General features: G+C 33.9%; 5 protein-coding genes across 10 annotated transcripts in view; all 5 read left to right on the forward strand.

Annotated features, from left to right (window-relative positions):
* Window positions 1–6861: 6861 nt before the first annotated feature.
* Window positions 6862–8223, forward strand: LOC105420469 (cytochrome P450 family protein). The gene is made up of 2 exons (XM_011624172.3): window positions 6862–7012; window positions 7863–8223. Exons 1-2 carry the CDS (start codon window positions 6871–6873, stop codon window positions 8141–8143), a joined length of 423 nt encoding a protein of 140 aa, XP_011622474.3. The 5' UTR covers window positions 6862–6870; the 3' UTR covers window positions 8144–8223.
* Window positions 8224–19988: 11765 nt separating this feature from the next.
* Window positions 19989–29309, forward strand: LOC18431891 (uncharacterized). Of its 6 annotated transcripts, none has more exons than XM_020665816.2 (6): window positions 19989–20061; window positions 20160–20330; window positions 24909–25167; window positions 25279–25369; window positions 27936–28002; window positions 28980–29309. In XM_020665816.2, the coding sequence occupies exons 2-6, from the start codon at window positions 20232–20234 to the stop codon at window positions 29031–29033; spliced, it is 570 nt and encodes a 189-aa protein (XP_020521475.1). In that variant the 5' UTR covers window positions 19989–20061; window positions 20160–20231; the 3' UTR covers window positions 29034–29309. The 6 variants fall into 6 exon arrangements, with proteins under 6 accessions (XP_020521475.1, XP_020521476.1, XP_020521477.1 ...); XM_020665817.2 differs by having other exon boundaries at window positions 24914–25167; XM_020665818.2 differs by lacking the exon at window positions 28980–29309 and adding an exon at window positions 28149–28593.
* Window positions 29310–29687: 378 nt separating this feature from the next.
* LOC18431890 (HSP20-like chaperones superfamily protein) lies at window positions 29688–34215 on the forward strand. The gene is made up of 2 exons (XM_006842004.4): window positions 29688–30858; window positions 33495–34215. Exons 1-2 carry the CDS (start codon window positions 30612–30614, stop codon window positions 33941–33943), a joined length of 696 nt encoding a protein of 231 aa, XP_006842067.3. The 5' UTR covers window positions 29688–30611; the 3' UTR covers window positions 33944–34215.
* A 25500-nt stretch (window positions 34216–59715) lies between these two features.
* On the forward strand, window positions 59716–64070 carry EBF1 (EIN3-binding F box protein 1). The gene is made up of 2 exons (XM_006842002.4): window positions 59716–60051; window positions 61374–64070. Exons 1-2 carry the CDS (start codon window positions 60027–60029, stop codon window positions 63296–63298), a joined length of 1950 nt encoding a protein of 649 aa, XP_006842065.1. The 5' UTR covers window positions 59716–60026; the 3' UTR covers window positions 63299–64070.
* A 2793-nt stretch (window positions 64071–66863) lies between these two features.
* LOC18431887 (uncharacterized) overlaps window positions 66864–72089 on the forward strand; it is a 5444-nt gene continuing 218 nt past the window's right edge. The window contains exons 1-2 of the mRNA XM_088868387.1: window positions 66864–69852; window positions 71557–72089. The exon at window positions 71557–72089 is cut by the window's right edge and continues 218 nt beyond it. Coding sequence (XP_088724513.1) covers window positions 67444–69231 — 1788 coding nt within the window. The 5' untranslated portion in view covers window positions 66864–67443 and the 3' untranslated portion in view covers window positions 69232–69852; window positions 71557–72089. The remainder of the gene's footprint in view (window positions 69853–71556) is intronic.

The following is a 72089-nucleotide window of genomic DNA, read 5'->3' on the forward strand; positions in this document are numbered from 1 at the left end:
AAGAAGATTCTCATCTATATTATGCTTAGCTTTGTTAACATAAAAGGGAAATGTCATCTATCCTAGGCTCAGCTTTGTTAATATATGTAAGAAGAAATCTCAGCTATATGACAGAGTTTTCAAGTTCTCATTGGTTACGTGTGTGCATGTTTATCGTGAAGTCAATGTGGTGGTTAACACACTTGCTAAAAAAATCACAGTTTTTTCTGATGGCACCATTTGGTGAACTAGATCTCCCGATTGTATTTCACTTATTTTATTTAATAATATTGCGCAACTGCCCTATTGCAGAGATTTAAGTTTATGAACTATAATTATTATTATTATTATTATTTAATAAAAAACAGGTAGGGGCTTCTCCCCTGATTTGCCAAAAAATAAAAAAAAGTTTCCATTGGTTTATGTGAAATCTGTTTGCCTAATTGTGCTGACTATTCTTTTCTCAGTGGTGCATGAGAGGACATTTGGCTTATTAGTTAGGTCCTTGGTTATCTCAATAGTGTTGAGCAAAAAGAAGTATAACTCATGAGAACAAATTATATTGCACATGAGAGAGAGAGAGAGAGAGAGAGAGAGAGAGAGAGAGAGAGAGAGAGAGAGAGAGAGAGAGATTCAATTTCCTAAAGGTTACTTCTTGTGCTGAGTCTTCCCAACTTGATTTTCCTCTCATTGGGTGAGTTTATGGTTGGAGCCTCATACAAGTTAAAGGCTCTTGGTTCAGTACTTGGGAAGCAAAATGACATCTTTCCCTTGCCAAATTTAGGTTACAATGCAAATAAAAAGGTAACAATCCCTATTACTTTGGTAAAGTTAGGTTTTCCATTATTATTAACAATTATATTGCAAGGCGGGTTCTATAAGGATATATTGTATTTGTCTTTTGGGGAATAAAGGAATAATAAGGAGGCGTTTTGAAATATTGAGTCAATATATTATTATTATAAAACAGTTTATTTTTAAGATAGTGAATAAAAATTCAAAATATGCAAAATTAAAAAAATAAGATATTAAAATATCACAGTTATAGTAACAATCAAAATAATGAACACACCCATGCCATGCTAGAAGACCCAGTTTTAGTATCAGAAACTCTTACTATGACCTAAAAAAGTGATGTATGAAATTTAAAGATCTAAAACAGGTGTGTATTGAGTAGCTATAGACACATGAATATCTTGAAAATAGATGGCCAGATGATGCACTACTATTTTTAAGACTTGAGATTGATTTATCTTATATCAATATATTCGAGGTTGAGATAATCAATTGGAGGGTCTTTCAATATTGGAATCACCTCTTTCGATGGATTTTTGAAATGTCTCACTTTTAAATAAAATTGATGCCTTATACAAAACTATTTTTAAATATTAAAATTTATTATCCAACTTAGTAAGCTCTTGTATATCAATTATCAATGGGTGCGGTTTGTATAGAGCCGAGGCTCTAAACAATCAAAGTAAAGCGCATCTGTAAATATATTTTCATAATTAATTATACAATTTAAAGCTTTAAAAATAGGGGAAATATCTCATTATCCCTTATTTTTAACTTCTATATCTCATGAGACTCAAGAATTGAAAATATTAATTGTAAGCAAAAGGCTTTCATTTTTTCTATCTTACAACCCCCTGGACCCCGTTGATCATAAATTTTTTACCCAAACAAACACTAAAATGACACCTTATTTAAACTCCATCTCTCTCTCTCTCTTCACTTCTCGATGAGTTTACCAGCCCAAGGGTTTAGCTTGAGCTCGAACACGGGCATACCTTCTTACGTGTGAGAGAAAGATAGAGCTTTAGAGAGAGAAAGAGATGTAATTTGAGTTTTAGGGAGAGAGATGGAATTTTGAGAGAGAGACGTTGATGTGAGAGAGATGGAGTTTGGATTTTAGAGAGAGATAGAGTTTGGATTTTAGAGAGAGATGGAGTTTTGAGAGAGAGAGAGACGATGATGTGAGACAGAGAGATGGAGTTTTAGAGAGAGAGAGATAGAGTCATTTCATAAGTTGTTGAGGTCAATAATACATTGTCAAAAGGGATTAAGGGGTTTGAATATAGAAAAGATGAAATCTGTTTGCTTACAAGTAGTATTTTCAATTCTTGGATCTGATGAGATATAAAAGTTAAAATAGGGGATAATAGGATATTTTTTTAAAAAAATATTGTAGATCGAGCAAATCTATAAAAACTTGAAAATATTGAAAATTGATGGTCCAAAAATGTGTTACAAGATGTACTATTTCTAAAAATTGAAATCCATTTTTTTCTCATGTGCATGCATCTTGATGTCGAGATGATCAATTTGAGGATATTTGCGCATCAAAACAGTCTATTCTAGTGAAATTTTTGAGGTGGGCTCTAATTTGATTGTTTAGGGCCTCGGCTCTATATAAACTTTTTCCATTATCAATTCTTTGCTAATTGCTGGCCTTTAACTTTATCATTTTATAGCTACTTTTATGTAAGTGACTTGCACTTTTGACATTTAGATTGTTATTTTTGCTTGAAATTATATTGGATTTTAATTATGATAATACTATGATCCTTAAAATATAGCAATAAATTAATGAGAAATTTACTAAGATACACGATAGTTGACTGATTTGCAACTATTCAAACTCATGTGTTTCTTGATCATATTTGAAATTAAATCAAACAATAAAATCAAAATATTGAATAATTCATAAATAATAGCTATTTTGATAAATTTCCTTTTTACCGAGATATCATCTGTATTTTTTTTTTTAATTCAGTAGGGAGTTACATGCCCCTACCCATTTTTTCAATCGATTAGGGAGTTACATTTTGAAAGTGATAATTAGGGGTGTCAATGGTATTTTTAATAGATTATAACTCCCTACCCGTTTTTTCAATAGATTAGGGAGTTACATTTTGAAGGTGTTAATTGGGGGTGTCAATGGTATTTTCAATAGATTAAGGAGTTATATTTTGAAGGTGTTAATTGAGGGCGTCAATGGTAGAAATGGTAAAAATTCAATAGGGAAGACAAGTATTAATTGCGAGTATCAATAATAGAAATGGATACCACGATGTGGTAACCGGAGGTAGGGATGCTACCGCCGTAACCCCAACCCGTTATCTATATTAAAACTTATAAAATATGAATAAAACAAAATTCTCCGATATAATCCCCTAGATTTCATTGTCAAATTAGTTTTAAGATATAATCCCCTAGATTTCATTTTCAAATTAGTTTCAAATAAGAGGCTAAACTAAAGTATCACGCGTTTGAAAAAGTAAAAGTTCAACTCCAGTTCCACGTGGAGGGTCCAATAACAAAGGAGAACATGCCGTGAAGCATCCACTCTCTAAATTATTATTTATAAAACGACCCCCCAACCTTATGCGAGTTACACATTGACTATAATTTAAATGACAATTTTACCCCCAATCGGCTCGTGCCGCAAAATTTGTAACAAAAAGGATGTTTTGATGTTAGAAAAATCTCTAATTGATGAGATGTATAAACATGAAAACAAAAAAGATTTTGAAGTCTTAAAAAAAGTGTATTTTGCAGCACATTTTCTGGACTGTTTATTTTCAAAATTATCATGTGATTATAGATCTACTTCATTTGAAGCATTTTAAGAGATAAAAATTTTATAATTAAAAATAAAAATGGATTCACCAAAATTACATCTATGATAAAATTGGGAGGTTCTTTGATTGTTTAAATATGCACCCTTTTATAAACCACACACCCCTATAATATATTAACTTAGTGAGAATGAAAAGCTCAAATTCACTAGAAATTGCTTCTTCTACTTTTTTTCATTTTTCTTTTGGTGTCGAAAAAGCACAAAATTATCATCTCATCTCAACCTCAACAATAATGGATCTACAAGGGAATCTTAAGCTTCAAAAATATTGTACCTTGTACTTTTTTTATCTGAACCATCCAATTTCCAGTGTTCATCGATCCGCTATATTTGCACCATAATTGTAGTTTAAACCTTCATAATAAGAAGAGAAAATAAATTTGGAAAAGTATACAATGAGACCATTTACCCTTGGTACAAAGAGGTTATAATTAATATTGACCATTAGATGTGAAATTGGGTAGCTACATTTATTTCATTGATCAAACTCAAAGTTCAAAAGATTTTTTTTTGAACTTTGTGACATACCTAAGCTATCAGATTTCACATCGGATGATTATAACTAAGTGTGACCTCTTGTACAGAAGGTAAATGATCTCACTCTATACAATCCCAATTATATTTTTTTACAATCCCAATTATATTTTTTTAGCAGGCTTATGCGGTGCAGCTTTAGGTTTTAATATAAATCTCAACCTAACTCTGACCATTACTTACTAAAAGCTATTGTGCCCTTTCATTGTAGGCCCTCACAAATTAAGGCAATCCTGCAAAAAGATATGGCCAACTTGCCACTAGAGGATAGGGATTATGTCATCATAAGAACTAATTATATTCTAATCAAAGGGCTTGGCCTTGTGCATTATGATGCTTAAAAATAGTAAAGATTGTAACTTAATGACGATTGAGCTATAAAGAAAACCATGGAAAACCATACTATAATCAAAATGTGTGGTCAAATGAAATTTACATCTATGATATTTGTCCCCAATCTAAACACTATTTTTAGGGTTAATATTTCTAGTGATACCAAAACAATCTAAAACGGTGCTTCAAAATTGGACCTGCTGGGTGAAATGGCATTTTGAAAATGTGGTTTAGGCCGATGAACCATCAATTTGGATTGGCGAATTGGATAGATTCTTCGGTGCGAGAATCAATAAATAAAAAATAAAAGTAATAGTAAAATAACTAAAAATATATTGGCATAAATAGGGAGATTGGTGCAATCCGGATTGCCCGATTCCCCAATAGAATTGGGCTAATCCAATCGAGTCAGACTAATTCTCAAATTTGACAAGGAACTGGTAAGTAGGGACAATTCCTGATCCGGATCAATGATACCTTATCCAGAGTTTTGAAAATTTTGAGTTACATTATGAGCCTAAAAGAAACCATACCTAAGAATCACAATTTATTTTAGTGAAAATTATGTATTAATGGCCGAACATTTTCTAAATTCAAGCTACTAATAGGCATATGAGCTTCCAACTTGATTCTATGTTTTAATATTAAAAAAAAAAAAAAAATCTTTTTTTTTTTAGCATACCACGGGTGACGCATTTATTTATGTGGAAATTAAGCCACCATTAGAATCATGAACTTTTACGTTGAAAAGGAACGTATACTTTTTCATCCTCAAGAATTGTTCTCTTTTTGAGTAAAATATAGCAAGTAATAGCAATACAACCTTCTAAAGTTTAATTTACTCATAGGCACACAATTTTCTAAAAATTTAATCCACCAATAGCTTTCATTCGAAATAATCATAGGTGCTTCTTTACACTCAAGGTGATGTTACCATGAAATAAAAATATGCAAGCTGACGACAAAGGTGAAAAAGAAAGATCACATATAATATTGTCATGAATGAGGACATCAAAAATCAAATGAAAAAGAAGCCATACAATTCTCAAGAATCAAGAGAGAAGAGGATTTTTTATTGAATTTCTATGACAAAGCAAGCCCCAAGCAAAACATATTTTTAAGGAAATAACGACATTTCCACTCCATCCACCCACCTTATAATATTCCAAAATTTAGAGGTAATTTGCTTGTGATGAGATCATAAATTATTCTCATTCAAATTTTTGTCCCCGCGCTGGGAAACGAAAATTCTTTAATTTTTCCATCGTATAGGGCTGAAGTTATAGGTTAACTACCGTACAAAAGAACAAGTAATATGAGACATTATTGTCGACTAATTTCTATCGATCTAATTAAAATACAATCACGCCAAAGCCCTATAAAATGTACAACGGGAGAAAAATTGTGCATTTTGACAATACAACAGAGTCTTCTCAAATTCGTTGCGCTTCGGCCTTCTGATTTTAAGCCTAAACCGAAGCGACGTGAATCCTAATGATGCCGCTTCAATTAGATTCGATCAGATTTGGACTCCTTCAGTCAGATTTGGGTATGCTTCGCGCAAATTTGGCCGCAGCTTCAGCCCAAGAAAAGTAGTATCTACATAAAAGTATTTTTTTATTTTTTTTATTTTTATATATTGGTGTTGTCGCTTCGGTCAGATTCGGATCTGTTTCGTGCAGACTTGGTTGAAGCTCTGGCTTCTTTGGCCCAAACAAAGAAATATTTATACAAATAATATTTTATATTTTATATTTTAGAATTTTTTATTTTTCATTTATATATATATGTTATTTATTTATATTAAATTGTTAAAAAATCCGAAGTCACCTAATTGCTTTCATTTTTTTATACCAAACTGAAAAATACCCCGAAACTAGTATGACAAGATTAATACATCGTCCACACCACCAATAATAATAAATTAATAATAATGATGGTGGTGATAATTATTATTATTATTATCCTTGCCATTAGTAAAAAAAAAATAGTAGGTTTGGTCATTTTAGGGGGAAAGAAAGCAATTGCTGACCTAAGCCTGCCGTACGGTGAACATGCGATGTGTACAAAAAACCAAGATTCCCATGCCATATACAATCCCCCATATGTAAACATTTTGCTTTTTTTTTGGGAAATAATTTATGGACATTTTCCTTTCCTTATAAATATGCATATGACATCGTGCATGAAAATGGCGAGCCCCCCCTTCAAATCCGCCTCTCCATTAACGCCCCTCTTCTCTCTCTCTACTTAGCCCTTCTCTCTCTAAAACACCTCCATCTCTTTAAAGTTAACCCCTCCCCCCCTCTCTCTCTCTCTCTCTCTCTCTCTCTCTCTCTCTAAATATCCTGATTTCTGGGTAGAGTCAACAAGGTTGGGGAATGGGGTTCGCTTTGAGTTCACAAGGAGGGGTGGTTTTGGCCGCTGCCATGGCGTTTTCCGGCACCATGATCCTCTTAAATAGTCACCGGAAAAAGCTTTTCGATGAATCTCTGGCTAATCTCCGGCCTTGCATCTCCTCTCGTAAGTGGTTTCCTTCCCTTCGTATCTTAAAAAGTGGTTTTCGGGTCAAACCCACAAAACTTTTAGATAGATAATTCCTTTTGCTCTTTTCTTTCTGTTTATAGATTTTTTTTGTTTTCATGGTTTTATCTTTTCTTCGGATTTGTAAATAATTTCAAGCCACCCCAATAAACACTTAAACAGAGTTTCTTATTTCTTTTACTGTGTTCATTCTGTCATTCTATTTTCTATTTCTTTCTGAGGACTGTGTTCATTGTATATTGAATTCTATTGGGGTTCCTTTTAGATGGGATCATTTCATTTGTTTAGTGTTTTCAGGCCACCAAGAAAGCTCAGGTGTAGAATTCTCACTTCTCTGACTGTTTCAAGACTATTAGTTTTCTTTTTCTTCTTTTTTTGCTGTTTTTCTGTTTTTTTTCCCATATGTCGGTGGTTTCATTTCCTCTTTTTAAGTGTTTTCAGGTCATATTTTTTAGTGAATTGAATTTATTTCTTTTTTTTTTTTTGGTTATGGGAAAGGAGAACCCGAGTCAAAATGCGAGAGTTTTCTCCTCATATAAGAGCTTGATATGTCTGTACTTAATACTAACTATTTACTGATTAAGCTAATTATTATTCATAAATTAATAAATTCAATAAAATTCAAATTCAAATTAAAAAAATACAAAGAAATTCTAATTTTATTAATCTAAAGAAATAGAATAGCAATTCAACAGTAGATATATTGGTACTTTTTCTTTTCATGTGCCTTCTCCTCTCTCTTTAATCGGCTCTCCAAAAAGCTACTTCAAAAAGATTGGAAAAAAAGTATTGATGAATTTTTTATGTTGCTTTTTATAATTCCTTTTAGAGGACAAGAGAAGAGAAGGAGAGAAGAAGAAGCAGAAGAAGAAGAAGATGATGATGAGAAAAAGAGTTCACTTTGCAGAGGATGTAATGGAGCCAAAAGGAGATAGCAAAGAGTTTAGAAGGAAGCACACCATGGCACCAGCCTTGAGAATTCATGAAAATAAGAGAGAAATAAATAAAAAATCAGCAATAAATGAAGTGAGTAACATGCCAGCCAATTGGAGAGCACTGTACAGTGGAATTCTAAGAGATAGGTCACAAAGAATGGCATGTATGTACTGATCATACATGCATAATATGTGAAAAATATTATGCATTTGTTTTTGTTTCTATTAATGTATTATTGATTGGTTTTTCTTTTCTCATGGCTTCCTTTATTTACTTATTTCATTTTAGATCATTATTTTATTGTTTTAGGGTTGCTTTTTTTTTTTTGGCCTTTCTTTTTTATATTAAGTGGAGTTGGCCTTCTTGTTTTACTAGGCTGTTGAACTTTACATTACCAAGGAAAGGTGATAAACAAGAAGAAAAATTGGGGCTTTATTCCAAGTTATATCTTGGTCAAATTGCTGTAGATGACTGCAAGAAGCCAAAATATTTCATAAGCTAGGAGGAATGGTAGGACCCTAAACTTTGGGGATTTAACATCTTCACCCTATAGACTAGTCTTAATAGAACTTTTTTTTAAATCGCACACTGTTTGCATTTTTAAGAAAATCATGTTTCAAGATTGAAGAGGGACTGTCGAGTTTTAAGAGGATGAAAATCTAACTATTAAAAAAACATAAAATTTAAATTTTTTAATTTGAAAATAACCATCTAGTGATTTTGAAAATAACCATCTAGTGATTCTCAAGTGGTTCTATAATTTAAAATTGAAAAAGTCTTTCAAGTAGGTCATGTGCGTGAGAGGATAGATGTGCAGTATGTTCCTGCAAGAGAATTTATAAGCTTAGTAAAAACTATCAATATCTAAGAAAGCAGTGTAAAGGCTAAATGGCTCCTGGTAAAAATAAAAAAATAAATATATATTTTTTTTTTATGACAGGGTTGGACACCAAGGTCAAGATGATCTTAAATAGTGACAGCTACATCATAGCCACAATTAAACAATTTGGTGAGTTGACAATATTGTTACAGGCAAGCAACAACTATATTTATCATGTGAAAATAAACTCTATGATGATATTATCATTAACTCTCCACTGCCTAATTGAAAATCTCCACCACTCAAATTTTTTCGACAAGTATAAATAAATTACATATTTGGATACACATGAAATTGATACATAAAATCCACCCGGAAAAATGGTTGGAATTTGTTGTATTTTCCGGTCAGTATTCCCCAAAATTTTAATTTTCCTTTCTCTTTATAAATAACTTTTATTTCGTTGAATAAAAATTAATTATTATGAAATAAAAAAATTGTCTTTATGGGTTTGCAGTGTATACTTTTCAACATGGAAGTTTTTAGAAAGTGCTCCAAAATAGTCACAATACAAATAGCCACGTGTCACATGCTTGTAACATGTCACCCAATTCCACGTGGCACGTTATAGCCGTTGATTGGCCCTTGAGTGCCACATCATCATTGCGGAGCAATTATTTGTGGTACTCCTTACCTAACATAAACTATATTACTACTTTATTGCTTTTTTTGATGTGACACGTATGCTCATATACATTATGACACGTGGATCGAAATATATATATATATATATATCAAATCCTTTAATTTTCTTGATATGTGGCGAGCTTCTAGAAAGATCTAACCGTTAATTCGAAGGGTAGGACTATCTCATCACAAATATCATTTGCTTTTGATTCAACTCCATAAAAAACAAACAACTTATAATTGAAAATTGAGAAAATATAGATAAGTCCTTTATTTTTATTATTTTCTCTTTATCTTTTAAAACTTTTTTGTTCTACACAAGAACTTGTTGCCGGAGTATTTGGTTAGAATATAATTTTCAATTTTTTATTATGAAAAATGGATTATATAAACCAACATGATTATAATGAAGTCTAACCCACACTTAAAATTGTGTGTAATTCTTGCATGCACGAATAACTCATCGGGGTGTTGACTAAAATGAAAAGAGACTGTTTACAAAAAGAGATTGTTTATTTTTTTTACAAGGAAGCCACATTCATTATTGTCTCTTAGATATTAAAATAAATGGGTGGTTGTAAGAATATCATTGATTAGACATAAAGTTTGAAAAAAAAAAAATTGAAAAGCTATTCAATTTAACATCAATAATTGTGATTTTTTTATACAAAAAGTAAATAGTCTCAAATGATCTCTTTGTAGACAATCTGATTAAAACAATAAACTTACATAAAAAAAAAGCTAGAAAAAAATTGGAGCACATAATTCTAGTGTTTATTGTGGACGCAGGTCATTGATTTGGAGGGCAAAATGTTGGCACGATGAATAGGTTGCAAGTTGTGTGGGTAAGACAAGGAATCAACAATCATCATGCTTGCAATCATGCGTTGCTAATGACATGCCATGCATCTCTAGCGACGTGCCATGTATCTTTAGCAACGTATGCCATCGGGCCCCAATAACCCTAGATTTATGTTTATAGCTTTATACGGCTAAGGCTGATAATTTACCTGGTTTGGATCCGAAATCTAAAAATTTAAATACAAATAAAATCAAATTTGAATATAAATGGATCCGATCCAGATCCAACCTAGTTATTAATATATCATATATTATATTATATCTATGTTATATAGTATTTTTTATTATATATTATTTTATAGATATAAAATAATATATAAAATTATTTTTTTGATCCAAATCCCATATATACTATTCGGATCCAGATACGGATTCAAATCTTTTGGATCAGATCAAATCTAAATCCTAATCCATCTATATTTTTCAGATCCGAATCTGGATCCCAACCCATCTCAGCCCTAGATAGGGCCTTGCAACAGTCTGGGGGAGGGGAAGGGGCGGTTGAGGGTGTGGGGGAAAGGAAGGGAGAGGTTTAGTGGGTTGACAGTGTGCTTAGGGTGATATCAGGTGTGTTTAAGCCAAACCAGGTGGGTTTAGGTTAAACTAGCTAAGGTTACATGGCCTTGGACGGTGTAGCTTGATTTGGGAAGGTTTAAGGTAGGGATTTGGTTGGGATTTTTCAAATGTCTTTGTGATATAGAGAGTGTGGGGTATAGTAGTCTGTAGTGCGCTATGGACTATTTGGTTTGGCAATCCACAAACGGTATTTTGGGTTGTATTAAGTCATTTTCCTATGGGAGTAGGAAAATCAAGGTTGGGGACTTTCTACTCGGGTATAATTAGGCTTAGGTCTTTACGCTTTGGGTTTAAGGACTCATAAAAATATGTTAATTCAGAGGGGAGTGTCTACAATTGCTCCTTTTCGACACTCATGTTGTTTTAACACGGGCATGACGAATATCACAAGATAATATTTGTAGGACTCATAAAAATATGTTAATTCAGAAGGGGGTGTCTACAATTGCTCCTTTTCAACATTCATGTTGTTTTAGCACGGGCATGACGAATGTCACAATATAATATTTCCCGTAATTAATGTGCATCGAAGTTTTCCATGCAAATTTATCGATGGGATTCAAGGAAATAGAAGGTTGTAACAGTATCGGTACAAATGCACAAGTACTTCAAGATTTATAAAGAGCAGTAGGTCTAAAATCCAGTAAAAGAACTTGTAAACAAAAGAGTGGAGCTCGAGTGTATTTATAAAGAGAGAAAGTGCAGATGAAGAATCATGACTCTGCTATTGTCAATTTTAAACGAAAAAAATAGTTCATCAATTGCAAATGACATACAACTAGATACCTAATGGTTACACTGTTCTAAGGTGACTCTTTGGGTTCAAGAAATCTACTTTGACTCATGCTTTAAAACTTAATCAATTCAAACTTGGTAGAAAGGAACGGGTTCTGTCGAATTGTAGTATATAGGAAAATAGATCTACAACACACAACTTCTCCTCATACAACATCAGTAAAGCCGGCTTGAAATTACAAAAAAATCCATAAAAGAACTAAGAAAAACTTACTATATACGACAATTTGTAAAAGGAAATAAGCCAAAATAGGGAGAAAGGAAATAAGCCTTTTTTTTTTTTTTCTTAATAAAAAAAATACTTACTTGAAAGCCCAGCACTTAGAGTTGGCGGCCCAAATTATATTAGCAATTGAAATGTCTTCATCCTCACCCCTAGGGGGATTGATTGGAATACAATAAGTCACCTAAATTATTTGAAATACAAAATAACTCAAACCTAGAGATTTATATGAAATCCAAAATTAATAAAGTAAAAATTCAAAATAATTCAAACCTAAATTTCAATCTCTTAAAAATTATAAAATAGAAAATAAACACCTTTAATTACATTAGATTTCTAGAGAGAGAAAACCTCTTAATAATAGAAACCCCGCCCACCAGACGTTAAACCCAGGTTGAAGATTGGAAACTCCCTTAAAGAGAAAAACTGTAGCTTGAACTCGTATATACTAAAAAGAGAAAATCCAATCCCAACCAAGCCCAAACCTCACTTGAGCTGAAATCCTAGTAAAGACAGAGAGCAACCATCCACTCTATGATATAATCTGGATGGTTTACGAGGATCTGCTAAACTGGATCTAATATTTTAGAATATTATATTATCAAATATATTTTAGATATGAGAAATATATGAGTCCAATGATCCAATCATATCCTTTAAAATTCAGATAACTACCTGACAGCTAAATTCTTAAAATTGTAACTCGAAAATTCCATCTCTCCATTGTAGTACTTTGTGTGTATTCTTATTTCGTTTCTTTCTTTGCTTTTTTTTCTTAGAAAAAAGGGAGTTATTTTCTTTCTTTCTGTTTTTTTTTAAACAAAAATGGGAGTTAAAAAAGCAACATACCTGAGGGCGACGGACCTGACCATCAAGTCATTACACTCAATGTCATAAAAAATGATGGCTATAATATATATATATAAATTAGTTTTTATAGTTATTTTTTATTTTTTTTTAACTTGAACGGTAACCAGGGGAGTTACTCGGACTTGCCTGAGTAACTCGGCTCGGTCAAGAGAGTTGGTTTTGTAAACACTGGTGTGAACCATGAAGAAGAATAAGAGGAAAAGGTGAAGATATGGATTAAAAAAACCCAACACCTCTCTCCCTATCTCATATTAAAACCATCTTTTTGTAAAACCATCTCTGTAAACTATCTCATATTAAAACCATCTCTGTAAACTATTCCCATTATCAAATACCTCCCCCCCCTCTCTCTCTCTCTCTTCTGTGCAAATCTTGGGGCAGTAGATCGGAGGAGGAGGGGATTTTAAAGGTGAGTAAAAGTTATGCTAAGATCAAGGAGGAAAAAGAGTTGTAAGGAAGTGGGACAAGCGGGGTTATTAGTATTGAAAGAAAAAGTGTTTCAGAATGAACCCAAGTTTTTTCTTTTTTTTTTTTCTTTTTTTTTTTTTTTAACATTATCACATGAACCCAAATTCTCTCTCTCCTTTACAAAGGGTGCATTGGGTATACACCTTCCTCTTTCCCAACTTTCCCTTCTTTTCCTGACGACAATGAGTAAATATAGGATAAAGGGAGGTACCAAGTAAAGATTTATAGGACTTGAAGATGGTGAAGCAAACCAGAAGAGAGAGGTTGCATGATGTTCCAATAAACCTATTTTAAGTGGAGATGTCATGGCCCACACTCAAGTTTCTATTCACTTCCCCCATAACCAATGTGCAGGTTAAATATGTATGCAAAAGATGGTATTAATGGTTCTTTTCTTCACAGGTTAAATATGTATGCAAAAGATGGTATTAATTGTTCTTTTCTTCACGGTCCTGCTCCATTATCAATCACCAACCTAACTCTATTGGTGATACTTGCATGATTATTGATCAGACAAGGATGGTCCCACGTGCTCTTGAAGTACCTTAACCTCCAACAAATTTGAAAAGTATTTACTAAAATAATTATCATTATTAAAGCATTTTTTTAACTAGTTGGGGTCGGCTACATGAATTATGGTCCACTATTTTTCTCAATTAAGGGGTCATACCCTTGCGAGGTTATAAGTCTTGATATATTTTCTCACTACTTTCAACTATGTCCTTTTGGGCCTACCTCTTGTCATTGTTTAGCCTTCTACTTGATCTAACATGCACTTTTTAACAGGTGCAGTACTGAGTCTACACTACACATGGCCAACCCACTTAAGTTTATTTTCTTTCATCTTATCATTTATTAGAATGATAAACCAAGATTCTAACCATAATTGAGTAGACATGCCCGGTAACATGACAATTGTAAAAGAGTTATTATTATTATTTATTTATTTTTGTGAATATGGCTAGAAATTGAAAAGTGGAAAGCCAATCGTGCCTTTTATTCATATATTTAAAATTCTCACTAGAATGATATGAGAAACCAAGATTCCAATCATAATTGAGTAGACATGCCGGGTAACATGACCATGGCTAGAAAGTTGTCTTTTTTTTTTTCTTTTTCTTTTTTTTAATATGGCTAAAAATTGAAAAGCGGAAAGCCGACCGTGCCTTTTGACGTACACATGGAAATTGGGGACAATTGTATTTATATATATTTTTGGGTGTGGTTTGCATAAGGTTGCAACCTTAAATAATCAAATTAAGGTGAACCTCCAAATTTTATCAAAAGATATAATTTTGGTTTAAATTTTTTTTGAAATGGCATGAAAATCTATTTTCATCTTTAACTATAAAATTCTAAAGTCCAAACATGGTTCAAATTATATAGATCTATACACACATGAAAATCTTGAAAATGGACTGTTGAGATAATATGTTGCAAGATGCATTATTCTTGAAAATCGAAATCTTCTTTTTTTCTTTTCTGTGTTCATATATCTCGATGTTGAGATGAATAATGAGGGGTTTTTAACATTAAAACTCAAATAGATTTTTGGGGCACACGGGTCAGTACCACCTTCCTCACAATTACAAGATTCTAAATGTGCACATTCACAAACAATTTTGTATAGCCTGATACACTTCTATGCTGGTTTTATTAGCTAATAAAAGATATATCTTAACATTCCAAAAAAAAAAAAAACCCAAACGTGGAGAGAATTGATTTAGATTGAATCAGAAAGAGAGACATAATATATGGAGAGCGAGAAAGTTGATTGGGATCGGGTCCAAAGAGACCCAAATGCTGTAGGCCCTAATTTAGTGCCCATCCCAGTATCTGATTCTACCTTAAAACCTCTATATCAAGATTGCCATCCATTAGTAACATCACAACATCTTACTCATAAATGTATTTTTACTAAGTGTAGAAGCCAAAAGATTTTATATCCATTCATTAAAAACTCGATCACGGGTATTCTTAGGATCCAAATTTAGGTATGTTACCTCCCCAACCTAGTGATGATACTCATATAACTGAAAAATAATGTCTTGGCGAGAGGGCTTCCCCGATACCAAATATCAGTCGTCTAAGAGGATCCAAGTTTTGCCAGATCCGGGTCCTCAAATTGAATGGAGACTATCCAATTTTTGGACAATGAGTTATAATATTTTCGGAAATCAAATTCTACTTCATTTTTATTATTTTAAATGCCGATACAATGATTCTAAAATAGTCCCAGTGTGTCAGATCTAAAAAGTTCCTCCTAGGCAGCTCTTTTATAGGATCTGACAGGTAGACCCGACTTGGGTATTGATGTGGGTCCAAAAATTGGACCCGACATTTGGGTCAAGGTCAAAATCTTGAACCCGAATACTACTCGGGTTTGAGTCCGGGTCTCGGGGTCCCACATTATATTTTGAGTCTCAATTATAAAATATATTTAAATATATAGATATTTAAATTTTTGGGTGGGGACGAATCAGTTCAAGTCCAGTTGGGTCGGGTCCGGATCCCATAATACCGATCCATTGCCACCCCTACTCTTTTACATAAGGGAGTAAGTGTATTGAATGCTCCTTTGAGGGTACACTCAACAGCTTCTGTGTATAATTGGTACACTCCATAAGAGAGTTTTATATCTTCTCATGTGTTGATAACCTTATCCACATGAGAAGTAAATTTGAGATGACGGATGAATACGAGAATTACATGTAAAATGAATTTGATGTGATGGATCAAGGATGACACTTGTCTAGAATTGAATTTGTTCAATAATGAAGTAAAATCTTTATATCTCAAACATAAAATATGTTAGATGCATTAAATTTATTCATTAAATTAGGCTTTGTTGGAATATCTTGACGGGAAAAATATTTCTTTATCTTGTGAGATAGAAAATTGGTTTCTCTAATTTGAGTCAAAATAGAGATAATGATTTTCGGTGGAAAAAGTTTTTTCTTTTTGCCTCACAATAATAATAATTAAAAAAAGTAGCTCCGGATTTAAGATCCAAACCTCATAAATCGACAATCTCGGGGCATGGATCTTTTTAGGCATTTTAAAATGCATAATTTCTTTTTTTATTATTTATGGGTTGGTTACTGGATTTTTCCATGGTCAGTTCCAATCTGATCAAGCTAGTTCCAAGTCCGGATAAAAGAAGAGGGTTATGTTAGGTAAGGCAGACAACGTAAAGCTTTGTAACATCTTTTTCGTAAATCTTGAAATTACGTTATATGCTCACGCTAGGACATTTCTTGTAAGCAATAACCACCGAGAGAATGGCTCTTGATAGAGACAAGTTCCATGTAATTGACATCAAATAGTTGGGATACGATTGTGTGTTCTTTGAGGGAATAAGTGTACAATTAGCTCTTGCGGGAGCATATAAACTTACTCGCATAATATTGGTGGTTTCCATTAAAAAAAAAGAAATTTGCGCTTCCTATGTGTTATTGCACCAATGTGCCCCAATAAGGGATGCATGGGTGGTTCCTTGTGAGTGGAGTGGTTTCCCCTTTGTATGCTGGTCTTCACTCAAATCCTAAGTGCCTTACCATTTTGTGTGTGTGTGTGTGAGAGAGAGCCTCAATGAAAGGACATGCCTTTGTGCATGAGAGAGAGAGAAGGGAATGAAAGATAAGTGTGTTAGAGAGAGAAAGGAAACATTCAAGAGAGGGATGGAGGAGCTAATCAAATGTGAGAAGAGCGAGAGAGGAGCTAATGCAATGTGTAAGGGACAGAGGAGCTAATCAATTGTATGTGTGGGTGAGAGAGGGAAAGAGTGCAACGTGAGTGAGGAGAGAGAATATGACACTTAGATGTTATGTGTGAGAGAGAGAGAGAGAGCAGCTGATGAAACGTGTGTATGAGAAGAAATAGGGAGAGAGGAGCTAGAGAAATATGCATGTATGTATGTGTTTAAGAGATAAGTAGAGGGCTAACGAGATATGTGTTGTGTATGTGGGACAGCAAGGATGGCAATGGACCGTGCCGGACCCGGGATTCAACCGGTAGATCTGACCACGGGTTCGGGTATGGGTTCAAATTTTGAACCTGAAAGGTCGGTTTTGAATCCAAAACCTGGAACCAAATATTATTTTGGTCGAGTCTAGCTGGACTCGACGTGAATAATATGGGTATATGTTACGTGGGTATTCATAAATGCTGCTAATATGTTTGTTTCTTAGGACCTTCCAATTATTATGTAAAATAATAAGGAATGTGGATATCCATAAATGTTGTGCAATATTGTAAATGTTGCCTATGAATATATAATGGTCAAGAAAAACGAGAGAAAAAAAAAAAAACAACGGAAGTATTGCAATCTCTCCTTATTTATGATGTTCTTTTTTGTTGAAAGTATCATAATCTCGTCCTAAACAATAAATTACATAATATTGACAATAAAATGAAATAAAAAAAAAGAAGGTCATGATCATGGAGTGGCAATGGACTCAACTGATTCAGGACCCGACGGGTAAACCCGAGACTCGATAAATAAACTTGAAACTCGACGTGTCCAGGTATGGATCCAAATTTTGAATCCAAAAATCAAGTCCGGGTCAAAAAACCCGATCCAAATCCAGTCAGCCCGACGCTTTGCCACCCCTATGGGAGAGAGAGGAGTAATAGAGTGAAGTGATGCATTTTGACTGGGGAACAAGAGAAATGGGAGTATAATCGCACAAAATGTAATGTAAGCTGGGTTGATTTGACCACAAAAAGAGCGAAAGGAATAGATGCAAGTATAATAGAGAACAAAAGCATAGCTTAAAAGGTAGGCAATTTGACAATTTGATCGATAAGACAATTCGACAACCTTCGTAGAGAGAGGAATTTAACAACTAGAGAGAGAGATATGCACTCAAGCTACAGCGATAGAGACATCCGGATATAAAGCAAATTGGAATTTATAATCAGAGAGATGGGGTTTGAAAGAGAATCTAAAATTTAGAGTAGAGATTAGAGAAAATGGATCACATTTAGGAATGGGTCGTGGTGGTAGTATCATTTAAACTTTACCGGTCTAGGTTAATATTCCACATTAAAAAACGGCTAATTATTTTAAAAAATGGGCAGGGGCTTGCTGAAATAAAAAATTACTACTCAAGTTCCATAGGGAGATAGAAGAAAAAGTGTAACCCTAATTGGGTGCGGTTTGTATAGAGCCTAGGCTCTAAACAATCAAATTAGAGCCTACATCCAAATAATGTCGAAGAATGTGGTTTTAATAGTGGAAATCTTTGTAATAATCTTAAAATATATTTTTTATATTCATTTATAAAATTTAAAGCTTCAAAAATAGTATAGATCGACAGAACTATGAAAACTTGAAAATCTTGAAAATTGACTGTCCAAAAACATGTTATAAAATACACTATTTTCAAATTTTGAAATCTATTTTTTTCCGATGTCCATGCATCTTGATGTCGAGATGATCGATTTGAAGATATTTGAGCATCAAAACAACCTCTTTTAGTGAAATTTTTGAAGTTATATAATCTTTACCCGTTCCAACTTGTTCGAGAGAAAAAGACATCTCCAATTTGTTAGAGAGAGAGAGTAATTCCGATTTGTTAGAGAGAGAGAGAGAGTAATTCCAATTTGTTAGCGATGTCAAGCTAGAAAGGGAAAGAGAGCGAATGTAAATTTACAGTCGTACATTTCTGTGCATTTGCGTAGAGAGAGAGAGAGAAAGAGAGAGAGAGGAGAGGGTAAATTCGATTTGGTAACTGACCAACTTGGAGTGAAATGATTACAAACGGATGAGGTTTCTGTAACGCTTAGGTTTATGGGAGCATAATAAAAGCCTTACCTCAAATCTTAATCGAAAAAATATTCTTTGAACATAATTTCTTTTTTTTTTTTTTTAAACCAATGTTAACAAGGCAACATTTATAATTCTAAAGTTTATATCGAATACCACTAATAAATTTTGATAGAAAAAAAAATGGTACAGATCTTGCCGATCTGTAAGCGCGTTTATTTTTAAAGCAAAATAGACCCATCTATATAATTTACTATAATATAAATTATTTTTAAGGCTTGATATCTTAATTTTGTTTCATAACTATAATATGCAAATCGAGATGATGTATGTAGAAATTTTTCAACGGCTTGACTTGCAATTTTCAATGAGTTATGAAGTGAGAATTTATTTATATTTTTTTAAAAAATTATATAAACAATCAAATTAATAAATGAAAAGTTTATATACAGTTGCAACCTTGGATTACATATGCACCTCAAAAATCTATTGAAAAAGTTGTTTTAATATTAAAAAACCCTTTATTTGATCATTGACATCGAGATGCATATAGGAAAAAAAAAAAAAAATTGAGTATAAAAAATGATGCATGTTGCAACAAGTTATCTAGACCATTTATTTCGAAGATTTTCATATGTTTATAAATCTCTTTAATTTTAACCATTTTTGAAATTTAATTTTTTTTTAATTAAATATAAAAATAAATTTTAAGATAATTTTAATAATTTTTTATAAGTAAAATTTGATGGTGCATTAACCGCACCCAATTAATAATGCGCACCTCATAAACTTTCACTAAAAGACGTCATTTCGATGCGTAAAAATCCTCAAATTGATATACAAACCACACCACGACATAATCGCTCACTAGTTTCTCTCTCTAGAACCTCTCCACTAGTTTCTCTCTCTACGCTCTCGCCACTAGGCTTGTTATCTCTCCCTCTTTTGCAGTTATAACCAGCCCGCTTCGAATTTCCCCTACCCAGAGAGCCTTTCCGCGAAGGAACAATGGACCCCCTCAGGTCTCTTTCTCTAAAACTTGCTTTCTCTCTCTGTAATCGTTTTTAATATACGATCTCTGTGGAATGACGGTAGATCGCTCGGGTTTTTTTGGTTGCAGTGATATGATCGCGAGGCTGTTCTTCCTTCGTGGACTGATGATGAAGCTTTTGAGGAGGGGATCTGCTCTTTGATGATTGGTCATTTACGGCAAACTCTGCTTCTTCTTCATTTAAATGCTTGTTGCTGCCTCCTTCACGTCTTGGATCCATCATATTGTTGCATGTATGGGGTAAGAGCTCTCTCTCTCTCTCTCTCTAAGTTTTCTTGGGATCTTTTCTGAAACGTTAATTTTAGGCATGCATGGTTTAGTTTCTCTCTCTATCTTACTCTATCTTTCTCTCTCTAGATTTTCTTGGGATTTTATTTGAAATATTATTGTTAGATAAGTCTGGATTATGCTCTCTCTCTCTCCCCCCCCCCCCCTGGGATTTCTTAGGATTTCATTTGAAATTTTAATTTCAGGTATCTGTGATCCTGCTCTTTCTCTCTCTTGATTTTCTTGCCATTTTATTTTACATGATAATTTTAGGTATTAGCTGTTTGATATTTCGCTCTCTAAGATTTCAGCCATTTTTCAGTGTTCTTTATTTGTGGGAAATGGAGACCTCAAATCTTGATTGCAGAAGTCTATGCATTATTTCCTGCATAAGTTCCTTGATGTTTGACTTACCCAAAAATAAAATTCCTTGATGTTTTGCATTTCCTTTTAACCGATAAATTGATAATGTTTACCTGTAATATGGTGATTTTTATTCATCTAAAACAAGCGTTCATTTTTATTCTATTTCTCTTAATTTTTGTTTTATTTTTAGAATTTTCTTTAAGTAAATGGTGGTGAAGTAGTCCAAACCTTATGGTATATATTTTCTCTTTCTTTTCTTTCCTTTTTTTCTTTTCTTAACTTTTCTTTAGTGTTGATGAGGTAAGCATGGAGCTGGTACCCTAAAGCTAGGGTTTGAGGTTTGAGATGGTATATTCTTGATTATTTAACATTTGTTTGTGAGTGGATTACACAGTCTTTTGGAACCTTTTTTTTTCAATAAATTTTTTTGGAATTTATTATATGTGCTATTTGAATTACGTTTTTAAAGCTTTTTGTTGATCTTCAATTGATGAGGGTACCATATAACCTTTCAGATGATTGGAGGTCTTTTCACTTTCTACATTGATCATTGAAGCATGTTTAGGATTCTATTTTAGTGGCTGTATTCTTTTGATTTTCAGCTAGAATAAATATCAAAGAAAGGAGCAGAAAGAGTACTAGATGAAATAGAGTTTCTTTGTTTTTTATTTTTTATTTTTCATTATTTTGGGGGAGGATTGTTGGGGTGATATAGGCTTCGAAGCCAGAGACAATAATTAATCTGATTCATGTTATAAGAATATTCTGTTTATCAAGTGATCTAGGTTCCTACATAAATGGAATAGGATGTTTGTCTTTTATTTTGCTGGTTATATTCCTTTGATTTAAAAGCTTATATGGACTAGGAGAGTTTGGATGTCATCTCTTCATGATTGTGGCTTAGGATTTCTGATTTGGAAGACCTTCTTTTAAGATTTTTTTAAATTGATCAAATCATTGAAGCAGTAAAAATAAGTCAAGGGTAATGAAGCTCCATTTTTGTCAAACTAACAAGAACTATCCCAATAATGTTCTTCCTTGAACTTGACATTTTTCAACAATGTCAGCCGCCTCGATGAGCATTTACAATAAAATAAGGATACTGATGGTTATTGAACAAATGACAAGAATGCATAGGCTAGCTCTTGTTCAATTGGTCTTTATTCTTATCATCTTATGATTCACAGGTGGGTATTTGTGTATAATCAAAATACACTCAAATTCACAAGAATTTGTGGGTATTTTTAGAAGGCTTGCGATCCACATTATATATTTGCGGGGAATCTGAAATTGATAAGTTTTGGGGGTTTGAAATTGTTTGGATGAGAATTAGTGGGGCTAAAATGGATACAACAATGATATGGGAATATTTACATTTTCTGGCGATAAAGAAGGTACTTAAAAAAGAAAAATAAAAGAAAATAAGGAAAGAGAGAGAGCAGATGGAATGGCATTCCTCATGTCTTTGATTTTGTGGTCACTAATCCAAAAGGATGCTTCCAGATTATACGTTTTGTACCGGATGAATCAGATGAAGGGGACTTAGTGTTTTGAGCCAGACCAATCAGATGAAGGCGACTTGCAACCACTTCAATAGAAGGCCTCAAGATTCTGAGTCCATAGTTTAGGTGACTTTTGTATTCCTCTTGTACCCATACCTATTCTATGTACAATAAGGGGCTTGAAATGTGAGCTCCTTTCATGATTCGGATTCATTCTCCATCGGTGGATCGCTTGTTTATTTGGATTTTGGAATGAACCTTTCTCGGGGTAGGAAGATTTATTCCTATGGAGCATTTAAGAAACAAGAAGATTCAATCGGCAATCTTGATGAATTTTTGCAGGGCCAAGGAAACCTCTTCCACAACTTCATCTTTCCCGAATCGTACTATCAGATCCACTTACTTTCTTTCTTTTGGTCTAATTACAGTTAAGCACCATCTTCCACTTCATGGCCATTGATATATATACTGATATTTATATATAATATATTATATAATAATATATAATATATTATATATAATATATTCACGATTCAATGGGTCAGGTCCACTTACTTTATTTCTTTTGGTCTAATTACAGTTAAGCACCATCTTCCACTTCATGGCCATTGATATATATATATATATATATATTTATATATATATATACTTTCTGGAGTTTTTATTCTATTTGGAAAAGTTGTGATGCCATAAGCTTACTTATGTACAGTGTTCCAATAATGACATGACCGGTACAGATTGAATATTGAGCCTTGAGATTCTATGGTAGTCGAAGCTTGCATGTGATAATTGCTGATTGTTATGGAATTACTTATGGAATTCGTTAGCTTACTAAAAGAAAATGGTTATTTTTTCTGTGCTGAAAAAGGAAAACTGCTGCAAGGGCATCACACTGTCAAAATACGCCTTGACATTGCCGTTAGTTGGATGCTCTAAACCTGTGGGAGTTTGAAGAATCATATGGTAATAGAATATCCATCAATCATGTGGAGATACACCTGGAATCTGAGTCAAATGAATATGAGGAAATGGTGTAAATGTGGAAGTGATGGTTGATGCACTGAGTTTTGTCGAATTTATGAGAAATGGAAGGTGTTAGGAGGGTTTGTGAACCTTTAAATAGTGTTGTAAACCTTTAGAACCTGTTTGGATGTACTCGTTATCGCTGACAGTTCATTGTTTCAGTAAAATTAATCGTGATTATGAGTTATCTGTTGTTTGACGGTGTTCATCATAAAGTTTTTGAGGATAAACAATTTGGCAGTTTTACATATAAGTTTCTCTCTCTGAAAACCTGTTTTTCTGAAAATCGTTTGAGCTAGAAATATTTAGAAATCGCTGGAAATAGCCGAAAATGTTTTATGTAGTATAAGGTACATACTAAACTGCTATCGAAATAATGATATGCAGAGTATATTAGTTTTACTAAGATAGTCTACTTCTACTAGGAAGCTATTCATTCACTCACTGCAGAAACCTGGATGGTTCGCAATGTCATATGATGATGGTAGTGGAAGTTGAGTTAAAGGAACAATTGTTGTAGTTTAATTTGTAGTATATATCATGCCTAAAAACTCATCTATTATAGCTTATTCGAGCGTTGGGAGGATGTGACAATTAAGTATCTGAATATGATGACAACGATTTGCTGGGAAAGTTGACTATGTTTGGTTGACATGTGATACTATGTTAAGAAAATAATTAGCTAATAAAAATTAGCTCAGATTCTGTCCAGACGACAATGATGTGCGAAATACGACTCCAAATATGCTTTCAAATCTATGAGGATGGTTTTGAATTGTAACACTAGAGGGTATGTTCTCTATTTCATTTTCCTAATTTTCGTTGTATAGCAATTAAAGCAAACACATCCATGGCTTTGACGGATTGTGGGGACAATTACACATGAATAAGTGACGTTGTAAGCATCAACAGAAAACAGTAAAATAGTTTGTGCTGAGAAAGGGGTATGCTAGGGTTGGTAGAAAGAACTACTTGAATTTTGTCACATCTGGTTTCATCATTTGGTGAAGACAATGGGCTTGCTGTGGAGTGTCTTTTTTTGGAGAGTTGAATATATGTGGAATTGTGGATGGTTGAACTTTTTTGAGAAATCCGCATAAGTAATGTTTGGTGAAGTGAAAAATGCTTTGGATCCAAATTGCAATCTTTTCGATTCTTTTCTGGTTCAATCCATGCTTCCATGCAGTTTGGTTTAACTGATCAATTTGGAGGGATTTTCACTGGGTTGCCCTGATGGAAAGTAGAACTCTGGGGGAATTTGTTTATGGTGAAATCTCTGGAAGTTGGCTATTGCCCAAAAAGAAGCCTCGTGCTGCTCAATACTGTGCTTGAGAATGAAATATGTGGGTCTATCTTGCATATTTTTGTTCATGTCCTGATCGAACAGTCTGTGTGGCTCTGAATGAGAAGGCCAATCATTTTGACTCAATACTCACTCTTAATCGTTTTTGTGTTTTTGTTTTTTTTTAACAAGGAACGGCTTCCATTATTTGAGAATTAAGTAATATATGCCCTCCTATAAAGATTCTGTGTTTTAAAATTTGAGACAAATACACATAAAAACCAAAGAGTTATAGTTAACAGATGTGGGATGCAGTGTTCATTGTTTGGAGGGTGGTGTTAATCATTTATGTGATCATCAAAACCTGATTTGCTACAGAGCAGAGGTTGCTTTGGATGTTGTACTAAGCCCTCTCCAATTATTGCGGTGGATGAGCCTTCAAAGGGACTAAGAATTCAGGGAAGGACTGTAAAGAAACCCAGTTTGTCTGAGGATTTTTGGAGCACAAGCCCTTATGAGATGGATAATAGTGGAGTCCAGTCACAAAGAAGCATTTCGTCAATAAGCACTTCAAACCAAAATCCTGATCCTCACAGTGGACAATGCAGCACAGGCCCCACTGAATTTGTTAACCACGGTAAGTTATGGTCTTTCATTTGCATCCTTTTGCTGTCGTTTTTCTCATTTTCAAACTAAAGATTGCTATTGGTTATGAACTAAATGTCGAATATTGTACGTGTCTTTTCAGGTTTCCTTCTGTGGAACCAGATTAGGCAGGAGTGGGTTGGGAACAGGCCAGCTGAAAATCGTACCCCACAGGTGCGAGAACCAAGGCTAAGGTCTGTACTCTTTACTACGGTTTTCTGTAATGACATCAGTACGTCTTAGGGTACTGATTGGATGGACTTGTTGCTTTCCTGCTGAGGCTTCTTTTTGAACTCTTAGAAACAAGTTTCATGAAAATCCATGGAAATTGAATTAAAGTACTGTTAGATATTTCTGCGAGGTTTTTGTATTCTTCATGATTGCATCCGATAGAGCACTGAGAAGAAATTTTTTCTAGTTTTCCCGGATTACCATTGGAGATGGGACTCATTTAAGTAGAGTACTTATCTGAAATCGGAGAATAGAGAAGAGCATGGTATTCTTTTACAGGAATTGGCATATGTGAATTGAAACAGTTTGTTATACAAATATTAATGAGATTCAATTGCCATTAAAAAAAAAAAGGAATTTAAACAGTTAGAATGCCCAGGCTGTGCCACTTGGTACAAGCATTTGATATGGGTCACTTTGCTTGGGGAGTTTTCATGTTTGTTTTTCTTATAATTTGTTATAATCTGTTCTGTTTCTTTTTTCTTTCCTTTTTTTTTGTGTATTTTTTTGGCCGGGGGGGGTGGGGGGTGGTGGTTTGTTGGGGGATACTCCAACTCATAGTTGTTATTGTTACTGCCTTTCTTTGGTGGGCAAGCTACCCTTTCAACACAGGGCCATATTGTTATAGCTGTTGTGTCATGACTATTAAATCAAGAGGCTGAACAACACCTGTCATATTTTTCTTATTAGTATTTGATTTTATTTTCCATTCTCTCGAATAGAACTTCTAATTTTTAAACGCTAATGGTGATCCTGTTCATTTGGATGAACTCCATATGCACCTCGTTTTTTCATTTATTATGTTCTTCTATCGTTTTCTTATTATTTATAGTTGTTTTAGGGTGGATGGATGCAGTTCAATTAGGCTTTTGGAGACCTCATCTGCTTCGATTTGTGCATCAGAGTAGTTCATTAAACAAATAGCCTGTTAGGAACAACAATGCTATTCTACCGAAACTTAATGTGATGCTTATGGAAGAGTGAGAACATTGACAATCTCATGACCATTAGTAATAAAAGTTGATAGTTCATGCTTCTGCAAGTGGAATTTTGTTGTGACTTGATTTTGAATTCTGGTTTTTCTGAATTGGGAAAACTATTGCCTTAGATCTGGGTGTTTCTCATTTGGTAGAACCGGTGCCCTAGCTCAATTATTTGCAGCTGTGCACCATGGAGACCCTATCCATACAGCAAATTGAATTGTAGTATCTATATTATCTTACATCTACTTTGAAATTTTGGCCATAATCTGATAGTTCAAAACTAAACATCACTATTTTTGGAGTGTGGTTTGTATATGGCTGAGGCCCTAAACATCCGAAGTAAGGCGCACCTTCTAATAGTGCTGAAATATGTTGTTTCAGTATGAGAAATATTTGTAATAGCCTGAAAATCTAATTTCATCTGTAATTATAAATTAAAAAATAGTGTAGATCACACAAACCTATGAACACTTGAAAATCTTGAAAATTGACAGTCTAGATATTGCATTACAAGATGCATTATTTCCAAGACTTGAAATCTATTTTTTCTCGTGTCCATACATCTTGAGGTCGAGATCATTAAATTGAGGGTTTTTCAGCATCGAAGCAACGTCTTCTAGTAAATTTTTGAGGTGTGCCTTAATATGATTGTTTAGGGCCTCACCCTTATATAAACTTTTTCCCTATGTTTGTTAACGATGAAAAAGATTTTTTTCATCACTGGCTACAAGCTGATTATTTGAAAATAGTCATTATACCAGTGGGTCTTTTGCTTGTTGATCACCTAACTTAAAGTTAGAGCACGACAGATTTTTTGGAGTTCTGGGTGTTGTGTGAATAGGATTGGCCTGTGTATAATTCTCTTTTAAGCAGCAAATTCCTTAAGATTCTAACACAGTGACTGATTATTATGATTCAATGAAAGGAGACCAAAATAATTAAAATGGCCATTCAACATTTGAACCGACTTTGATTGTCTTTTTTGTTACATTTATGGCTAGTAAATTATAAGCAGTTGACATTGCCTTGCTTCATTGCGTCTTGCCTATCCTAACTTACTTTGAGAAAACACTGTTCAGATTGAACGATGAAATATCTAATGAATGTGTGATAAATGGTTCTCATTCTCAGCTACGATGTGGGAGTTTATCTCTTCTATATTAAATACCTTCATTGTTAGTTTAATTGGAAATATATCATGGAATGCTAATTGGAATGCAAAAGTTCTAAATTTAATAAATACTTTGTCTTCATCCAAACTTAGGAATAGTTTGGATGTATGCTCACATAAGAAGAGATTATCTCCTATTTTGAGAGGATTTCCAACTAAATTAGGAACCTAATCCATGATACCTAAATTTTAGTTTTTTTTTTTGAAAGGATGTTATACATTTTTACCATCTTAAGGTTTGTAATTAGAAACATTTCTTAAACATGTTTCTTGCTACGACAAAAAGAAAAAAAAGAAATTTTTCAAAAGACACCTAAAATATCAACTTTCACTTATCATGCAAGCTATGCTTTTGCATAAACTTATGTGCTACAGCTGGAATGCTACATACGACAGTTTATTGGGGACTAATAAGCCTTTTCCTCAGCCCATCCCTCTCTCTGTAAGTCTCTTTATCTCTCTTGCTATTGCTGTTCTCTATTGATTAAAATATACTTTGGATTGTCATGGGTGTGACAGTTTTTCTGAAAATATGTTAACAATATGTTATATTTTTGGAAAAATGTTAATTTTGGCTGTATATTTCAGTGCTAAAAAAAATGCCAGTCTGACTCAAGACTCGTCCAAGTCAGACCAGATCAGAAGCTATTGAGTTTCACTGTTTTTTATAAACCCGAGCCGGACCAAGGGACTTGGGATGAGGACCCTACTGAGTCCACACATGAGTCCAACTTTTTAGTCACTGCTATCATTTATATGTTACATCCAGAATATGTGCCTGTCTAATTGTGATTCTGATGTTCTCATTTTTCATCTGAATATGTGCTCTCTACAATGCTCTGTGTAGAAGCCATACTAGGGCCAGTTTAGATACCGCCCAAAGTTGTTTTATTGTGGCGATATTTGAATATTGATGTAACATGGTTGAATATATCGTTTGGATATTTCACCATGGATGCCCTTTAATAATGCAAATAGATTTTACACAGACATTAATTTTTTGCTGTTGGAATGAAAATGAAAGTTCCAGTTCTCATCTCATGGGCAAAAGGCACATTTTTGTGTGCCTGTGAAAGCAAACACATATTGGTATCCAAACATGCCCTTAACATAATCTTTTCGATTTCGCCTGATTTTTATTCGAACCATTTCTTCATCCTACATCTACTGGCTGCTAGTTTTATCAACTTGCTCTATCATTGCTTTATGACGTTTCTTTTTTCTTTTTCTTTTTTTGTCTTGAATTTGTTGTGCTATAATTATCTCTCTCTCTCAATTGGTTCCGTAGTAATTGTCAATTGGTTATTTTCTTTCTCTCTCTACACACAAATGTCAATGACAATTTCAAAAACCTCTCTCTCTCTCTCTCAATTGGCTCCTTAGTAATTGTCTTTTGGTCATTTCTTTGTTGTGGTGTAGGAAATGGTGGATTTCCTGGTGGATGTGTGGGAGCAAGAGGGCATGTACGATTAACTTCCCATACCAAACACTCTCCATTTGTGTAACAACAGCAACAAAAACAAACACTATTATTCTATTCTTGAGGAACAAATGCCCTATCTTTCTTCCTACTACTATTCCAACAAGCAAGCATTGATAGTTGACATGAATGAATGAAGGCTTGTTATAACCCAACAAAACTCTTGTATTGTAATGTAATACATGATATCTTCAACAGCTACAAGAGAGGGGGATAACAGTTTTATTTGCTCAATTGCCATGCAAAGAAGAATATTGGGTTGTTAGTTACATGGGTTTTTGTTTTAGATGCACCCTGATAGCATTTTGATATCCCTTCCTAATAGTGTGATAGCACTTCGATTTCGTTTTTCGGAAGGCATACGAAGCTGTATGATTTAGCGAAATGATGGTTTAACAAACATGGTACCAGCGAAATGGTGGTTTAACAAACACGGTTGGCACCTGCCTATGACATTACTTTTTGGAAATGATGGTTTAACAAATGTGATTGGCACTTGACACCTGACTATGAAATTGCTTTTTTGAAATGATGGTTTAACAAATGTGATTGGCACTTGCTTATGACATTGTTTCTTTATTTCTTTTTGGACGGAGTATAAATTGTGTCCATTTCTATATATACATAGCTCAATCAAAACTAGTATTGTGATACTTGGAAAGTTTTGGATTGCCTACGCATCGGCTGCAAAACCAGTTATTTTAGATTTAGGAGCATTTAAGAGGGTGGGATCCCAAATTGTCCACCCACCAAATCCGGATCCTATTTTTTAGTGGGATTGTTGGTTTCAAAACCTTGGTCACTTTGAAAGCAATCTTAGGTGTCGGATCAAATAGAATGGTCATGAGTCTTTTGAACACATGAATTTTATAATGCAATAAGGTTTATATAAGGTGTTAACTTTAAAAAGTTGCATCTCAAAACCTACCCAAAAAGTTGTTCTGGCCCTAAGAAACTCTTCAATTGGTCGTATCGGCATCCACATGTATTGATAAAAATAAAAAAGAATTTTAAGTGATGACAATAGTGAATCTCACATGGTATCCAACAGCTTATTTTAAAGATTTTGAAGAGTTTATAGACCTTATCTATATATTTAAAGCTTTCAATTTTAGAATTAGGGATCATCATCATCAAAGTCTAATGAGATAGGCAGATAAAAGGGTGTTTTAATTTGGAATATTATCATCATGGAGGGACGATGTCGCCGAAAATTCGTTGCTTCATGTGGACGACCGACCTGGCATCTGGAGAATGACCCTCGAGATGAGTCTGCACTTTTTGAGGTGGCATGTGTCCATGGAGAGAGATAGAAGGTCTAGGACTCTTCTCGTATAGAAGCCTTTAGACTCTTTTCTGCATCCTTCTCTTGTTAACTCTTGATCTCTTTCTCTCTCTAACAGGGCACTCTCTCTCTCTCTCTAACAGGGCTCTCTCTCTCTCTCTATATATATATATATATATATAACAAGCTACTTGCTTTCTCGCTCTTTGCAATTTATCTGTGATTGTTAAACTCTTCCTTTTCTCTCTCTACTCGCTTCAGTAGTTCTAGCTATACGCTCTCTTGTATGGCTATGACTCCTTTGGTCTCGAGAAATCTGGTGAGAAGGGGTTTGAGTCTCTCAGAGCGTGGGTATGGTGCTATAAATGGTGAGGAAAGGCAGTTGATGGGTGGTGGGATTCGTCGGTTCACGAAATCAACAGCTGATAATCCAAAAGACGTAGCCGTCACAGAAAGATCAAGGCCACTATGCAACAGGCGTCGAAGAGGATCATGGAGGAGTGGGAGGGACCTCGCCCCCTTCGGTTTTAATGGTGAATTACTTAAATATTTTCTTTTAACATATTCCTCGCAAGAACTTAAAGAGGGGAGAATAAAAAATTACTTAAATTTTGGTAAACCTCGTGTACTTGGATTTTCTGATTATTGTCAAAAAAGTATACAAATCTCTTCAAAAAGACCATTTATTTTTTGTATCACAATCATTCTTGTGTCTAAATTTTTAAAATGGGTGGTTAATACAAGAAACAAAGTTCAATTTATATATAAATATATATCAGACTTCATAATTAACTCCAAGCCATCCAAGCCATTCAATTCAATTTGACATTTAATCAGTGAAAATGATTGTTCCCTTCTTGTATATAAGAATGTGTGGTTGTTTTTATCCGTCGGATTTTAAATTGGGTGATTGTAAATGTGTTTGGTGAAAGTTCAAAGAAGTTTTTTTCCAACTTGATACCTGAAGCTCTTCAATTTGAAATTGGATAGTCCAGATATTTGCGACCTCCTAAATGATTTCAAAGTATACAATACCAAAAAGAACAAGGAAAAAGAAAATAAAGATAGATTCTTACGGGCTTTGGAAATCATTTATTTATATTAGCATAATTTTAGTCCAAGTCTCCTTCCAACATTTGATCTTAGAGATGTACTTTGGGTATAAATTTTAGAAATGAAAATTATATTATTTGACAATTTTCTATTGCAATTTTAGCCATTATTTTTATTTTTAAATAATATATTTAATGCTTAAATTTTACTTTAAAAATTTATGATTTCTATTGGTTGAGATTATTGACATGTGAAATTTTAGATTTAAAAGTCGATCTCTAAGATGGATTTTTAGAAGGACCTTATTTTGATTACCATTGCCTTTAGATGTTTCCCTTTATTTTAAATTTATGTGGGGGATTTATCATACTGACTCCAAACATTTGAACTATTTAACATCCCACTGGTAGTTTTTTTATCTAATTTCCAAGAACTCAGTATTTGCATAAATTTTAAATAGCTTCGGTCGCCGGCTCCCCTGTCATCAGGTCACCAACTTCCTTGACTTTCCGGTATTGGGCAGGTGTCAGCCCCCATACGTGGTCTTACGACTTTGTGGAGACCTGTGTTTTTGGTAAACAGTCGTCCGGGCTGGGTCACTGTGACCCCTTTTGTGCATCAACACAAAAAATGGACTTTTAAATTTATCAAATAAGGCATTGAGTTAGTAAAATGCTAAATAGTTCAATTAAATGTATTATGATGAATTTATCTTATGTTTATAGTCTACTAAGGAGAAGATAAGTTACATGGTGAATAATAATGGAGGCAAACATAATAAAAGAATACAAAACTTTTGTGGCTCTTCGTTTAAGTAAGACATATTATGAATGAGAAATGATCTTAGAGGACCATCTTCCACCCATGTGTGTAAGATTCTAAAAGATCACCATTAAATTTGGTACGGATCTATAGAAAAATCAAGTCCCACACTCATGTGATAATTATCTAGAGATCCGTATCAACTTTAATGGTGATCCTTTGGGGTCCTACATACATGGGTGAGAAAGGATCCTATAGAATCATTATGAATAGTGAGTTGTTTGTTGCTTAAGTTCAATGGATTTTAAGCACGCAAATAATGGCAATGGCTACCCCTTACCAACCGAATGTAAAGACCATGTAATATTTTTTATGGGAAATTTATCAAAATACCTTAACCATTAATGGCAACTCAAGGTTTGTGTGTGTGTGTGTTTTTTTTTTTTCAAAGTATTTTGAATTAAATTGGGAGTATGATTCAAGTTCAGAATTTTTCATATTGGGTTTGGATCGACCCATATTTGGATCCACCCAAATTTGGATCCGGATGCACCCAAATATGGATCCAAATAGTATGTATGTGGTCCGGATCTGAATTTGATGGGATCTAAATTATTCAGATCCAGATCTGGATCCAATCTAGATCCAAACATTATACATGGGACTCAGAATTAGGTCTTCTAAAAATTTTAAAAACCTATATATATTATTCATATAAATTTATATATTATTTTAAAAATCGGGTTGAATCCGGATCGGATCATCTTGTATTTACTATTCGGATCTAAATTTTGAATGCTGAATTTTGGATCCGAATCTTGGATCCATGCTTGGATCCAAATAGGATCCAAAATTAGGGTTTCAGATCCATATTGCATAAATTCCTAGTTCTAAATAAGATGTTAAATTGTGTCTTAATTAGACACAATTAATCTTGGCCTTGGATGAGAAATTGGATGGTTGCATTATTTCACAATTAATCTTGGCCTTGGATGAGAAATTGGATGGTTGCATTATTTTATTGACCATGCTCAAAACTTCAAAAGAATTTTCTTGAACTTTTTGAGAATCAAATTTCACATCAGATGGTTGTAACTAATTGTGACTTTCTTTTTTCAAAGGTAAATGGTCTTAATTGTATACAATCCTATTAGATAAAGTTATTTTCTTTTATAATATATTTAAATTGTATACAATCCTATTAGATAAAGTTTATCTTCCTTTATAATATATTTATAGCATACCAATATGCTGCTTAATTTTAAATTCTCCATATTTTCTTGATAATCATGATAATTTTTTATTTCTCCCCCCTCTCTTATATTGAGAGACTCCATTAACGTGACCTCTACAGATGTCTTTGCCCCAATTTCATTTGGGTCAACAATGGAACTAGCACTGGAGAATCTAAACAGTTTGTTCGGTAACTTGACGCTCTCTCGTGCAACCGACGATTTCGTGATGCCTTTCAGTGCAACCGACGAGTTGATCGGAGGCTTCACGCCGTCATACCAGATCACCGAGGATGACAAAGCCTACAAATTAAGGTTTGAAATGCCAGGTTTGAGCAAAGAGGACATTAAGGTCACAATAGAGGATGGTAACCTAGTGATCAAAGGGGAGCACAAGGAAGAAGAGGGGGATGACACAAAGAAATATGGGTATTACAACACTAGCCTACGTTTGCCTCAGGATGCAAAATTAGATGAAATCAAGGCTGAGATGAAGCATGGTGTGCTCCAATTGACAGTGCCCAAAACTGAAACAAGTGCAAAAGATGTGAAGGAGGTGAAAATAGAATAGAAATGCAGTAAATACACTTGTGGAAGATTAGGTTTTGGTGAGTTATCTTTCCAACACATCAAGTTTGCTAGAAATAAAAGTGTGATGTAGTTATGTAGGAGTATATGCTTTTGTATTAAGCTTCAAAGTCTAGGTAAAATATGGTGTGTATTTTTTTTTATTAAGCTTCAAAGTCTAGGCGAAATGTGTGTGTGTTTTATTCTCATTTTCTTCACTGGAAGTGTGACAATTTACTCATTTTCTTCATTGGAAGAAGTGTGATAATTTACTTATCGGGGTGATTTAAGATTTTTCTTGGGTTGCACTTTCCACTTAAAACAATCAAAGTAAGAAAACCCTGTCGGAAGATGTAGTTTAGTATCAGAATCTATATGTTTTATTTTGCCGTTAATAATGAAATTTAAAAATATAAAAATGGTGTAGATAGAGTAAGTATAAGTTTATGAATTTTGGAAATGGATGGTTAAGATAGTCGTTAATGAGGTGTACTAATTTTTTGGAAAATTTTTTTTATATTCCAAGCTAACTATTTGGTGAGTCGGTTGTAGATGTGCGTCAGCTTTTTAAAAATCCGTCTTTAACATTGGTTTTGGATCCAAAACTTTCGGATTTGTTAATTTAAATTATAAGTTAATTTAAATTATAAGTTGTAATTGTGAATTTGAAATTTTTCCTCTGAAAAAACAAAAATTGCACTCATGAATATTTATTTTCCACCATCCATTTTGACATGACATGATAGTGGGATTACCTTGCTTTGACGTCCATCTCTGGATTGGAAATCCACAAGGGAACTCATCAAAACCGTGTTCTTTTTTAATTGTTGGGATAATCTTTTAGATGGGTATTTTAAGGGTGTTTTACTTCTATAGCATAAGAGAAATGGTTTGTCCAAAATTCGTGATTCAAACGTTGGAAAATATTTACATCAATATCTAGACATGAAAATTATGGTTGTGAAAAAATTAAGATTTTAAATTTTAATCAGTAGTGTTATTTAGATTTTATCTATTTTGCCCTGTTGGCAGTTTTTTTTTTTTCTCTTTTTCTTTTTAATTTATTTTAATGGTTTTTTTTTTTTTATTATTAGTTTGTTGTTGAACTGGTGGGGACCAACTATAGCAAAAAAAATAGGTTGGTTTACTACAAGATAAGAAACAAAATAGAGACCTTATGCTCATGCAACACAACGAAAATAAAGTGGGAGAGAAATATTGTAAAAAAAATATTATAATTTTATATAGTTCGTTGTAGTGACTGCATATCAACATGTTAGTTTTCATTAATAAGGAAAGGAATCACAAAGTGGTTTTACTTAAAAAGGCATTGAACTCAAAATCTTTGAACTCTTTTATCTTTACATTCTTCTCTCTACAGTATCTTTTTCTCTGTGTTTCTATCTGCAAATAATAAAATATATATTTCTCTGTTCTCTCTCTTATATATAGAGAGGAAAAACTCTTGGAAGTCGATTCTCAATTTTTCTAGATTTTTTTTTGGAAACCCGAACATTATTCTAATTTGGATTCACATATCCATCAGAACCAAATAAGACTCCTCTAACGTTATAATTTATAAGTGGTTAATAAGGAACTTCTTTAGAAATTTTGTTCGGAAGGTATTCTAAGTATTTTTGTTGCACATTTGAATCGTAAACAAGTGTGGACAAATAGTAATAGTAATATATACAATAAGAAGTGTGGACATTTAGTAATGGAAATATATACAATGAGTAAATACAATAAGGCTGGTTATTTTTTGTACCAAGGAGGTAACAATCATTTTTGTTTGGTGAATTGAACGGTTGGTTTGTGTTGTTGGATTTGGTACTATTCAAAATCACCCACATAAAGAAATTTTATATTACGTGGGATTGAGATGTTCTCATATTATATGGGATTGAGATTGAAATTAATATTGATAAGTCTTTTTAAAGAATATAGAAATTAAAAAAAATTAGGACTCTTGGATATATCTTTTGAGATATATGTAACAATAAATTATAAAGTTTTCTGTATAGTATGGATTTTTTTGTGTGTCCAATTTGAGTCACCATACGGGAATGATAGTTCCTCTAGAGAAGGAGATACAGTAAGATGCACCTTCTTCTTGGAGAGGGGAGATTTCTATGTAGAGAAATTTTGTGATGGTGTCTCTTGTAGACTTTTCAAGATTGAGATGCTGGTTTCTTATAGAGAAGTGGTTTTTATAGAGATTTTTTGTTGTTTTTTTTTTAGTTTGAGAGTTTCTTGTTGCTCTCGTGTTTCTATTTGGTGTCATTGGTGGTTGCTAGAAGTAAAAAAAAAAAAAAAGTACAGTGATTTAAAAGGGTTTGCTCGACTGTATTTTTGTCGAGATTTGTTTCAAAGTCATTGATGTAACATTCATTGGTATAGTGGTATAGTGAATTTCTGTTTGTCGTGCTTGTGGATGTAGTTCTTATGGATAAACAACGTAAAACTTGTGTTCTTGTGGTTATATATTTGGTGTGTGTTTTATGTTTTATTTCTTTTACTTTATTTGTCAAAAATCAATCTTTTCGGCAACATCAACATGTGTCCTCAATACGGAGCGGGACGGATAAGTAGAGCTAGAGCTCTTTCTAGGCGAGTGGAATAGACAGGGAGTAATGGGCATAAGCACGGAGTGCGACCTAACACTCGCCTAGCACGCTTATAAGAAAAAAAAAAGGAAAAAAAAACAAAAACAAAAAAAATAAAAATTGTAACGTATTGTCTCATTTGATATTTATTCTCTTTGTTGCAATGATAAGAAGGTCTTGCAATATACAATCCCCTTTTAGTGGTTAATATTTTAAATACTTTTTATTTGTTTAGAAAAGTATATAATGAAACTATTTATCTTTAGTACAATGTAGTCAATACATCTTAACCATTGAATATGAACTTGGATTTGGATGGCTGCATTTATTCTATTGATCAATTTTATTTTATTTTTTATGTGCGAGTCAATGGTAGGAAAAGAGCCTAGCTTAAATAGTTAGTGAATGGTTCATTATATACTTTTTTTTTTGTTTTGGTATCTAGAATAAAGTTTTTTTAAAAATTGAGTGATTTACATATGGACTTTAAAATTTTTGGTAAAATGCTTAAGGTATAAATTACAAAGAAAGTCAGTTAACTAGTGTTTTTTATAAATTTTTTTAATCAATTCAATCTTTTATGTTTATTTTAGTTTTTTCACTAGTAAGGCAATGTCTCAACCTTTAAAGGACTACTTTATTAACGAAGAAACTAAAAATAAAAATTTGGATTGATCGAGAGATAATTTTGACAAAAAAAAAATACACTTGACCAACTCTCTTTGTAATTTTCGCATGTAAGTTCATTTCCTATTGTACCTACAATTTTAAGGTCCCTACGTAAATCACTAAAAAATTTCATGGACTTGGAACTCGAAAAGTGATTTAGCTTTCAAATTTAAAACGTGTTAATTGAATGAAAAGTTGTACTTGTTTGAAACGATCTAATTAATCGAAAGTACTTGTTTCAAATACATTGCTTGTCCAGGTTTTAAAAGGAAATGGGCAGTTTAACATAACGTTTAATTTGTGGGAAATCTTTCAAATTTAAACTGACCGCTTCACTCACCTTAGGGGTGGATTCGAGTTTGGTTGGGTTTGGTCCGGGTTAACTTGAACCCAGGTCGAGTCAAAGTTATTCAGACTCAAACCCGATTTACCAGGTCCAAACTTAGATCCAATTCAAGTGAACATGTCGACTTGACCCTGTTGCCACCCCTTGTTATATCGAGGGAATGCCAATTATTAGCGAGCAAAGAGGTGAATTTAGTGAGAAAAAAAGTTGTCAATAATAACAATAACAATAATAATAATAATAATAATAATAATAAAGTAATCTAAAGCTTAAGTAATGCTAAAAAAGAATATATGTCTCCGATTGAATCTAGAGCATCCTCATGGGTTTAAACACTTGAAATCATTTTTATTGAAATTGATAAAAAGGTGAAACATATATGTAATAAAAAAATTCAGGTCTACTGATGAGAAAAACGCAGTCCTGCAAAACAAACTTAAATGCGCTGAAATAAAAGAAGGGAAATTTATCTAAATACACCTGATCTTCCAATAATTTAACACCACTCTTTTGTACTATTCCAATGTGTGAGTCGATGGGTATTTTCAAATTAATTTGAAGGCATGTGTGAGTTGATGGGTATTTTCAAATTGAATTAAAAGATATGAGTAAAATATTAAATAGTTAATTTTTCATATGTATTTTGATAAATTTCTCAAAAATAAATATTAAATAGTTAATTTTTTATATGTATTTTGATAAATTTCTCACAAATAAATATTGATTTCCTCTTGTAACTCGAAGGAGTTTTCAATTATTGTGTATAAGTGTGTTTCTATTGTAATTTTAGCAAAAAAAAAATCAAAATTTGAGTGGCTTGGGTGAAGGAGAAAACCCAATTGAAGAACATTGCTCTATATTGTGCTTATAATTGCAAATATTTTTTTTGGGAAAAAGTTTATAAGGTTGCAATTTATAATGTAGAATTACATAGGCGCCTACAAATTTTATCAAAAATGTCGTTTTAATGTTGAAAAACCCTCTAATTGATCATTTCAACATTGAGATGTGTAAATATGCAAAAAAAAAAAAAAAAAAAAAAAGGTTTCTGAGCCCTGAAATAGTGCATCTTGCAACACATTATCTGAACCATCCATTTTCAAGATTTTCATATGTTTATAGATCTACTTGATTTTGACCTTTTCTGGAGTTTAAAATTTTCTAATTAGATATGAAAATAGATTTTAAGATAATCTTAAGATTTTTTTTACAACAAAATTACATGTTATGATAAAATTAGGAGGTGCGCCTTAATTGGTTGTAAATCAAATTGAGGGGCGCCTCCAAATTTTATTATAGATATAATTTTGGTGTCAAAATTTATTAGGATTGCTTGATAATCTATTTTCATCTCTAATTATAAAATCTTTTGCTTCCAAAATGATTCAAATCAAGTAGATCTATGAATATTTGAAAATCTTGAAAATGGAAGGTCCAAATAATGTGTTACAAGATACATTATTTTTAAAACTCATAAATCTTTTTTTCTTTTCATATCCATATATCTCCATATTGACATAATGTGTTAGAGACTTGTGATGGATTTTTGAAGCACCCTAATTCTTCATTTTTAAGGTTTTAAATGTTATCTTCTTATTAGAGATGCCGTGTGGTGGAACATTTTATTTTGGTTATGAGTCGTTTGGGTAACACACTAGGCCGTACAACTGAGACTGAAGGAGAAGAGATGATCTAGAAGGCCAAGAAATAGAACATATTTAACTCATTTTTCTTTATCTTTTGTTTTCTTTTCTTTTTGTCTTTTTGAAGTGGCTGCAAGAAACGTCCATGCAACCTCTTTTTACCAAAAAAAAAAACTTTGTTGACCTCCCAAGCTTGGCCGTTCATCACTTTCTCCTTCAATCCAGGCCGTCCATCACTTTCTCCTTCAATCCAGGCCGTCTAATCGATACGGTGTTCAGCTTATATGATTTTATTTTTCTTTAATTCTAGTATACTGATATATATTTTTATAGAAACATTTATTAAAATAGTCATCAGAGATGAAGTATTTGATATTATTTTACCTAGTTGCAACCTTTCCAACTAATAATCATGTGTTTTTTGTTTATGGATGTTTGGAAATTAAAAATATATATGTGATTTTACACTATAAGATTATGTATTTTTAGTCTAGGGTGCAGTTGCATACAGATGCATAAGTAGTTTTAGAGATAAGGTGCACCTTCAAATTTTATCATAGTATATAATTTTGATGTAAAATGTTCTTAAGATTATCTTAAAATCTATTTTTATATCTAATTACAAAATTTTAAATTTCAAAAATAGTTAAAATCAAGTAAGTCTATAAACATATGAAAATCTTGAAAATTGACGGTGTAGATAATATGTTGTAAAATGCACTTTTTTTGAGATTTAAAATCTTTTTATTTTTCATGGTCATACATCTCGATGTCGAGATGATCAATTAAAGGGTTTTTCAACATGAAAACTATCTTTTTCGATGGATTTTTGAGGTGCATCCGTAGCTGTAGAGGTAAGGTTGCAACCAAATATAAACTTTTTCCTTTAGTATAAGGAGGTCAAAATTATTTTTAGCCTTTCGATATGAAATCCAATAGTTGAAAGGGTTAAAAAATTTTATTTTAGATTTTGTGCACAAACAATGACACATCTTCAACTAGCTGATTTCAAATCTAACTGTAAATGATAATTGAGACTTCCTTGTATAAATGGCCTCGTTATATACATTTCCTTTAGACAAACTTGGCATTTTTATATGGGTGTGGTTTCTGTAGGGTTTAAACCAGCGTTTTAAAAATCGCCGAGTCGAACCGGACTCGCCCGGTTCGACTCGGAATTCACGAAAAAGGGACCGGATCGGTTCAAAAACCGGGAATCGTCCGGTTCTAGAGAGAACCGGACGATTCCGCACAGTGACTCGCCGATTCACTGTGCGGAATCGGCGAGTCCGTGAAGAACACGGGTTGCACAGCGTTCTTCACGGATTTTTTTCAAATTTGTCATTTTTTGATCATTTTTTTTGTTTTTTTCGGCACGTGATCTGTTTTTCAGGCTGTAAACAGCTTTATTCAGCTTTTTTAACGATTTAATGGTGGAAAAATTGGTTGTTTTTTGATCAAGAAAAATTCGGGGTTTAGGGTTTCCGCCATTTTTGAAATTTCATGCCAAATAGGGCATGAATCTTTCAAAATTTGTTGGCATATTGATCTTAAAGCTGTGAATCAAAAGATTTTGTTACTAATTTGTGAAAATCGTTGAGAAAAACAGACTTTTTTGGAGATTGAAGGCTTCGGTTCACAAAAACAGGTAAGAACTTTGGGTTTTTTTGTTTTTCCGCCATTTGATTTATTTCATGGCATATTTTGAACAAAATGAGTTCAATAATTAGGGTTTTTAATCTTTATTGTGTCTAGTATGATTTAAAATTTTTAATTTTACGTAATCTGGTCAATTACAGCAAGAAATTTGATATGAACAGTGAGATGTCAGGGGAAAAAAATTCCGCTGTTTTTTTTTTTTTTTTCCGCCTTTTGATTTTGTTTTCATGATATATTAGAAATAATGTGTTAAAAATTTAGGTTTTTGATTCCTTATATTGTTGTTTATCAGAAAATATAGTCAATTGGATGTAATTTATTCACTTGGAGGTGAATTTTTGAGTTAAAATCGCTTATGTAAAACGACTCTGTGAAGAACAAATTTTTTTTTTTTTTTTTTTTTTTTTTTTTATTTATTTTTTTTTTTTTTGTAGCCCATGATAGAATTTTTTGTAATCTATGATCGAATTTTTTGTAATCCATGATCAAAATGTTTGTTTTTTTTTCTTGTAATCCATGATCGAATTTTATTTTTTATTTTTTATTTTTGTAACCCATGATAGAATTTTTTGTAATCCATGATCGAATGTTTTGTAATCCATGATCGAAATGTTTGTTTTTTTTTGTAATCCATGATCGAATTTTTTGTTTTTTGTTTTTTATGTAACCCATGATAGAGTTTTTTGTAATCTATGATTGAATTTTTTGTTATCCATGATGTAATTGTTTTTTTCTTTTTTAGTAATCCACGATCGAATTTTTTGTTTTTTTTTGTTTTTTTTTTTTGTAATGCATGATCGAATTTTATGTAATCCATGAACGAATTTCTTGTAATCCATGATAGAATTTTCTGTAATCCATGATCGACTTTTTTGTAATCCATGATCGAATTTTATGTAATCCATGATCGAATTTTTTGTAATCCATGATCGAATTTTCTGTAATCCATGATCAACTTTTTTGTAATCCATGATCAAAATGTTTGTTTTTTTTACTTGTAATCCTTGATCGAATTTTTTGTGTTTTTTTTTTTTTTGTAACCCATGATTGAATTTTTTGTAATCCATGATGGAATTGTTTTTTTTTGTTCTTGTAATCCACGATCGAATTTTTTGTTTTTTTATGTTTTTTTTTTTTTTTGTAATCCATGATCGAATTTTATGTAATCCATGATCGAATTTTATGTAATCCATGATCGAATTTTTTGTAATCCATGATCGAATTTTTAGAAAATTTATGAATTTTTTTTTAATCCATGATCGAACTTTTTGAAAATTTGTTAATTTTTTTTTTAATCCATGATCGAATTTTTTGAAAATTTGCTGTACTTTTTTTTTTAATTTCTTTTTATCCATGATCGAATTTTTTGAAAAATGATGATTTTTCGAAAAGATGTGAAAATCGTGATAAAGTTTTGATTATCATGATGTATTAAACATTTAAACCTAATTTTTAATTTTTATTGTTTGAGTTTGCTGTAATTTTTTTTTTTTTTTTTTTCATGATCGAATTTTTTGAAAATTGATGATTTTCCGAAAAGATGTGAAAATCGTGACAAGGTTTTAATTATCATGAGGTATTAAACCATATTTTAAATTTTTATTGTTAAAGTTTTTGTTGAAAAAATTGTATGTTGATGGATTATTTATGCAAAAAAATGCATGTTATTATATTTTCAATACAAAACTGTATTTTTTTTATTTGTTGTTCATGGATTTTTAAGTTGGAATGACTGATGTTAGCCGGCTCTTTGAAGAATTGTTTTTATTATTAATTTTTTAATGCAAAAAATGTATGTTCTTGATAATTGAGTTGTAGCCATGTTTGGAGCTTGCATTTTGTATTATTCTAAATGTTTGTAATTGATATGTACGAATATTATTGTCAAAAAAGGTATTTTGCAATAACAAATAACAACGAATATGACTACATGAACTACCGCAACATATTATCACTACATATTGTGATTATTTTTCTTTTTGAACTGTCAGGTTAATTTAAACTTTTACATCTTAAAACAGTTGAATCATGTCAAGATCTATAGAAGACCCTGCATGGCAACATGGGGTCAGACTTGATCTCAACAAGAAAGACAAAATTATTTGTAATTACTGTCAAAGAGTGATAAGTAGTGGGGTACATAGGTTCAAGCAACACTTGGCAGGGGTTAAGGGAGAAGTTTCTGCATGCACTAGTGTCCCTAGTAATGTAAAAAAAACAGATGGTGGCAATTCTTAATGCTAGCAAAGGTAAAAAAATTGCCAAACATAGGACATATCAATATTCGCATATTCATCCAAAAACATGAAAATTCTTAATGGAGTACCCTCATTTTTTATTGAATTCCTAAAAAACAATATTTATAATGAATTTTAATAATTTTTTCGGATTTTTTTGAAGCTTTATTCTGACCGATTCACCCGATTCCGATCCGGACCGCCGATTCGCCGATCCGGATCGCCGATTCGCCGATCCGGATCGATTTTTGAAAAGCCCGATCCGGGTCACCGATCCGGTTTTTAAACCATTGGTTTAAACAATCAAAGTAAGACACATTTAAATGGTACCTAAATATGTTGTTTTAGTATAAGAAATATTTATAATGACTTGAAATTTTATTTTTATTTTTAATTCTAAAACTTAAATGTTAAAAAATAATGTAGATCGAACGTATCTATGAACAATTAAAAAACTTGAAAATTGACATGTCTAGATAATACATTACGAGCACTATTTCCAAGAGTTGAAATCTATTTCACAATCCTGAGGTTGAGATGATGAAAATGAGGGTTTTTCAGCTTAAAAAACAGCCGCTTTTTGTGAATTGTTATGGCGCGACTTAATTTGATTGTTTAGGGCCTCGCCTATACAAGAACTTTTTTCTTCTTATAATTTAATGCACAAGGTCAAGAGAATCCGGTTCTTCTTACAAAGCAAAAAATATCCGTCTCTTATTCTAAAGTACACATCTCTCTCTCTCTTTTTAGTGGCCCCCCCTCTCTCTCTTATAGTAAACTACACCTCTCTCTCTCTTTCTTTTTTAGTGTTTTCCTCTCTCTCTCTCTTTCTTTTTTAGTGTTTTCCTCTCTTTCTCTCTTTTTTAGTGTTTTCCTCTCTCTCTCTTTCCTTTTTAGTGTTTTCCTCTCTCTCTCTCTTTCTTTTTTAGTGTTTTCCTCTCTCTCTCTCTCTTCATTTAGTAAAGTAGAAGTAGGAAGATTTGTGGTTGGATTGAGATTTTCATCTCCCAGTTTCCATGATTCAGGAAACTCGTTTCCGTACACGAAACCTCATACATTTTTTTTTGTTAGCTTCTATGCATACATTTCACATGTCCATACCTCTCTCTAAAGATGCATGCATGTCCATTTTGCAGTAATCTCTCTCTAGATAACATGAATGCAGGTCCACATTGGACTACTAATCTCTCTCTCTAAATTGATGTTTCATCTCCCTGTAAATTATGTAATCTTTCTCTCTCTAAATAAGATGCATGCATGTCCAACAATGATATTCCATCTCTCTCTAAATGATGTAATCTTCCTCTCTCTAAATAAGATGCATGCATGTAGGCTTTGGACTAATGTTTCTCTCTCTAAATGAGGCTTCATCAAGTGTGAGCGCAAACGCGTCTCAATAGTCAAGACCCTATTATTGACTCATCCACCTGTCCATTCAACTTCTAATCATGGTTCAAACATTTCACTAAAAATCTGGGCTGAATTACAGAGATCATTGCACCTGCCCTCTTCGTCAAATGCCAACTTTTCTTTTTCTTAGTATATTTTTTGTGAGGGTCTTATATCAAGGGATAATTTAATAAAATAAAATATTTTATGTGGTTGCAATCTTTTTATTTTCAAATAAGTAAAGCCTCACTTCAAAACACGTTGAAAATTACAATTTTGATATTAAAAAACTTTCCAATCAATCATCTCGGCCTTGGTCACGTGGTTTTGAAAAAAGAAGATATCTCAAATCCTAAAAATATTGTAACACAGTATCTAAACCGCCCATTTCGCCCTAAAAATAAATATTCACATATAAGCAATAATTAAACCATTTTTTGGGCTTCAATTTTCATAGTCGGTATTGAAATACGAGCCATCATGGAGATTTTCAATGCCCAAAGTGCTTTCCGAACGTAGATTCAAGGTGGGGTTTTACTTTGTTTTCATAAACTGCAAAAATATTGGCTTAGAGCCATCATGGAGATTTTTGATACCCAAAGTGCTTTCCTGAAGTGGATTCAAGGGTGGGGCTTTACTTTGTTTTCATAAAGCGCATGTCTTATATAAACTACATCCTTTAAATAAAAGATAACATCTATAAATAGACATGAGTGAATTTTTGTAGTATTTCACTTATGACTCATCACTATTTAAAATCCATCAAACGGTAGTGATCATCTAATAGTATTTAAATTGTAATACTTTTGTACGTATCCAATATATCTGAAATTTGGAACATGTGCGCATCTAACAAACTCACACAAGAAAAAATATTTAAAATAAAATGATACAAAATGCCTGTAATATATCTATATGGATAACTTAGTTATTTTATTATTTGAATTATTTTTAATATTTTGTTCATGTGCGCCTCATGAGGTTTACATACCTTCAAAATTTTGAGGCCAATATGATTGGTAAAAATTATTAAAATTCAAACACTAGTAGATATATCGTGTTTTATGAACTTTAGACAATGATGAACCATAAGTAAAGTACTGTAGAACTTCACTTATAAATATTTTTACATTTTTTGCTTTTAATAAATATTCATGAGATGCATTATTTAATATTTCATCTATTTTTTTCCTAATTTTAAAATAGCAATCAAAATGAGCTATGAATTGGTTAAAAAGGGTAGTGTTCAAATGTGTCTCTAAATCAAAATAGATAATCTCCTTGGCTCAAATACTAATATTATCTAGAGATCATACGAGCGAGGGCTAATGTCTTACCGAGTCAGCTTGGTGAAAGAATATCATTCTGAAGTCCCTCTATGAAATACAGGGATTTTTGAACATCAATATCTCAGTAAATCATTTATGAGATATTGCTAAATGTTTCAGGGTATTGATGTCTTGCATAAGTGGTTTTCTTAAAAATGAATTCGTTTATAGTGAAGAAGTGAAATATAAATTCGCTCCTCTATAAATTCATGAGCCTTTATGCTATGCTTGATGGTCTCACTAAAACTAACACAAAACTATGACAGGGAATTGGTGAATGTTAAATAGTAAATCTTCTAGAGGCCCTAAACAATCAAATTAAGGCGCAATTCAAATATTCACTAAAAGAAACTATTTCAATTCTCAAAAAAATTTTAAATTAATCATATCCAACTCAAGATGTATAGGCACGAAAAAAATGGATTTCAAATCTTGAAAATAGTGCATCTTATAATGTATTTTTTAACAATCAATTTTCAAGTATTTTAAGTGTTCATAGATCTGCTCGATGTACACTCTTTTTTAAACTTTAAATTTTATAATTAGACATGAAGATAAATTTACACGACATCACAAAGGTTTTCAAATATTGAAACAACATCTTTCAATACTATTTGAAGGTGTATCTTACTTTGATTGTTTAGGGCCTCGACCTTATACAAACCACACTTTTTAATAAATGGGATTGTCTACATAGAAGACCATTTATCTTTTGTACATTGATGTCACAATCATTCTTACTCATTAGATGTCTTGGATGGCTTGGTGTCAGTCATGAAGTCTGAGATTTTTTTTTTTGAAACTTTGTATTCATTCAATGACACTCTTACACCCTCCCATTTCAAAATTTAAGATCCAAAAATGATTGTGACCTTCATGTACAAAAGATAAATGATCGTTTTATAGACAATCCTTTTAATAAATGGTGCGGTTTGTTTAGAGCTTTGGCTCTAAACAATCAAATGAGAGCCTACCTTCAAATAGTATCGAGAAATGTGGTTTCACTACTAGAAATCTTTGTGATAGCCTTAAAATATTTTTTCATATTTATTTATAAAGTTTAAAGCTTAAAAAATGGTGTAGATCGATAGATAGATATATGAAAACTTAAAAATCTTGAAAATTGACGGTAAAAAAAAGTGTTACAAAATACGCTATTTCCAAAACTTGAAACCTTTTTTTTTCTCATATCCATGCATCTTGATGTCGAGATGATCAATTTGAAGATATTTGGACATCAAAACAACCTCTTCTGGTGAAATGTTTGAGATAGGTTCAAATTTGATTGTTTAGAACCTCAGCTCTATATAAACATTTACCTTTAATAAATAGGCAAGCTTTCTACACTTCCCCTACTACATAAAACTTATATACTTCCCCCTATCTAACAGTTCATTCTGAAAGGACGGTTGAGATGGCCCAAATCACAATGTCATGTCTCTACATTATTTTAATATTAATATTTTTTTTTAGTTAATATTTTGACACAAAATTTTGGGTGTCCACTCCTCTATTGAACTTACACCTATAAAAAAATACAAAAAAAATATTATCAATAAAATAAAATAATCAAAATATTTCTTAAAGTTTCAAGGGGTATTTTGATCATTATATTTTATAAAAAAAATTAATATTTTTATTAGGTGTGTCCCATTAAGATAATAACATATGTCAAATTTTATATTCATATAAATTATAGAAACAAAATTAAAAATAAATTACTCTGAAAAGTCAGATCTAAATCAAATGGATAGTGGCTCACTTGATCTAAATTGAACATCAAAACCTTTCCCTTAATAAATTTCCCCTTAGTAAAATATTCAAGCATTGTACGAACTTTGAAATATTCAGATCATAAATTCATTCCCTTGCCTTAAAATTGGAGGAATATGGATGTCAAATCGCTTTCACTTTTTAGGGCTTCTTTTTTTATGATTCTTTAATGACTTTGAGTATGAATGGCCTAAATTATACCACGACTTAAGCGTGTCCCACGCTATTAGTAAAGCAGCTGAAAAATAATTGCTTGGATAGACTACCACTTCTGAATTGCTTTACATTTAATAATCCTTTGGGAAGCTTTTGGAGTTTAAGATGCTTCCATGGGGTAAAAACTAAATCTCTCTCTCCATTGGAGCTAAGAGTCTCTCTCCATACCTAAAACACACTCTCTCTCAAGACCATAACTCACATTTGGTGATTCCAAATTGTAAAATAATGCTTTTTATGAGATGATTTAAAATAAAGACGGTATCTGATGAGACTAGGTAATGGGTTTGATAAAAAGTCGCAATCACCTTTAGCTGAAAATTCAAAAGTTTAATGAGGCAGCTGTCGGTTAGGCCTAAAGCAGACATGTTATGGGTCCCTGTAGGGTGTATCTCTAGCACGGCCTATCCCAGATCAGACCAAAAGAGCCCTGGCCTGACCAGGCTAGATATAATAATAATAATAATAATTTGGACGGGCCCTATCGTTGCCTTAGACCTAGCCTGGCCCTTTAGCTATGGTGACCTGATCCTCGAGCTAGCCCAACCAGCAATCTTTCAAGGAAGGGACCCCCGGTCCATTGCCAACCCTACAGCTCGGAGTGTCGCAGGGTACGGTAAAACTCTTTTTGGAAAATAAGCAAGAGAATTTAATTAGAACTTTTCATAGCTATTAGCAAAATATTCTCGGGTTTGGTATTGCAGCTTGCCAATCTTTTTCGCGCACAAGAGGAGTTTGTGGATTTTTGTGGGTGCTCCCTTTGTTTCATTCATATAAATGAAAATTGCACTATCTCATTTATGCTAAATTTGGAATATTTATTTCTCATCATTCATATATTACTCACTCTCACTCATTTTTATGGTATTATTATTGAAGATTGTATACAATGAAACCATTTATCTTTAAAATAAAGAGATCACAAAGTACTTATAACGATCCGAATTAAAATCTAATAGCTGGAGTATGTCATAATGTTCGAGAAAATTTCTTTTGAACATTGAGCTTGGTCAATGAAATAAATGTAGTCACTCAATTTCATATCTAATGATCAAGATTAATTGTGGCACCTTATACCAAAAGTAAATGGTATCGTTGTATACTATTTAAGATTTTCCATATTAACTCTCTTAGGGCCCCTTGAATGATGTGCCTCTGCTCATCAATTTCTTTCTTTGATCCAAATTAGAGTGAGAAAAGAGATTCTGCAATGCCTATTTAAGCTTTATTATAGAACTTCTTCTGAAATAAGAATTGATCAAAGAAGCCGTAATTTCAATTACAGCACGCATCGACGTTAGTAGCTACAACAAACTGAAAAATAATACATGCTCGTTACTTCTTTACTTGAATTCTTTAGCCAAAATGTTTCATACTCCTGAAGAGCATACAGTCCATTTACTCCCTCGGATAAAACGTAATTTTTTTTGGCACCCCAATCTTTGAGGATGTAGCCTCTTCAATCAAGTGTTATACTCAATAAATTTTTTTTCAAATTGCAATCCCTCTTGGCTTGAAAAAACAAAATTGCCTCAAATTGCAATCCCTGTTGGCACCCCAATCCTATTGTTAAAGGGTGAAATCTAGGTGTTAAAAGGCTCAAAAAAATTTTGTTTTTTTTTTCCCAATATAATCATCTAATAATTTTTAGGTTTTTCCCAAAATTTTAAATATAAAAAAAATCTTCCCAAGTTAATATTCTACCCGAGGAATACATTTACGTAGTATGATCCAGGAAAAGCATAATACATGCGGTCAAAATTTTATGATCACTTGAAATATCAAAAGCTTCCTTTGATTTTATTCTTATGTAAAAGAGGTAATGACTTTAAAATTCTCTTTAACCCGTCCGGATAAAAAGGTTGGGTTATGTTAGGTAGAGAGCCAACATAAATGAATTATGAATGGCCGACTATAAGATTCATATAGCGGACCCTAATTAATTAAAAAAAAAACTATGATGATAACGACGGTATTATCACCATGACCATTTCTCTCTCGCATTAATACTGTGACTGAGGGCCTTTTATTTCCCGTTTTACTTGGGTTCTTGTTTGGCACCACTCACACTCTAGAGGCCTCGGTGATGGCACTAGCGGCTTCACCAGTGTTACCTCTCTCTCTCTCTCTCTACCTGTCTCTATGAGTGTCATCTTTCTCTCTCTAGCATGAGTGCCAATCACTCTCTATCTCTCTCTTCCCCTCCACACAATGGAAAGATTAGATGGGTTCGAATGGCAACTTTGAGCTCCCTCTTTCTCTCTCTCTTCCACACAATTGAAAGGTTAGATGGGTAGGAATGGGAAGTTTGAGCTCCCTCTTTCTCTCTCTACCGGCCACCTTTCTCTCTCTAACAGCTCGATGAGTACCTCTCTTTCTCTCTCCTCCACAGAAATGAAAGATTAGATAGCAAATGTTAGTGGGATGAAGTGGACCACATACATGTTGTATGTTGGGATCTCATTCTCATCCATTCAATTCTCCATTGGCCAACAGAACACAGCACATGAACATGGGACTCGTGATTTGTGTGAATTCATCATCAATGAATGTCTCTCGTTGTGTCTTCCAATTAGACAACCTTCGACTCCCCCTCTCTCTCTCTCTCTCTCTCTCTCTCTATAACCTTTCTTTCTCTCTCTCTTTCACCTTCTAACTCAATCTTAAGTGAGAAATGCACTCTTTACAGGCAGAAATTACAAAGGTCTGCCTTTTTTTTATTCTTTTCAAAATTACCTTTTAGCCTCGGTCTGAATTTTAATTTTTTTTTCCATTAGTACGGCAGTGCCCCGAGATTTAGGGTGGTGACCTGCTGACGAAAAAACTACCAAAAATTTAAAATTTGGTTCGAGAATATCCTCTGATCCAAAGACAACTCTTTTACAAAAAAAGAAAGAAATTGACCTACATTCTTTATAATTTCTATCTATAAATGGAACTTTTCGTGTTTTAAAAAAACAATTTAAGTTCACACATAAATCACTAAGTAAAACCACCCCCCCCCCTCTCTTTTTTTTGAGAGCCGAGTGGGGATGGGGTAAGAGAGAGAGGGAGCTCAAAAAAACAACGAGAGAGTTGTGAGAGAGAGGGCAAATCAACCATGAGAACGAACCAATGGTTCAAAAATTTATTGGATCAACTCGGAATCGCTGCGTCGGCTTGGCAGGGGAAATACAAGTTCGAAAAAGCCGAGAACTAATCAGATTCTTTTATTTTATTTTTTTAAAAAAAAATTCCGTTAAGTATTGCCGGAACTTACTCGAGAATTGCCCAAATAAGACCAGGTGAGTTGGAATTTGACCCTGGGGTTTTTGAGACATCAGGGAAAACTCAGATGGAAAGAGTTTCAAGACAAATGACCATGAGAGATAATTGAGTTTGAGAGGAGAATACACAATTGCACTAGAGTTGAAATTGGGCACAATAAAGGATAAGCTTGAATCTTATGCTATAAAGACGTACAATACAAAAAGGAGTGTAAAAAATGCAAACCCCCAAAAATAAGTTTTCCAAATATGATACTTCTATATACCATTTCAATAAAAGAGGTGATTGAATTTAGTTGACATTAAAGTGCCTTTATACTTCTAAAGAATAGGGGTGGAAATGGGCCTGGTGGACCGTCTACTCCCGGTTGGTCAGCTCTAAAAAACTAAGCTTTGAGCCACAAAAATATGGTCCATAATGTTGGATTTGGTTCTATCCAATATCACTCACATAATGAAATCTCATATTATGTGGGATTAATATCGATAATTTTTATAAAAAAAAAATAAATCTAAAAAAATTAGGACTCTTGGGTATATCTCTTAGTTTTGAGATAAATATAACATGTATATAAACTTTTCTATTTAGTATGGATTCCAATCTTTTATATATATATATATATATGATAAATCATATTTGGGTTACCATATGAGAAAAATGGATTCCTCTAGAGAAAAAAAAAGCAGGGCCTCCTGCGCATAAGATGCAAGGTCCCTTCATAGAAAGAAGTGCATAAGATGCAAGGTCCCTTCGTAGAGAGAAGAAAGCTTCCCATGGATACAAACATTGTGATGGTGTAGACTTTGAAGATGAAGATGTTTGTTTCTTGCTAAAAAGCGATTCTCACGGAGATTTTATATGGTTTCCCATTTCAGTGAGAGAAAATCTTGGTTGTTGTCAAATGTCTCTTCTAGACAGTGGTCTAGTTATGGTATCTTTCTAGACAGTAGTGTGGTCTAGTTATGGAATTGAGATGAGAGATCGGCAGTGGTGCCGTTTGGTTGGGCATGTCTAAAAGAGTTTTTCTCAACTAGATTTTGTCGACGATTGAAGAGGTAACTCCATGTCATAAAATCTATGTAACTTTTGTTGGTATAATGGATTTTAATTTGTCACGCTCATAGATGTAATCCTTATGGGTAAAACACACAAGTCTTTGTATTCTTGTAGTATGTGTTTCACACTACTTTATTTGCCAAAAACAAACCCATTGAGTTTAAAGCTTCTGCACACAACACACAAGTAAGGCCAAACCCACAACGATCCAAGCCGGGTTTTGCCCAATTTAAGTCGGGCTCAACCAAGCTGAGGCCAGTACTGTCGGGGCTAAGGCCAGGTTGACCTAGCACATGCCCCAAAAAGTCGAGAACAGAACTCCTATTGCTTAAGTACTAGACGATACGAACAAAGGGCTGGCATGGAAGATAGAAAGAAATACTACCTATATTTTTTGAAATGCCAAATAGGATCCAGTTTCCTCCAAGGATTACATGACAATCTTTCTTGAAATATCAAAAGGGCGATCCGGGTTTTTCCAAGAATGATCATTCTGCCTTTTATAAGTCAAACAACGTGTAGTTAAAAAAATAAAATGAGCCATGGTTTTCACGTTCAATGTATCTTAAATTGACATCAATGTCTTTTATAATTTCTCTCTCCAAGTGCACCATATGACATTTTAGAGTCTCTAGAGAGATGGTAGAAAATGATGGGTTTACTTTAGAGAGGCATCATTGAGTATTTATGTTTTCTATTGAGTATTTCATTATGTAGAGAGTCAAAAATATCTGTAGAGAGAGAGAGATAGAGCAGTTTGCATTAGTACTAGCCGGAGAGAAATTTATTGGAGTGCCCAATGTAAAAATGAGAGAGAAGGGCGGGCCGGGGCTCTTGGGTTGGTCTGAAAAATTAGATTGGGTTTTCGGATACAGTTCGACTTCTTGCGGAATCCGATCATTACATTCGAGGGTGGCCCTTGACTCTCAACTCTGATTACTTGTAGACGGAGAAAATTAGAATGTAATTCAAGTGAGTAGTGAGAGAGAGAGAGATTTATCAAAGGAGATGCAATCAGAGAGAGAGAGAGATTTATTTACCAAAGCATATTACTTTAGGGAGAATCCAAAGTTTAAGTTAACATTATAGGGAGAAAAACCAGATATTTAATTATGAGAGAGAGAGATTTGTTTACCAAGGGGAAGCAAAGAAAGAGAGAGAGAGAGAGAGAGAGAGAGAGATTTGTTTACCAAGGGGAAGCAAATGACTTTGATGGGCGAATTTTCAAAGCACTTGACTTGTAGTTACCTATGGAGGGAAAAAAGCTAGAAAAGTTTCTATAAGTCTTGGTCTTTATGAAAACAAAATAATGCCTTACCTCAAATTTGTGTCAGGAGAGCGCTTTGGGCAATATAAATCTATATGATGGCTTTAAAAATCAAATTTTGACATTGACAATAAAATGTAAAACTAAAAAAATAGCATAGATCTTGCGGATATGTCAATGTTTATTTTTAAAATGGAATAGACTGTCTAAGATATTTTTTTGTAGTATACACTATTTTTCGAGCTCAAAATCCTAATTTTTTTTACAACCATAATGGTCGAAATGATCAATATAAAAGTTTTTTAATGCTTGAATTACAATTTCCGATCAATTCTAGAATGAGATTTTACTTATTTTGATAGAGCTGCAGCTCTATGAAACCATTTTCCTTTTACATAAGGGAAAAGTTTAGGGAAAATATCCTATTATCCCATATTTTTAACTTCTATATCTCATCAAACCCAAAAATTGAAAATATTACTTGTAAGCAAATAGACTCTATTCTTTATATCTTCCAACCCCCTAAACCCTTTGGAACATGTATTATTGATTTTAACAACTTATGAAATTACTCTCTCTCTCTCTTTCTCTCTAAAACTCTATCTCTCTCTCACATCATCATCTCTATCTCTCAAAACTCTATCTCTCTCTCAAATCCAAACTCTATCCCTCTCTCTCACATCGTCTCTCTCTAAAACACCATCTCTCTCTCGCACATAAGAAAGTGTGTTCGTGTTCGAGCTCAAGCTAAACCCCTTGGCTGGTAAACTCACCGAGAAGCGAAGAGAGAGACATAAAGTTTTAGAGAGAGAGATGGAGTTTGAATAGGGTATCATTTAGTGTTTGTTTGGATAAAAAATTTATAATCAAAGAGGTCCAGGGAGTTATAACATAGAAAAGATGGAGATCTTTTACTTACAAGTAATATTTTTAATTCTTGGGTCTCATTGGATATAGAAGTTAAAAATAGGGGATAATGAGATATTTTTCCAAAAGTTTATATAGAGTCAAAGCTCTAAACCATTTAATTAGAGCCTACCTAAAAACTTTTATTAAAAGAGGTTGTTTTTTTCATAAGTATCCTCAAATTGATCATCTCGACATCAAGATGCATGAACATGAGGAAAAAATGGATTTCAAGTTTTGGAGATAGTGTATTTTGTAATGTAACCGTCAATTTTCAAGATTTTCAAGTTTTTCTAGATCTGTCGATCTACACTATTTTTTAAGCTTTAAACTTTATAAATAAAGATGAAAATATATTTGAAGACTATCACAAAGATTTTCTATATTGAAACCACATTTCTCGATACTATTTGCGGGTAGGCTCTAATTTGATTGTTTAGAACTTAGGCTCTATACAAACCGCACCCTTTAAATAAACCACTGTTCAATGTACCAAATGAGAGCCACTAGTACCACCCGATTCATTCATGAGAGAAGAAGTTTGAGAGAGAGGGAGAGGGATGTATTGAAGAGAGAGCAGTGTTCACAAAGACGGTTGGTTAGATCGCTACTAGTGGGGTGGCGATTCCGATAAGGGCCGGTTTTGCGGTATACATGGTAAGACGAAACTCTCCAAAAAAAAATCGAGACCAAAACCGGCCGGTTCAATGTCGAAACGACGGTTTTTCTTCAAAACCGGTCGGTTTTCCTAACCGGTCTGGTTTACTGTTGTTTTCGTGTGTTATAATGCATCAAATAGTGGTTGTTATTTGACACAGGCTCGTTATTTTCATAGATCAAGATTTTGCAGCTTTTTTTTCTTCCATTTTGTATTTTTTTTTGTTTTTTCAATCAAATATTGATGTTATATTATGTAAAGTTTCTATAAATTATCTATTATTGAATCAAAAGTCAAAAAACAAAGAGTTCTTGGCGGATTGAAATGAGGATTTTTGAAAATTAGAAATTTCTGCCCTTTTGAAGCAGTACTTAACACCTTGACCCACACCCTGCATTTGATAACCAAGTTACTAAGTAAATGAGGTGCTCTCTTTTACTACCTTGACTCACAGCCCTTCGAAAAGCTGAGAACATTGTGCTACAAAAAAAATACGCTCTCAAATCCAATTTTAAACCGTATTAAAGGGCTTTTTCAACATTAAAACAACATTTTTCAACATCAACATTAAAACAATATAGAAGCATATATTGTTGCATCATCCATTATTAGTTGGACTTTGTAACTTCACCCATTGAATTTATGTGAAATTATAAATAGTTTTGCATATTTTCATGATATTCAAATATTAAATTATATAAAAACTTGTATCAAATTTTTTTATAAAATAAATACATGTAATACGATGGTGTATACTTAATCTAAGTTTTTCTATTTGTTTTTAAGATTTTTTTTGCGATTTTGATTTATTTTTTTTAAAAAAATCTACTTGATCAATTAGTCTAGTTAACCGTTCTTGTTGGTCCGGTTCTGGTTCGAACAGCTCCTAACTTCATGACCGGTTAACCGTTCCAATTTTGGAAACATAGAGAGAGAGAGTATGAGAGAGATAGAAAGAGGTATGCATAGAGAAGAGAGAGAGAGAAAGAGACCCGAGAAAATTGAAGTAGATGTCCTGAGGTGAGGTTGAGCAGGGCCAAACCCATAGACTTGGAGTTTGAAAATGGTTAAATGGTTACATACATGAACCGCCGTACCCCTTTCAACATTTGAATAATTTCAAGTGGGCTTCTTTATTTTTTAGAGAGAGAAAGTGAGCTGCTTGCCTTCCAAGTGGGTACCTAAAATATTTCAAGTGGCCCTCCTCCTCCTCGATAAGAGAGAGACACTTTCCCGCCACGCGGATGCATGCATGTTGCTCTCTCTCTCTATTCACAATACTCTCTCTTCTCTCTCTATCAATTTTCTCTCACTATAATATGGTCAATCTCTCTCTCTAGACTTCTTTCTCTTTCTCCCTCTAAGACCCTTTTTCAAATCGAACCTATTTTTGTGGGGCCCACGCGTAAGCCGCAATTTCTCTCTCTCTTTTTACCCTTTCTCTCTCTAAAATTCTCGCTCGCCCTCTTCGTAAAAAAATACTTTTTATGGGACCCGCGTGTAACCTGTAATTTCTAAGCATAAGCAAAGGGGGGGACCCACTCCTTGCTGGCTAACCCCATATCTGTTGCTTAATGTAATGGAAGATTTTATTGTAATTAAAAATGAATGAAGTTTTTATAAGGCCTAGGCGTTGTAAATACAAAATAAAGCATCACCTTGGATCCTTCTTCACAAAGCATCTTTGGCATCAGAAATCCCCATGATGCTTTAAAATCAATTTTCATTACTGAAAAAAAAATTTGAAACTCAAAATAACATGGATCTTGTAAATTTGTAAATACTTAAATTTAGGCAAAGTGGATGGTCTGGATAATTTTTTACAATATACACTATTTTTGTACTGTGAAATCCTAATTTTTTTTCACAACCATAATGTTGAAGCTGAGATTGATCGATTCGAAGGTTTTCCAACGCTTGAATTGCAACTTATAGTGACTAATGAGCTATTAAACCATTTTCCATTAAATATAACGTGGTTAAGTGGTAATGTATATATTGTATTAAATTCAATTTCACGGAGATAAGATAATATTTTCTCTCCAGTTGCTAAGAAATCAATATTTTTTCCTTTTTCAATCACTCCAAATAGAATACAATTAAAATGTAAATCTCTACTTCAAAATTTTATTAGAAAATGATAGAGATCTTTTATCAAATTAGAGCCTACCTCAAGACAGAAATCTAATTTTATTAGAAAATGATAGAAATCAATATCATTTTCTTGGATTGTGAAATATAAAGCTCTAAAAATGATAGAGATCTTGATGTTCGCTTACACTATTCGAGATGGGGGATGAATTTTAAATTATGAAAAAATTGTGAGATATATTGGGAAAACTGTGAGATATCTCAGTAGACTTTTATCTCACTCCTAGAACTATCGGGTTTTTACAAGGTATGAGGGATGGATTTTTTATTCTAAAAATTTAAGGGATATTAGTATTATTTTTTTTAGAAAAGTATACAAAGAGATCATTTATTTTTAGTATTTAAATTCAATTGTTATAAATGTGTCATTGACTAGACTCAATATTTCAAAAAAAACTTTCTTGAACTTTGCAACACACCTAAGCCATTAAATTTAACAACTAAGGGCTAGGTGTGATGGTGGACTCCTTGTAGAAATGATAAATAGTCTCATAGTACGCAATCTATTTTTTTGGGGAGGAGTATGATGTAGACGATCAATTTTAAAAAAAAATTTAAAAAATGAGCCAAAATTTACTCCCTCGAGTAAAACCTAAACTAGGATTAATTTGACAACCCCAAATTTTGAGGATGTAACCTCTTCAACCTATATAGTAAACTTAATAAAAAAAAAAATCCTAATTGGACTCTTTATGCATATGAAAACGATAAAGATTGAACAGAGATCGTCCAATTTTTTGAAGGTGAGAACTAACAGCTAGAAAGCTTAAAATTCAAATTGTTTTTCCTTTTGGAAACGATGATTTAGTTTTATTCTTAACTGGTCCTTGAAATTTTACAACGGTCCCCTGATCGAGAGGATAGATGTACAATGTGCTCCACTAGGAGCATAGCATACAAGCCCTATAATTACTGCCCTTATTTAAGTTCTCCAAATGAAAATATAAAAAATAGATAGGGTAGTTTGTATAGAGCGTAGGCTCTAAACAATCGAATTAAAGCTTACCTTCAAATGGTGTCAAAAATGCCTTCAACACTGGAATTGAAAAGTTTATATAGAGCCTGGGCTCTAAACCATCAAATTAGAGCCTACCTCAAAAAATTTCATTAAAAGAGGTTGTTTTGATGCCTCAATATCTTCAAATTGATCATCTCGACCTCAAGATGACATGAGAAAAAAAAGATTTCAAGTTTTGAAAGTAGTGTATTTTATAACACATGTTTGGACTGTTAGTTTTCGATTTTTTGTAGATCTATCGATCTGCACTATTTTTTAATCTTTAAACTTTATAAATAAAGATAAAAATATATTTTAAGGTTATCACAAAGATTTCCAATAGTGAAACCATATTTCTCAATATTATTTGAAGATAGGCTCTAATTTGATTATTTAGAGCCTGGGCTCTATACAAATTGCACCTTGATAGGGAAAAGTAAGCTTTAAAATATATTTTCATCTTTAATCATAAAATTTCAAGCTTAAAAAATAGTATAGAACCAATACATCTATGAAAACTGGAAAATCTTGAAAATTGACAGTATTACAAGATGCACTATTTACAAAATTTGAAATCTATTTTTTTCTTATACCCATGCATATTGAAGTGGAGATGATCCATTTGAAGATATTTTAGCATCAAAACAACCTCTTCTATTGAAACTTTTGAGGTCCATTTTAATTTGATTGTTGATAGCCTTCCGCTCTATATAAACATTTTCCAAATAGATATGCACAAAAGAAGTTAGAAAAATATATATCGTGACATTTTAAGCTGTCTAGAGCACCCTCTCTTTTGATCTGGATCCCAGGCTTATTTTTTAACAGTGTTATTGTGATTGAACAGGCCATCGAAACAGTGAAGAGTTTGGTCTAATCAAAACCGATTCACCGTTGGTCGAATCGATTGAATCATATTTAAGAAAAAAAAAGTTTGATATAATAGTTAAAATATAACATATATAAAAATTGAAATTGAAATTGATTAGTCTAACCAACCAAATATTAATTTTGACTGATTTATAACTAAATCTATTTTTTTACCTAATCATACTGATTAAGGTACCGATCGATGGTCCGATTGGTCAGAGTACTACTTCCGTCCTATCTTGGTAACTATCCTCCACAGTATAAGCTCGTCGGCTCTCATAATCTTATTTCTAACTAAGATAGCATTTGTTGAAGCTTTTATTGGCATGTAATAAGATTTTAAGAGAAATTAATAACATCTTCAAATCTTCCCCTCCCGCGTTAGGACAGAGGTAGAGATAGAAAGAGGAGAGAGAAAGAGGGAGGGATAAAGAGTGTTTAGAGAGAGAGAGAGGAAAACACCTTTGATTAACTTTGATTATGTGGTAATAAAAGTGATGTTAATAATCTAAGTTTTCCCCCTTCCAAGAGGCATATGTAGTAATAGAGTCTAGAGAGAGAGAGAGGAGAGATGTAGAGAGAGAGAGCCTTTAACAAAGGCTACTTGCTTCTACAAAAGAGAATTAATAGCAAGTAGTGCGAGCTAGAGAGAGAAAAAAGCCGTTTCCGGTTTCCGGTATTGGGAGAGGTTTGGTGGGTTTAAACTTTAAAGGCGGTATTCATTGCATGCGGAAGATTACAATGAATGGGGTCGGCGTTTTTGGGAGAGATGAATGTATCTTCCCGTTTCATAAAGTAAAGGCTCTCTCAGCCTTTCATTCCCATTTCCAAATCTCTCCTCTCTTTCTCTTTCTCTCTCTCTTCCTCTCTTACAAACCCCTTTCTCTCTCTAGAACTTCATATTCTTCGTATGATGATTACTCGCTCCTGTTGATCTCTGTGATGCATTCAGTTGCCACCTCGAATCTGGTCTTTGCTCTGGTTTTTTTGGCCCTGGTTCTTGAGGTTTCTGTTTCTCCCGGCTCCCTGAGGTTACTTGGACCCCATCCATGTCTACTCTTGTCAAGTACAGTGGTAAGTCTCGGTTCTTGATGGTTTTCATGGGTGTTTTGATCACTTGCTGGTCTCTTTCTCTGTTTAGGGTTTTATTTTTGGGGATCTGGTTTGATTCATGGGTTAAGGTGTAGTTTTGGTTTTCTGGTTGGGCTAGGATGCGATGTTTGTGGGGTATTAGCGTTTGGATGAACTATCTGGATGAAATAGATGGTTATTTGTGGTGAATTAGAGCTGATTTTTTGTTGTTTGGTGATCTTTCTATGATGAATTAGGTTTCTATCTCTTTATCTGCTGGTTTTTTAGGGAATTGTTGTTTTTCACCTTAGTCTTTCTGCAAAGTGGTGTTTTCTTTGGCTTCTGGTTTTTCTTGGAAATTAGCGTTTGGATTTAATGATATTTATCAAGAAATAGCAATTGTTTGTTTTATATTGTTATGGTGGATTAGAGCTTGGACATGTTTTTTGTTTGTTTGCTTTGGTGAATTAGGGTTTTAATTCAAGTAGATGGATATCCCTCTTTTTCTTAAGGATTTCTAGATGAAATTGGAATTTTCCCTTGTATATTTCTTTCTTTCTCTGATGGATTCTCATGAAAGCTCCTTCAATTGCTGAAAACCTCAGAAACGGCTGTTATTTCTGTGTGATTTCTCGAGAAAGCCTCACTTTAGTTGCCCTAATTAATGAAAAGCCTCTTTTACATGTGATCTCTCCTGAAAAATAGAAAGGGTGGATCTTGTTTTTTGGGGCGGCTGCTTGTTTTCATTTTTGGCATAATCTAACTTGTCATCTTATTTGATACTGAATACCAGGGATAGTTTTTTATGATGTAAAATGGGGAAGAATGTGAAAACTAATAAAAATCTCTGGTTTCCGTGGCTTCTGTTTTGTGGTTTATGATCCGAAATATTTACTGATGGTTTTCTCTTCCTGTTTGCTCTGTGAGCTTATTTCCTTCAGTTTCTTTGTGGATCCAGTTGTTTGATACGTTCTCATATGATTTCAGATATTTATGTGATGATTTGGGATTTTTGACTTGAGACTCTGTAAATGTATATGATAATATGATAATATTTCTCTCGATCTTGAAATGAAGAATCTAGCCATAGAGGAATTGAATCAATAATTCATCACGTGCAGTTTGCACATGATTTTTTTGGTTAGCTATTGCTTTGAAAATTTTTCTCTCTTTCCAGAATGGTCTTTTGTGTTTAAGCTTCAAATGTTTCATTTGGGCGTAAATGATTTGAAATGTATATGGTTCAATCGGTGGGGATAAGCATTTAATTAAAAATGCGCATGTTACAATTGGTGGGCTAATCATATACTGTTCTGAAATTTCAGGGGATGACCGCCATGGAGGGCCTCTATACTCTTCGGGCCTCATGGATTCGAGCCTCTTTCTCTCTCTTGCTCCTAACTTGGATGTCTATTGCCCTCCACGAAAGAGATCTCGTGTCACGGCTCCCTTTGTTTTATGGGAAAACAATACCAACTTTCAAAGGAAACCTTCTCTCGACAATCTTCCCGATGAGTGCCTCTTTGAGATACTCAGAAGGGTTAATACCAGTCGTGATAGGAGTGCATGCGCCTGTGTTTCCAAGCACTGGCTCATGCTTCAGAGCACCATCAAGAGGGTGGAAGTAGTTGCTGATTCTAAGCTTACATGCTCTGATGCTTTGGCTAACCAAGAGGATGTTGCCTCTTTTGAAATTGAAGAGAATGGTGATTCCAATGGTTATCTTTCGAGGAGCTTGAGGGGAAATAAGGCCACTGATGTTAGGCTTGCAGCCATTGCAGTGGGAACAGGTGGCCGTGGAGGTCTGGGAAAGCTTTTGGTAGGAGGAAGCAACCCCACTCGTGGGGTCACCGATCTTGGCCTATCGGCCATTGCTCATGGGTGCCCTGCTCTCAAAGCTCTCTCGTTGTGGAACACACCCTTTGTCAGTGATGAAGGGCTCTCTGAGATCGCTGATGGCTGCCCCCAATTGGAGAAGCTTGACCTTTGCCAGTGCCCAAGGATCACTGACAAGGGTTTGATCGCTGTCGCAAAGAAGTGCCCGAGCTTGACAACCATGAATCTAGAATCATGTGAGAAAATTGGGAATGGGGCTTTGAAGGCCATAGCTCAGAGCTGCCCAAACTTGAGGTCGGTGTCTATTCATGGTTGTCCTCTAATTGGAGATCAAGGAGTGGCTTCTCTCGTGTCATTGGCCACTCATGTCTCAAAGATCAAGCTTCAGTCTTTGAATATCACTGATGTTTCTCTTGCATTGATTGGACACTATGGAAAGGAAATCGAGGATTTGGGCCTTGTGGGCCTTCATAACGTAAGCGAGAGGGGTTTCTGGGCTCTTGGAAATGCTCTTGGATTGCAGAAGCTGAAGCTTTGCTCCATTGCCTTGTGCATGGGGATCACAGACTTGGGTCTCGAAGCCATAGGCCGTGGCTGCCCAAACCTGAAGCAGTTGTGCCTTCGAAGGTGTTCCTCCCTCTCTGACAAAGGGCTTGAAGCCTTCACCCAATCTGCTGTTTTGCTCAAGAGCCTTCAGTTGGAGGAATGCAATAAGATCACACAGATGGGGCTCTTGGCTTCTCTTTTTAACTGTAGGGGGAATCTCAATTCTCTCTCTCTGGTGAAATGCATGGGTATCCGTGACTCTCTTGTGGGTTTGGCCCCATTGTCCACATGCAACTCTCTGAAGTCCCTTAGTGTTCGACATTGCTCAGGTTTTGGCAATGGTTGCTTGGACATCCTTGGAAAAGCTTGTCCTCAATTGCAAAACTTAGACCTGAGTGGCCTTTGTGGTGTGACGGATGATGGGTTTGTAGCTTTGCTTGAGAGTCGTGAGGCCTTGCTGTTGAAGGCCAATCTTAGTGGCTGCATCAACCTGACCGACCGCTCAGTTATGGCCTTGGCCAAGCTCCATGGCGAGAGCCTTGAGCTTCTTAGTTTCGAAGGTTGCGGAAAGGTAACAGACAGTGGCTTGATGGCTGTCTCTTCCTTCTGTGTTTGTCTCAAGGATTTGGACATTTCAAGGTGCACGATCACCGACAATGGATTGGCTTATCTCTCTCGAGCAAAGGGGCTCAGGCTGCAAATACTTTCACTCTCTGCCTGCTTGGGCATTACGGATAAGAGCCTCCCCCTTCTTGGCAACTTTGCTGGCTCACTTGTGGGCCTGAACCTTCAAAACTGCAAAATGGTGAGCAATGGAGCTGTGGAGCTCCTTGGCGAGCAGCTTTGGAGGTGTGATATCCTCTTCTGATCCACCACTCTTAAGCAATCGAGTCGAACCGGTATTGGGTTCAGCCCTAAGTGGATTTCGACGGAATACAGTTTGAATCTGGATATGATTCTAGGGTTTAGGATTTAAGGTTTCTGTTTGTTTTTGGGCCCATTTGTTTCTGTCCTTTGCAATGGGCTTTCTCTATGTAGAAAACCAGGAGGGGTTGTTTTCCAAGGTCTCTTGTATTCAGCCTTTTTTGCAGGTCTCCATTCTTTTCTAGAGGGAGAAACCTGTTTCCACAGTTGTGGTTTTCACCACTTTTGGCTGGTCCGAGTCCCTTGAGAACGGTTTGTTACTCTCTCTCTCCTCCTGGTTCCGGGGTTCTCTCTCTTTGGTTTTGGTGTCGTCTTTTCGGGTCACTGGTAGTGGTTTTTTTATAGGGTCCTGGTTCTCATCACCTTCACTTGTTTGGTGGGTGTTTTAGCCAAGCCTCATATTTGGCCATGTTGGTGTGGCTGTAGCTTTGTAGGTGTTTCTCACTCTACTCTTCTCTCTCTCTTTATCTGAGGAAAGGAGGGAAGTGGGGTTTGTGTGTCCTGTGTTTTGGGGGCAGTTCATTTGGTGTCTGGTGAAATTCATGGGCCTATGGCAGCAAGTTTCTAATTGAATCTGCCATTTTTACAAAACTCCCTTTGGTTTTAGAGGGTGGCTTTGTTTTTTGCCCAAGTCCTAGTTTTTAACAGGCTGCCACTACGAGAACTGTACTCCACCACGTTATATATGAATGAAATAATAGTGAATTTCAATGGTACTTCTTCTTTGTGTTTGTTAATTGTCCCCTTGTCTTATACTTTCGCTTATTTATCGAGAGTGCAACGATCTCTCTTTCTCTGTTTTTTTTTTTTTTATAGCTTTTTAAAAATTTTGCTTTTTTTTTTGGGGCCCCTAAGCATGGGACGGAGCCTTGCCAATCGTCCAGGGCTAACCAAGTAAGCCCGGGCTCTTTTCCTCTCTCTCTCTCTCTCTCTCTATCTATCATTGAGAGTGCATCGTTTTCTCCTTTGGGTTGGTGTCGACGCACGATTCTCATTCTCTCATTTTCTTCTGATCAGAGGGTGCAGCAAGCATACCGTTTCCTCTCTCTCGAAGAGTTCTAGCACATTTTTCTATTATCTATCATTATTCAAGACTTATTTTAATGGACCCGGTTTCTATGGGCCAGGCCTGCATATGTAGAGATGCGGGCTTCTTAATAAATCTGTTTTTTAAATGAATTTTAATACTTAATTTTTAAAGACGTGATATGGAGTTCATGAAAAAATAAATAAAATTTTAAAAATTAAAAATAATATTTCTATTAAGGAAATATTTGGACATTTAGTTTTTATTATTTTTAGATGGAACATTTATTTGTATTTATCTTTAAGATGGATGTTTTATACTTTCAAAGTCAGATATGTATAAATGCGGTTCAGTCAGCATAAAATAAATTTTTTATTTTAATTATTTGGGGTTTGGCACATTAATATTATTTTCTCTTTTTGCTCATTTTCATTCATGATCTATGAAAAATATGACTAAGTTTTATGCTATCTGTCAGCCTAATACAATCATCTTGCTTTATCCATATGATTGGAACCGGGCCACGGCAGAGTTTTTTTTATCTCTTTATATTCTTAATTCTAAAATCCGCTTTCTAGACGCATGCATGCGCACATACATACGCATAGGCCACTTGTTGGTGTTAAGGACTACCCTTTTTGGTTTTTAACAAATGTAAAGACATCATCTGCAACCACAAGGGAAGGTAGAGAAGCGCCGTCCTCAGCCAAAGAATCAGCCAAACTATTAGGCTCTTTATAAATCCAAAGGAAAAAAACTGACAATGGCTCCGCTAAAGCATAAAGATTTGAGTTCCTATGACACTCTTTGTTCTTTCCTACACCATCTTATAATATTCAAAGAATCTCTTTCAATCTCACAGTAATTTTCCAAATTTCTGCTAATAAAGATCTTCAAACCATTAAAAAGATCAAATAATTCCACATGATTAAAATTCCCATCAAAATTTAGTTTGAACCTACACATATCAAGCAAAACCCAAACAGATCTAGGCCGACTCCTGATGAATTGCATTCTATAAAGATTTTCTAAGTAGAACCCAAGCAGATCTAGGTCGACTCTTGATGAATTGCATTCTATAAAGATTTCTTAGATTAAGAGAAATATCTAACTCAAACACACCCCACGCTTTTTTCGTTACTGCCAATCAACATCAAAACGAATGCTTGATATTGTTAAGAACCCTCTATGACAAACACACCCCTCAAAGATTATCGTGTTTCTTTATTTCCATGCTTTCTGCACAATCACACCTCTAATAATTTTCCAAATTGCGTTACCTACCTTAAGAAGATGCGGCAAAGCCAAGTGGATGGCAATACCGGGCACGATCATGGAGACACCAAGTTGAGTGAAAAAACCAAGACAAAATTATTGAATGAAACAAAACCTACAACCATTTCTACTTTGTACTTTTTAGACACTTCTAAGCAAATTATAATCGGAGATTTAGCAAAAATAAAGTCAATTTCTAATTGAGTGAGATTTACTCACTCTCAAGGGTCCCAATTCTAAATTAGCAGTTGAGAGGGAGAGAGTGAGACAAAGAGGGTGTTGTTCTGATTCATATTAGAGAGTAATAAGAATGATGACAATGATTTAGAGAATGGTAATGATCTAGAAAGATAAGATCATGATCATGATTAACATGATAAGATAAATATGATATATTTATGGATACCATGAAAATATTAAAACAACAATATTTGTGTAAAATTCTCCACACTCATAGAGAGGGATGTGGGTTTTATTTATAATATTTATATACCCCTTTTTGATTGACTCAATGAAAAATGTGATTACAACAAATATGTATAGATATGAAAGAGAATCATACAAAGAGATTATAATATATCATGAATACATCATATTTATTATTATCATGTTAATCCTGATCGTAATCATATCTTTCTAGATCATTATTATCATTCTTATTAGAGATAGAGGTCTTTATGATTTCAAGGATTGTGGATTGAGAAACCATTATCCATTTTTGGTAACTTTCTAATGGAATAAGAGAGATAGAGCATATGTCCCAATTTTATATTTGGATTTAAGATAGAGGGAGAGGGTCTTTATGTTTTCGAAGATTGTAGGGCACAGTGGTTTAAAACCTTACGGTTTTTTATCCAATTTGTGGATTTAGATATGGAATCAATTAGAGCCGGTTTTATAATGGTATGGGTCCCGTTTCCCACATAAAATCCTCATCCCAATTGGTTTTCTTTTCTTTAAGCTTATTTAGTATTTTATGTGGTCTACATCCACGTCATGTAAACCTTTATTTTAATTTTTATTTATTTTTAAATTTTGGATTACCAATCAAGATGATTAGAGAACAATCCGGATCTCCAAACCTAACCGATCCGAATTGGGATTGAGGGTGGACGATCCACTCGCTCCGATATGTTTTTCTTAAAACATTAACAGGGCGTAAAACAACATTCTATTTAAGAGAGAGAGTCTTTATGATAAAGAGAGTGAAACGGTATCTATTTTCGTATGGCTAGTATATAGAGAGAGAGGGGCTTCGGAGAACATGTCCAAAATCGAACTTTTTTTATGCCCAGGATATATATATATATATATAGGTTTTGAAAAATGAGTAATGATGCTATAAGACTTCCTTTCAATTATGTGTTTAGGATTTTAAAGGGTTATCATTAAAGTAGATAAATATCTTTAAAAAAAGTTATTACAAAATTGTGAAATTTGATTTTTTTAGAGATCCATATCAATTTTAATGATGAATATTTTTTTATTTTATTTTATTTTTAATGATGAATATTTTTTTATTTTATTTTATTTTTAAAGACATAAAGGTGGGAGAGAGTCCCATTTTATAGAAAACATATGGGTGGGAGAGGGTCCCATAGGATCATTTCTCTGTGAAGAATATATCCCAAATTGAAATTTGCACTGTTTTTCGTTCATGCGAAAATTTGCGTTGTTTTGGTTCAAGCGCAAAGCCCTCTCTTTTTCAGTTCAAACGAAAACCCCTCTCCCTCTTTCTCGCACCCATCGGACAATTTAGCTTCGGGTTGGATTAAGCCCCAACCTCAATGACGTTCAAAGCTCTCCTCTTCAAGATCCAAAACCCTAGTTTACATGCCATGGCCGTGCTTGTTCACAAGGTACGCAATCGCCATTCTTTCTCAGATTATTCTCATATTCATGTCGTCAGAATTATGGATAGACGAATCGATTATAATTCAGGGCTATTCAGAATTATGGATACACGAATCGATTATAATTCAGGGCTATTCTGCCATTTTTATAACTTTCATTCCTCCAATTCTAGGCCATTTTCTTCCCTCTCGGATTCAGAATTTAGCGTTAGTTCGTCTCAGTTAAGTGATAATGTGAATGAGATCTGTCGGATATTAAGCGATTATCGAAGCCCTAATCATGATATGGAACCTTCACTCGAGCGGTTTAATGGAGAATTAACAACTGATTTAGTGGAGCAAGTACTGAAAAGGTGTAAAGATCTTGGAAATTCTTCTCATAGGTTCTTTATATGGGCCTATAAACGCCCTGACTTTAAACACAGTGAGCAGAGTTATCGAATTTTGGTGGACATTTTAGGTAGCAATCGACACTTTCCTATGATTTGGGACCTGGTTTTCGGTATGAAAAATGATGGTTTTGAGATCAAAAGAGAGCTTTTCTGGGTTATGTTCAGGAGTTACGCTAGGGCTAACTTACCAACTGATGCTATTCGAGCATTTCGTAGAATGGAAGAATTTGGGATCAAACCATCTATTGATGATCTTGATCAGTTAATTTACACTCTTTGTAAACACCGCCTTGTGGATTATGCTCATAAATTCTTTGAAAAAGCAAAGTTCGAGTTTGCAGTGAGCTCAAAATCTTACAGTATTCTTATAAATGGGTGGGGTGAAATTGGCAATTGGGTTGAAGCTGAGAGTCTTTTTCATGAAATGGTCAAAGAAAAAGTCCCTTTAGATATTGTAGCCTACAATACTTTACTTGGGTCTCTGTGTAAATCTGGAAAGGTTGATTACGCACACAAGCTATTTCGTGAAATGGGTTCTTATGGCCTTGTGCCTGATGCTTTTAGTTACAGTACATTTGTTAATGCTTACAGTGAGGCAGATGATGTTAATTCAGCCATTCGAGTATTTGATAGTATGAGGAGGCATAACTTAGTGCCGAATGTGTACACATACAATTCACTGATCAAAGTTTTGTGTAAGAATGAGAGGGTTGATGATGCGTATGGGCTTTTGGATGAAATGATTGAGAAGGGTTTAAGTCCTGATTTGTGGAGCTATAACACCATTCTAGCTATACACTGCAATGTTCGGGAAGTCAATAAGGCTCTTAGACTTCTCAATAGGATGGATAGAGACTTGTGCAAGCCAGACAAACATACTTATAATATGCTTCTCAAAATGTTGATATTGGTGGGAAGGTTCGATAGAGCTGTAAAAGTTTGGAATGGTATGGAAGAGAGAGGGTTTTATCCTGCGGTGACTACTTATGCAGTCATGATACATGGGTTGTGCAAGAGAGGGAGAATCGAAGATGCGTGTTCACACTTTGAGACAATGATAGATGAAGGAGTGCCTCCTTATACTTCTACATGTGAGTTAATAAGGAATCATCTTGTACACTTAGGGATGCAGGATAAGGCTCGTGTAATTGCAAATAAAATGCAGAGAGCTAGCTCTTGCTCGATTCAAGAGCTCTCAATTATGTTTGATTTGCCATTGCCCGTGAAGGCCATTGAAACCCGGTCTAAGAAAGGGGTCAAGGTTCGCTTAGGGTCCAAGAGAAAACGAGAAACGTTAATAAAAAAAGCGGGAGTTGGAGAGGGCAACTGAGTAATGAAAATTGCCTTGCTATTATAATATTTTTGTTGGTTCCTATTGCGACATTGTCTATCACTAAAAGCCGAGGTCTCAATTTGTTTACTTACCTTAGAATTTAGCTTCTATGATGAAAACAAATCGCGATCATGACAAGAAGGTTGTCGTAGGAAACAATCGTTTCGTGGAGAAAGCCAATGTGAGAAGCACTTGATTTCAATATATCAGAAGACTTGGGAGGAGGATAAATGGGTAACTTTAGCATAGATTTTTTTTTGAGAAAGGTTAACATTGGGTAACTTAGCATGGATTGATGCAACAACATCACCACCGAACCATTAAATTTGAGATAAATGGCAGAAAGTTCTCATAAGTTACCATAAAGATAGGTCAACAAGATTTCTCCAGGAAACAGAAACAAGGGCATCTCCACTTCTAAAAGTGGTTGCTTAGCATTCAAGAAAGAAAGGGACAACCTTCTTCTATCCCTTTTGGAAATTCTTTTTAACCATTTGCTATTCTACATAGGAATGGCTAATTTTGAAAATTTAAGAATGTGCGGTTTTTGTTAGCCATTTGTTGGTGGATTTCCTATGCTTCATCTGATGATGATATGAATGCAACAACAGCATACAGGTAACCAACTTCAAATATGAGTAACCGTTGTTACATATATATCCATAGAATAAAGTCTTCATATGAAGGTTTTCGTGTTTATATCAACAAGGCGCATTCTTGTTTTGCTAGAGATAAATTTCCAGTGTGAAAAGGGTATTCCATTTCATTTTTTGCATATTTACCTGTGACTAAGTGTTTTTTTATGTGATGTGCATACTTGAACGTGACCCACCAAAGTAGAATAACATATGATATTTAGGGTTGAATAGCTAATTGATACCTTTTTTGTAGTTTTAAGGCTGCATGCATATGGGCGGACATCGTTTTGTAATTTTCGTTTGCTCAGGAATTGCGAGATACCAATATGCTCACACATGAGTAGATTAATAACATGAAATTAAGGACCTAAACTATCCTGTCATTTAAGAGCCTTGAACCCAAGAGTGAACCCCATTGCCTTTTCAAATAACATCCATTGGATCTTTTCTATTTCATAGTTAACATATTCCAAAGCACAACTCTAGTGTTCTATACAATATTGTGGCATTTTGGTTAGTTTTGGGCCTTTTGGCCTACAAATATGGACCCATCATGAACATTGTTCTGCCTAGATTTCGTTATGAGTGTGGGGGGCATTTTATTTGGTTTGGTTTATTGAGTGGTCTAGTTTATCAAATGATTCTACTTCCTCTTATCAGGCAGACCTCTATGCCTTCATACAATAAGGTTCCTAAAGGAAATGGGGGTATCGGCCTCCTCTTATCTGGACTTAATCCCGCCTAGCTTCTGTTTTGAGCAACAACAGACTTCCTTGTTTCTAAGTCTCAAGTCTTTGGTACCCGATGGGGTTTTTAGATTTTTCTTGGATCCCTCAATTTATCTTATTTGAAGATCTTCATCCATATTCAGAAATTATATGCTGATTTCTAATTGAGTTGTGGCCTTGTTCCAAGTGTAGGTGTTTGGTACTTGGTTGTTCTACTAAGTATATAGATCCCATTTTTTTTTTAATTGTGAGATATCGGTCATATTTGATTTCATTGGATCAACGATAGACTTGTGAAGTCGAAAACTTCAGCATATGAAAGTTTCTACGAACTAGTGTTTCTGAAATCTTGATCCACTATTCGCTTTTTTAAGGGTTTGGATTTAATGATATTTATCAAGAAATAGCAACAACAGTTGTTTATCTTATGTTATTATGGTAGATTAGAGCCTGTACATGTTTTTTGTATCTTTGCTTTGGTGAATTAGGGTTTCAATTCAAGTAGATGGATATCCCTCTTTTTCTTAATGATTTTTAGGTGAAATTGGATTTCCTTGTATATTTCTTTCTTTCTCTGATGGATTCTCATGAAAGTTCCTTCAATTGCTGAAAACCTCAGAAAGGGCTGCTCCTTCTTTGTGATTCTCGAGAAAGCCTCAACTTATTTGCACTAATTAATGATAAACCTATTCTATATATGATCTCTCCTGAAAAATAGAAAGGGTGGATTTTTTTTTCTGGACTAGCTGCTTGTTTTCATTTTTGGCATGATCTAACTTGTCATCCTATTTGATACTAAATGCGAGGGATAGATTTTTATGATGTAAAATGGGGAGAGTGTAGTTTATGATCCAATATATTTACCGATGGTTTTCTCGTCCTGTTTGCTCGGTGAGCTTATTTCCTTCAGCTTCTTTGTGGATCCAGTTGTTTGATGCGTTCTCATATGATTTCAGGTATTGATGTGATGATTTGGGAATTTTGACTTCAGACTCTGTAAATGTATATGATAATATTTCTCTTCAATAACTTAAGCAAGATCTTGAAATGAAGAATCTAGCCATAGAGGAATTGAATCAACACATTCATCTTGTGCTGTTCACACCTGATTTTTTTGATTAGCTATTGCCTTGAAAATTTCTCTGTTTTCGGAATGGTCTTTTCTCTTTAAGGGGATGACCGCCATGGAGGGCCTCTATACTCTTCGGGCCTCATGGACTCGAGCCTGTTTCTCTCTCTTGCTCCCAACTTGGATGTCTATTGCCCTCCACGAAAGAGATCTCGTGTCACGAATCCCTTTGTTTTATGGGAAGACGAGGCCAACTTTCAAAGGAAACCTTCTCTCAACAACCTTCCGGATCAGTGCCTCTTCAAGATACTCAGAAGGGTGACACCAGTCGTGATAGGAGTGCATGCGCTTGTGTTTCCAAGCTCTGGCTCATGCTCCAGAGCACAATTGACAATGTGGTTGGGGGTCGTGGTGGTAGCA

Source organism: Amborella trichopoda, chromosome 5 (assembly GCF_054954075.1).
Source record: "Amborella trichopoda isolate Santa Cruz 75 chromosome 5, AtrichopodaSantaCruz75HAP2 v2.0, whole genome shotgun sequence".
Taxonomy (NCBI): domain Eukaryota; kingdom Viridiplantae; phylum Streptophyta; class Magnoliopsida; order Amborellales; family Amborellaceae; genus Amborella; species Amborella trichopoda.

Coding starts and splice junctions, on each gene's coding strand:
- LOC18431890 (XM_006842004.4), top strand. CDS start 30,612: ATGGCTATGACTCCTTTGGTCTCGAGAAATCTGGTGAGAAGGGGTTTG. Junction 30,859..33,494: donor CGCCCCCTTCGGTTTTAATG/GTGAATTACTTA, acceptor TGACCTCTACAG/ATGTCTTTGCCCCAATTTCA.
- LOC105420469 (XM_011624172.3), top strand. CDS start 6,871: ATGGGGTTCGCTTTGAGTTCACAAGGAGGGGTGGTTTTGGCCGCTGCC. Junction 7,013..7,862: donor CCGGCCTTGCATCTCCTCTC/GTAAGTGGTTTC, acceptor AATTCCTTTTAG/AGGACAAGAGAAGAGAAGGA.
- EBF1 (XM_006842002.4), top strand. CDS start 60,027: ATGTCTACTCTTGTCAAGTACAGTG. Junction 60,052..61,373: donor TACTCTTGTCAAGTACAGTG/GTAAGTCTCGGT, acceptor CTGAAATTTCAG/GGGATGACCGCCATGGAGGG.
- LOC18431891 (XM_020665815.2), top strand. CDS start 20,232: ATGATTGGTCATTTACGGCAAACTCTGCTTCTTCTTCATTTAAATGCT. Junction 20,331..24,908: donor CATATTGTTGCATGTATGGG/GTAAGAGCTCTC, acceptor GATTTGCTACAG/AGCAGAGGTTGCTTTGGATG. Junction 25,168..25,278: donor CACTGAATTTGTTAACCACG/GTAAGTTATGGT, acceptor GTGTCTTTTCAG/GTTTCCTTCTGTGGAACCAG.